This window comes from Salvia hispanica, chromosome 2, assembly GCF_029641045.1.
Source record: "Salvia hispanica isolate PSC_SH4W2 chromosome 2, Shi_PSC_v1, whole genome shotgun sequence".
Lineage (NCBI taxonomy): Eukaryota > Viridiplantae > Streptophyta > Magnoliopsida > Lamiales > Lamiaceae > Salvia > Salvia hispanica.
Window position 1 is genome coordinate 53,471,614 of NC_142693.1, and position 60,948 is coordinate 53,532,561.

The 60,948-nt window shown below is 43.0% G+C and overlaps 2 protein-coding genes across 2 annotated transcripts; one reads left to right on the forward strand and one right to left on the reverse strand.

The window, feature by feature from the left end:
• The first annotated feature begins 48,367 nt into the window (after nucleotides 1–48,367).
• Nucleotides 48,368–50,364, forward strand: LOC148932636 (CRIB domain-containing protein RIC6-like). Its single transcript, XM_089064502.1, has 4 exons — nucleotides 48,368–48,728; nucleotides 48,812–48,912; nucleotides 48,990–49,089; nucleotides 49,895–50,364. Exons 1-4 carry the CDS (start codon nucleotides 48,665–48,667, stop codon nucleotides 50,242–50,244), a joined length of 615 nt encoding a protein of 204 aa, XP_088920628.1. The 5' UTR covers nucleotides 48,368–48,664; the 3' UTR covers nucleotides 50,245–50,364.
• A 181-nt stretch (nucleotides 50,365–50,545) lies between these two features.
• Nucleotides 50,546–52,052, reverse strand: LOC148932637 (uncharacterized). Its single transcript, XM_089064503.1, has one exon. It carries the CDS (start codon nucleotides 52,034–52,036, stop codon nucleotides 50,705–50,707), a length of 1,332 nt encoding a protein of 443 aa, XP_088920629.1. The 5' UTR covers nucleotides 52,037–52,052; the 3' UTR covers nucleotides 50,546–50,704.
• Between the last annotated feature and the right edge of the window lie 8,896 nt (nucleotides 52,053–60,948).

Genomic DNA, 60,948 nt, shown 5'->3' on the forward strand with positions numbered 1-60,948 from the left:
CAGAAGAATTATGACACCACGGAGAAAGAAATGTTGGCTGTCGTATACTCGTTTGAAAAATTCCGACCCTACCTTCCTGGGTCGAGGGTTATAGTCTTCACAGATCACGCAACAATAAAGTACTTACTGGCCAGGAAGGAGTCTAAGCCGAGGTTAATCCGTTGGGTTTTGCTCTTGCAGGAGTTTGATTGGGAAGTGAGAGACAAGAGAGGGACGGAGAATAGAGTAGCTGATCACTTGAGCAGAATATATCAAGGGGAAACAGAAGAGGCCATACCCGATGCTTTCCCTGAAGAGCATTTGTATTTTCTGGAGAAATTTCCTAGACCAATTAGCTGGGAAGCAGTTTTGGCTTTAACCGGTCTAGGGGAATCTGATAAAGGGAAGCGCACACTTAACGCAGAACCGTGGTTTGCTGACTTAGCCAACTACTTGGTCACGGGAGAGGTGCCAAGCTCAGATGAAGTTTCCCGGGCCCAGAAGATGAAAATTAAAAGCGAAGCCAAATATTACTTTTGGGACGACCCTTACCTGTGGAAGATGTGTTCAGATCAAGTGATTAGGCGCTGCATTCCCGAGAGGGAACAAAAAGATGTGCTAATTCATTGCCACACTCTGGCATGTGGAGGTCACTTTGGACCAAGGAAGACAACAAGGAAGGTTCTAGACAGCGGTTTTTACTGGCCGACACTCAATAAAGATGAATTTGAATTTTGTCAGTGTTGCGAGAGATGCCAACAGACAGGGGGAATTTCAAGGAGGGACGAGATGCCTCAGGTCCCGGTGATTGTGTGCGAAATTTTCGACGTATGGGGGATGGATTTCATGGGACCATTTCCATTATCCTGTGGGAACACTTACATATTGGTTGCAGTAGACTATGTGTCTAAGTGGATAGAAGCTAGGGCTACCACAACATGTGAATCCAAGGAGGTGGCAAAATTTCTGAAGACCAATATTTTCAACAGATATGGAGTTCCTAGAGCCATTGTCTCAGATCAAGGAACACATTTCTGTAATTGCACCATCGAGGCCCTGATGAAAAAATATGGTGTTCACCATAGAGTGTCGACCCCGTACCACCTCAGTCTAATGGGCAAGCAGAGATTTCTAATCGTGAGATCAAGGCGATATTGGAGAAGACAGTTAATCCGTCAAGGAAGGACTGGAGCAAGAGGCTCGGTGACGCATTGTGGGCCTACAGAACTGCTTTTAAAACGCCTATTGGAATGTCGCCTTACAGGCTTGTGTTTGGCAAGATGTGTCACTTACCTGTGGGTATTGAACACAAGGCGTACTGGGCAGTGAAAGAGTTGAACATGAAGCCTTCGGCTTGTGAAGAAGAAAGGAAATTACAGTTGCAAGAACAGGACGAACTGAGGCTGGAGTCGTATGAGTCTGCCATGTGGTACAAGGAAAGGACGAAGTTGTGGCATAACAAAAATCTCCGGGTCAAGGAACTCCATGTGGGACAGAAGGTGCTCCTTTTCCAATCCCGGCTCAAGCTGATGACAGGGAAGTTGAAGGCAAAGTGGATCGGTCCATATACCATCGTCGGCCTGCGCACAAACGGAGCAGTGGAAATCCAGGGAAGTGCCTCCAACTCGGTCCCTTTTCTTGTTAATGGTCATAGAGTGAAAGTCCATAGGGATAATTATGAGCTGTGTGTAGTGGAGGAAGTTCCACTACGCGCAATCTCCACTATCGCTGAAGTTCATGGGTAGTCACTGTGTGCACAGAAAGAAAATAACAGGTTTCCTAGGTCCAACAAATCCGCTAGATCACACGGTCTAGGAACTCGTTGCTCGTCAGAAAATCCTGGTCGTTGGACACACAGAGCACTCCTTCAAAAACCCTCAACTACTTTACTAAAACCTAGCACAGGGAAGTAGGGATCGATCCCACAGAGATGGATGCGTAATAATCATGCTCAAGGATTTGGGGATTGTTTTTTTTTGGTTGGCTGCTGCCACGCATTTTTTGGGTTGAGGAAATAAAACTTAACTTGGAATTTTAAACTGCTACGCTAAGAGCTAGATCTAGGCGAAACAACAAAACAGGCACGAAAATTAAACTGAACAATCACTAGATCTAAGAAACTACTCTAATTACCGAGATCTGGGAACAAACTGACGGTGGGGACCATAACTGAAAAAAAAAAGCGGAGTACGGACGAAAAGCTGGGAAAACAACTAACTAAGGTACTAACTAACAGCGACATCATCTTCTTCAACCAATTTGCGTAAAAAACAACTCAGAAGAAAACCGCATGAGCGAAATCGGAACAAAGCAGGTTGGTTTTAAACAATTCTAATGAGTAACAATTAAGAACTAATCAGATCTACGGATGTTAGACGAAGCAAAACAGAACGCTCAAAATCCATGCATAACTTGACTTCCCCTATTCAGATCCAACCTCGGACGCTAAATCCACTCCGGATCCAAGCGTCCGACACAAACTCCAGCCAAAAGAAACATTTCATAACTTCAGATTTAACCAACAACCTCCGATCAACAACAACACCGCAGATCTACAACCAAATTCCCAGATCGAGCACCAAAGCAGCAAAAACAAAGATCAACATGTAACTTGCCGAAATAAAAACTCTCAACAACAGGATCTACGTAAATCAACTTGAAATATCACAAATAACACGGAAACTATCAGAAGTGCATAGATAATCAGTAACATTAACAACCAAATCAACTTCCAAAAGTGAAGTTCGAACGGAAATAGTGCAAACAAACTGAAAATAAAGAGATTGTATCTTCGCTCTCACGCGGAATGTGTCACGACTGAAATTTTCTGAAGAATTAACCCCTCGGAACCGAAACTACCCCAGAACTCCCATTTCCCAAGTGTGTGTTGTGTGTGAGCTAAGTGTGAGTGAAAAAGAGTGATGATCTTGTGTGTTGCATGCTCCTCTATTTATAGGCGTTGAAGTGGGCCCAGCGAGGTATAGATAGACTTTGTTGCCCTCAGCAATTGACTCCCTTCTTCAAGCCTTCTTTTTCCTTGGATTCTGCTCACTTCTACTTCATTCCTTCGCTAGACTGTTTCCTTCAGCATCTCCTTGATCTAGCGATTTTGTCACACACCTGGCTCAGAAACCGTGTTAGACCCAGCAAAATGTAATGTTTTTCACTATATAACCGATGCATGAAATTAGCCTTATCAATCGCCTAGACAGACTAGGAGGTATTCTCGATGAATTCCTAGGTCAGGTAAATAGGTTGACATTTTTGAAAATATGTACTGAACCAGGGAATCTCGGGGATACTCAAAAGAAATGTGTAAATAGTTTAATTGTTTTTCAAACTAAAAAAAAATTAAAAAAAAAAGTACATACAATTTAAATCTTCCAAAAATATTTTCGAAGCACCAGACTCCGAAGGTAACCGATGCCTTATATTCTAACCTTGACCTAGGAGTCTGGCACCTTCATTTTTTTTAAGTATAGGGTCATGGTCAGGGAAATCAGCTAGAGGAGAGAAGCCTGGAGGAAGAAGTCAAGGAGAGCCTGGAGGAAGAGGTCAAGGAGGGATGGAGATAATTTGAATTTCAAAATCTGGCCGATATTTATGGGAGTTGTACGGTTGCTTACATCACGCCTGCAACCGCACCATCTTTTCATCAGAAAAGGCAACCGTCGCTTCTCTCTCCAATGATCCAACTCGACGAAAAACCGAATTTACTCTTCCTTCTCTCTACTTTCGTTCTCTCTCTAGAACACAAACCCTAACCAAATTCGACCAAGTTTTTGTCTAATTTCAGATCTGCAGTAATGGATTCAACCCAACCTACCGGAAGATCGCAACAAACGGTGTATGACGCAGCCCTGTTAGCGGAGTTGACGTAGAAGTTGGGGAGCGTCGAGAAAGCAAAGGAAGTATACGCCCTGTTCTCCGCTAGCCTAATGACATCCGCGGCGGCCATACCATCACTGACAATTCCGGTGGATTCGGCGGCGCAACTGACAGTTCTCCATAAAGAAGGGCCTCGAGACTCTGGATCTCAACATGCAGAAACCGCTTCACGGGAGGCGGAAAAAGAAGAGGCGATGCACGAACGGCCAGAGGATGGTGGACAGACGAACAGCAGAGCAGAGGTGGAGACCGAACAGCAAGGTGACGAAAACCCTAATTCTGAGGGTACGGAAGATGGTGAGGGGGAAACCCCTGTTATAGAAGACGTTGCGAAGGGGGAAACCCCTGTTGTGGAAAGTACTCTTGAGGGGGAAACCCCTGTTGTGGTAGAAGTGGCTGAGGGGGAAACCCCTGTTCAAAATATCGGTGGCTGAGGGGGAAACCCCTATGGAGACGGGGGATGAAACCCCTACGGATTTTAGGGGTACGACCCCTGAACGCATGGAAGAGGGGGCAACCCCAACTGATGTCAGGGGGGAAACCCCCGTTTATATTGAGGGGGCAACCCCGATGGTGGATAATGTGGCGGAAACCCCGGAAAAATTTGTGGAAGAAATAGATCTACATGTGACTGGAGTACCGGAGCCCGTTGAGAAAGGGCTGAATTTGATCGTGGACCTGATGGATGACCAGGAAGAGGATGAACCCCAAGTGGACCAGAGAACAGAAAGGAGACGAGCAAGGAGGAGCCTGCTCGACGAAGTTGATGACTTAGTTCCAGATGCTGAGGAGGCAGAGGAACGTCGCCTGGTCAAGGAGAGAGCGAGAAAAGGAAAGGCGACGGCGACCACGTCTACACGGTCAAGGAAAGCTCCCTCCGTCCAGGAGGTTGAGGAGACCCTTTTCCCAGTGACCGAAGATCCCTCTGCCGAGGAACAAGACAAGCCTACCCATGAACCCGACTCTGGATCTGAGGAAGCTGAAGAAGAGTTTATTCCAGGACGCCCGGAAGTGTGGCTGACTAAGGAGCTGCTAGAGTCGATGAGGCAGTTCGACGATCAAAAAAGGGCCACAGTGTACAAGGAAAGATGCAGCGCCGGGAAGATGGCTATGTCTGGGAAGCAGTACAGCTCCAGAGAGCTTAAAATGATTGCATGTAATGAGGACTTCCGCGCATGTATTTATTCAATCGGATTCGAGTGGTTACTGAAGCACAGCCAGGAGAAGGTGCCGGTGGACCTAGCAAGGGAGTTTTTCTCCACCTTCTGATTAAAGAACACCACTGATCTTGACGCGGACTCCATAACTTTCAGGCTTTTTAATGAAGAATACGAGATGAGCATCCGGGAATGGTCCTTGAGGATGGGGTTGTTCACCCAGGCTGAGGATGATGAAGGAATCTGGAATGAGATGATGGTCGTTGTGCCGAAGAACACGCCGGGTTTTAAAGTGCAAGCAGCATGGGAACTGATCACCCACTCCAAGGCAGGGACATTCAAGTCAAGCTACTCCAAGGCTTCTCACATCGAGGACAGAATCCTCCGTTTTTCTCAGACGTTTATCAGCTACAACTTAATGGGAACCGCTAATTCAGCTCTTACAACTACCGACCTTTACTTAACTTGGTGCATGACAAAGGGCATCAAGGTACATCTGGGTTATTGGCTGGCTCAAGCATGTCATCAAATGACCAGCAACCCTGCTCGACATTTGTATACCTGCCACCTCTTAGGCGCCTACCTCCAGCGGAACGTTGAAATGAAGATAGCCAAGGCCGCACCTTTAGTCGTAATGTGCGAACCCCTGAGGTTTTCAGTGTGGAATACTTTTTCAATTAGGGGTTGCTTCAAGCGCACGGGAAACAGACCTTCTTCTACACGGTAGGAGAAAAGGTGAAGGCGGAGACAGAGGAGGTAGCGGAGGCCATGCCGAGTGAAGATGTTGAAGAGTTGCGGAAGGACATTCAGGATGTGAGAAAGGAGATGCAGGTGATGCGGAAGGAAATGGTGAAGGAACTTGGGGGGATAAGAAAGGAATTAAACGGGAGCCGGGAGGAAGTGAAGACCCTGAGGGGCAATATTGCAGATTTGGCGGTTAAGTCCGCCAAACAGAATGAACGCATGACGGAGGCGGTGGAACTTGTAATGAAGATGATGAAATGGTTGCAGAAGACGCTCCCCTTGACCCAGTCGAAGGTAACTCCTGGGTCCAGCAGTGAAGTCAAGAAACCTGTCCAGAGCAGCCCCTCCGTCCAGCGACCACCTCAATCGCTCCAGCAGATGGTCTCCCGACCCGTTCCCAAGCAAGTGTCAATCCCAACAAAACCAAAGTCTATGATGAAGAAGCCAGTACCCGACCAGCCAGAACAGGAAGAAGAAGAGCCGGAGCAGCCGGCGAAGAAGAAGGTGAAGATGACCCGACCCGGAATCCCACCCCAGTCTGGCTCTCGAAGGAGCCAGCCCCAGAAGTGAATCACCCCACATGACCAAGTAACTTTTAATTTTTGCTTTCAGTTATCTGTCTTTGTTTTTGTTGTCTATTTGTTAAGTGTTGTTATTTATGTTTTCTCCCACTTAGCCCAATGCTTGGTCTAAGTGTGAGAAGTTTGTATTTTCTGTTTTGTTTCTATTTCCTCCCACGTAGCCCATTGCTTGGTCTAAGTGTGAGAAGTGTATATTTTCTGTTTTGTTGTGTCTTCTCCCACTTAGCCCGTTGTTCGGTCTAAGTGTGAGAAGTTTTTAGTTTTATAAACTGTTGTTGTGTGTTGCATTGATCTCCCTGTTTCCCCCCTTCACGATGATGGCTTGGGGACAAGCTTGAGTGAAGTGGGAGGGGGAGAGGAGTCAATGCAAGTATTTGTCAGCATGATAAGAGTCTTTAGTTCTAGTTTTTTTGTTTGTGTCGCATGTGCTAGTGAATATAATACGGCATGATCTCCTTAGTGAAAGTAATCAACTTAGAAGCCTTTTCTTTTAATAAGCCAAGTCAATCTGAATGAAGCAAGAATGATAGAGGACGCCTTTACTTACTTAGTTGTGAAGCCCTACTATAAAAGCGAGTTATAAGCCTTAAATAACTTCGAGCTAACACATGTAAAGGGGCCGCCACTGAATGCTTAGGGAGAAGAATCATGAAGGAGAAAAATAGGGGAATTGGGTTACGGTGAGCTGGACGAAGGTATAAGCTGGACGAAGTCCAGAGGAGAGAAGTAGAAAATGGAGGAATAAGCTGGACGAAGTCCAAAGAAAAAAAAAGGGAGAAAATAAAAAAATAATAATAATAATAATAATGAAAAAAGAAGGAGGTATAAGCTGGACGAAGTCCAGGGGGAAGTTGTTTAAAGGGCAGGAACAATAATAATCTGACCTAGGAAAAGAGAAGGAAACTCTCATAACCCGACGCTTCAGTGGTGTGGCAATAACTTAAGAGAGAATCGATCCTAACATCCCTGGTGAGGAATGAGTGATCGAGTGAATCCAATAATTGGGTAAGTAGAGGCTATCTTGACGAACTGACAGATTGGCTGGGTAGAGGAAGGGAAAGGGCCTATTTGGAGGAGTGCAACCTGTTGGATTGACCTTAATCTTGTGGGGACGGTTGCCTAAAGGTTGAAGCTAGCTCATGCATATGTGTTCATGTGTTTTTATTTAAGTGTTTTAGTTTCAAGTTGTGTCTAGGTCTAGGAGTCTGTCTAGAGTCTAAAGAGTCGGTCAGGGGATAACCTTGCTTGAAATTCGCCTTATTCTTTTTCTTGTCTTATTACTTGAGGACAAGTATGGTTTAAGTGGTTGAGGGTTTTGAAGAAGTGATCTGTGTGTCCGACGACCGAGATTTTTCAACGACCAGTGAGTTCCTAGACCTTGTGATCTAGTGGATTTGCTGGACCTAGGAAACTTGTTAATTCTTTTCTGTGCACACTAGCAAACAAACCGTGTCTTCAAATGGCGTCGTTGTCGGGGAAGGATGGCGTTTATTGTTATTGCGTTTGAGGATTTGGTGTAAATAATTTAATTTCTGTTATTTTGTTCTCCTTGACAGTTTATGAACACGGGCTTCCATTCTGGAAGTTGGGCTAGTTCATCTGGGTCAGGGAGCGGCCGATACAAGTGGCAAGTCAAGGAGTCTACGTCCACTATCACCACCAGATCAGGTTTGAGGACAGTGGACCCATTTCCGTTCGAATCAGAAAGTGAGAAGGAGTGGAATTCGTTAGGAGAAGAAGACCCGAAGTCGTCAATAGAAACAGAGCATTCCGAGACTGAGGAGGAGGAAGACCCAAATATGGCTCATTTAGTAGGTCCTGATCCGGAGATAGGGTCACTCACCGCGCATCTCGACGGTGAACTCGCCCATGCTATAGTCTCAAACCCGCGTCGGAGGTCTATTGATATCAAGACAAATGTGCTCGGAGTTTTGCCCATATTTTCTGGATGAAGGAACGAATGTCCTTATGAATTCTTGAACGAGTTCAGTAAGCTGTGTAGCATTCAAAAGCGCCCTAACGAGGCGACTGAGGAGAACTACCGTTTACATGCAGTTCCGTTTGCCCTCAAAGGGGAGGCTAATACTTGGCTACTGAGACTTCTGCCAGACTCGATTAACACATGGAAAGATTTCAAGCTGGAATTCTTGGATTATTTTTTCCCTTCCAACAAGACGAATGCCTTGAAGAAGGAGATTCAGGAGTGCAAGCAGGAATATGATGAGTCTCTTAGTTCTTATTGGTCACGGTTCAAGGGACTGTTGGATGCTTGCCCGAACCATAGGATGATTGAAGCGGAGACTTACTATCTATTTTATGAAGGAGCAAACCCTGAGTCAAAGGACTTGATGAATTCCTCGAGCGGGGGAAATTTTACAAAGAATAAAGCAAGTGAAGCAAGAGAGACTTTGGGAAGGCTGATTGAGGCGAAAAAGGCCTATGATAACCCACGAAGCATATTGAGGAGGGGGTCAGTGATAAGTCGTATTCTAAACCTTGGTTACTGGTCAGTATGTCGTGAAATGCATGTATTATCTGCAAAACAGTTGCTCAAGTATGCAAGATTAAAGGATCCAAGTCAGTAGGAGACGATTCAGGTGACGCAAGTGAAAAGGTTGCCAGAAGGGTGCGATACTGACCAGGATGCATGCCAGAGAAAAGGCTCGAGATGGAGAAGGAGGATAGCTGGGATTATCATTGACAAGGGCAAAAAGGTCAAAACGCGGAGGAAGTCTACCCTAAAAGCAAGGGCAAGCCTCCCTATAAAAGAAGCCACTTGGAGAGAGAGAACGAGTTCCTGACATCGCACTTAGAGTTCGCCCTTGAGTCCAACCACCACACTTAGTTAGAATTCTCTCTAGAAGATCAGTTCCTTCAGCATTATCCTATCTCTCGTTCCTCGCCACAGCCATGGTCACTTGACGTCCAAGAGTCTGCCGGAGAAGTCATCAGTCCGCCGTTCCAGCGAGTTATCGTAGTAGTGTAGCAGTATCATCGCTCGGAGTGGCACAGACAATCTTAATCGCTTTCTTAGTTTAAAGTTTACTTGTTTTCATCGTTGGTTATTTGCAAACACTCATCGCTGTTGCTCTTTTGAAGTACTTTGTTATTTTCCAACATTCACGTTATGAAGTTTCTATTTCGCATGTCACTTTGGTTCGAGTTTGCTTCATTCTGCCTAGGAAAGTTAGATCTAGTGATTGCTTTTAATTTCTGAGTGCTTTATTATCTGGAGTTGTTGATTCGAAGTTGTAGCTATGTTTAGTCAAGTTTTCGTGCATGAGTTTCTTTTCTGCGCCGTGATTACCACCCTGCATGTCAGTCAGTAGAAGTAAAGTTGCAGTTTCACCGTTTAATTTAAGTTTGAGCATTTAAATCGATGGATCTTGAGTTTGAATTTATGAATATGAAGTTTAGTTATGGTGTTTGTGTTTATCTGAATTCTGTTAATACTTGGTGTAGAAGAAAACGTCAAAATCAACTTTAGTTTGAACCACTTTACTTTTAAGTTACTTTTGCTTTTGTTCCCTACTTTTCAGACCAGACCTGTCAGAGAACCACCCAGCCACCAAATATGCCTTGCAGTCTAATTTTCCTCTTTTAGTAACTGTCTACTTTCCATAAGTCTCTGAGACACCTTGTCCCCTACTTTCACGAACACCACCACATGCCTGTTATTTTTACGCCTACTAGTCAGTAGAGTGCCACCTTTATTTCGTGTCTAGGTAAAATCTCAACCCAAGCGTGGTAGCTAACCAAAACACCCAGGAAAGTCACCGCAGTTATCAAAACGTGTCCATCCTCGTGGGATTCGACCCTTACCTCCATTATACTAATCAGTAGAATGGGTTGAGGAAGCTTGTTTGAAGCCAGGTCCCGGTTATCGTACCAAAGACTCAGCTGGGTCGGGAATCTCTTCCTGATCAGTTGGATATACTCCAATTCACATACGGAAAAACCACAAAATTGAAGAGGCCAAACCTGACTGTCAAAATGGCGCCGTTGCCGGAGATGGATGGCGTTCATACCTGTTATTGTGTGTGATCTTTTTGGTGTACATACTGTTTATAATTTTTCTTTTCTTTTTGTTTTCAGTTTATGAGAAGTGGCTCGGCTCCTGGCCAGTGGAGACCAAGGATACTTCCCCGAGGAACAATACTCGTTACCACTCGTTCTGGCCTGTCGACAGCACTGTCCGACCTAGGCACGAGTAGCAACGAAGAAAAGGAGGAGCTAGAGTACCAACTCCCGGAGCTTCCACCCCAACTAGTAAGAACACTAGTGAGAATGGCTGACCAGGGTGAGGACGATCCCGAGCTCGCAACACTTACCGCGCACGCCGACGGAGATCCTCCACAAGCTATAGTGGTTACCCCGGGCCAAACCGCCTATGATGTGAAACCCCACGTTATCGCAATCTTACTGACGTACTGTGGGAAGAGCTACGAGGGACCATACGAATTCTTAAATGAGTTCTGCAAAATTTGTAAGGCACAGAGGCGGCCAGCAGAAGCGAGCGAGGATGATTACAGACTGAAAGCCCTACCTTTTGTCCTAAAGGGAGAGGCCAACGCTTGGTTCATGCGCCTGCCAGCCGACTCTATCAATACATGGGCCGATTTCAAGTCAGTTTTCCTAGCCGAGTTTTTCCCGTCTTCAAAGACAAGTGCATTGAAGAGGAAAATATCGTGCATAAGGCAAGAATATGATGAAACCCTGAGCGAGTACTGGGAGAAGTACATGAGCCTTCTGAAGTCATGCCCCAACCATCGCATGAAGGAGATAGAGGTGCACCACACCTTCTATGAAGGAATGAACAAGGAAACCAAGACTCTGGCGAATTCATCATCTGGAGGTGATTTCACCCAGTTGAGAGTAAGTCAAGCCAAAAAGCTGTTACGCAAGCTGTTGAATGCGAAGAAGACGTACGACAACGCGAGAGATGGGTACAGCAGAGAAAGGGTAGCGAGTGCTTCGGCTACTGACCAGGAGGAACGGATGGATTTGAAGATGGAGGAATTAAAGAAGAAGTTGCTGACTGCAATCAAGCAGAACACTCCACCACCTTCTCCGACTGGAGGCCAAGAGGCCCCAACACTACCATATGATCAGCCGGACAACTCACTGGATGTGGAGCAAGCAAATGCCGCAAGATACTACAATTCCAACGGCAATTGGATTCCGGGGAAACAAAGAGATGCACCGTGGAGGGACCACCAAAATTTCCGATGGGGAGATGGAAATCAGAATCAGAACCAAAATCAGGCTCCAAATCAACCCAACCCCCAACCGAACCAATATCCCAACCGTGGCCCAACAAACCCTGACTACCAGTCTAACTGGGTAGGAAGAAACCAGCATCCTCAGAACCAAAACTCTCAAAACCAGAACCCGAACCCTACCTATGTGCCACCCCATCAGCGAAACTCTCAAAACCAAAACCAGAACCAATTTAACCTCAACATAACACCCACCACCAAAACCAAATTCAGTACCAGCACAACCACGACCAGTATAACCCTCCTGCCCAGCATAACCAGTACCCACCGAACCAAAACCAGCAAAATTTCTCAGGCTACCAGTCAAACCCACCACCTCAGTATAACCAGCACCAGAGCTCGAACCAATCCCATTACCCAAACAGGTCGAGGAGGTCTATGGAGGTCATGATGGGGGAGATGATGAACAGGCAGTTGGCCCAGAAGGAGTGCAAAGTGCCCAGAAGGAGCATAGGGCAAATATGGATATGATGAACAGGCAGTTGGCCCAGCTCGCTAATTCGGTGGGCGAAATGAAAGGGAACTCAGGGAAACTCCCATCTACAGTCCCTGCACCTGAAAAGGCAAATGTGAGTAAAATTACACTGCGGTCCGGGACAGCCTATAATGGACCTCAACTCAAGAACCCTACTGAGGAGTCTAGTAGAGAAAGAGTGTTGGGCGACACCATCTCAGCAGAAGAACTCAAGAGGCCTCTGCCTCAGATGGAGGACCCGGTTTTTCAAAACAGGGAGCCTACCGTGGAAGGAAAGGAGGGAGAAACACAACCTGGAAATGAGCAACCGGAAGGAGCAATGCCCGCATCGGAACCTCAAACCCAGGAGGAACCAAGGGAAAGTCCACAAGGACTGACTGGAGAGGCTAAAGGAGAAAAACCGTTTCCATATCGGTTTGTGACAAAGAGGAAGAAGGAAAACCCTGTGGATTTCATGTCGATCTTTGGGAAGCTGGATGTCACCATACCATTCCTCCAAGCCGTGAGACTTCCCCCTCTGGGGAAGTTTATAAAGGAGTTTATAGCCGGGAAGGCCCAGGAGGATGGAAAAATCATGGTGGAAGGAATAGCGTCAGCCATTGTACAGGAGAAACTACCACCCAAGAGAGCCGACCCAGATATGTTTACCCTACCCATAACGATTTGAGATGTGAAAATCGAGCATGCAATGTGTGACTTAGGAGCATCTATCAATGTTATGCCGTTATCCATTTATAATCGGTTAAAGGGGGTAAAATTGTTGAATACTAGGGTATTGATCCAACTGGCTGATAGGTCATGTATCAATCCTGATGGTGTGTTAGAAAATGTGTTGGTCAGGATACAGAACTTCACTTATCCCGCTGATTTTTATGTCATTAAAATGAGTGAACCAGAAGCTAGGGAGTCTAGCGGGATATTGTTAGGAAGACCATTTTTAAGAACGGCTAAGACAAATGTGGATATGGCCGAGGGGACAATATGCATTGACTTTAATGGTGAGAAATTTGTCTTTGACATCAATGAAGCCATGAAAAAACCCATAGATTCTGAAAATCTATGTTATGTTGATGTAATTGACCCCCTAGTCCAAGAATTTCTTGAGACCGAATTATTGCAGGAAAAGCTCCAAGCCTTGGATGTGTATGCCCAAGCTGATGTGGAAGCAGCCGCATGGTGTGATCTGATCAGTAGTCGAGGATTGATTGGCGAAGAGATCGAAGAAGCAATTACGGAATTCTGTCAGAAGTCAGAACTAGCAGGCCGTAGGGGCCGTGGTACCAGCCAGTATGGAGGAAAAATCAGATGCTGAACAAGAGCAAGAGGAGGATTCAAAGAAGAACCCTTTACCTACAGACACACTGCCCCCGCAAGTGGAGTTGAAAAAGTTGCCAGCGAATCTTAAGTATGCCTACCTATGGGAGGAAGACTCATTCCCTGTAATCATCAATAGCGGGCTGACTGAAGACCAAGAGGCAAGACTACTAACTGTGCTGGGCAAAAACAAGAAGGCTATTGGATGGAGCCTTACGGACCTGGTAGGTATAAGCCCGGATGTCTGCATGCACCACATTAGGCTGGAGGATGGAGCCAAGGCGCATAGAGATTCTCAAAGAAAGGTGAACCCAAACGTGCGAGAAGAGATACTGAAGGAAATGTTGAAGTTGCTGTCACTGGACATAATATATTCAGTACCAGATAGTGAATGGGTTAGCCCAATCCATATGGTCCCCAAGAAGTCAGGGATCCAGGTGATTAAGAATGAGATAAATGAGCTAGTGCCCACCGGACTAGTTACCGGGTGGCGAATGTGTATAGACTATCGAAAGCTGAACACTGCAACCAGGAAGGACCATTTTCCCCTACCATTCATCGATCAAATGCTGGAGCAACTGGCTGGGAGGAAGTACTTCTGCTTTTTGGATGGGTACAGTGGTTACTTTCAAATTTACGTGGACCCGGAGGACCAGGATAAGACAACATTCACATGCCCGTTTGGAACCTATGCGTATAGGCGTATGCCATTTGGTCAATGCAACGCCCTCGGTACTTTCCAACGATGCATGATGAGCATATTCTTGGATTTGATTGGAGATTGTATAGAGATCTTCATGGATTACTTTACTTTCTATGGAGACTCTTTCGACTCGTGCTTGCAACATTTGGATGTGGTACTAGAAAGGTTCCAAGCAAAGAGTCTGGTTTTAAATTTTGAGAAATGCCACTTTATGGTTACAGAAGGAATTGTTTTAGGACACGTGGTGTCAGAAAAGGGGATCCAGGTGGATCAAGCTAAAGTGGATGTCATATCCAAACTACCCTTCCCTACTGATCAGAAAGGAATAAGAGGTTTCCTTGGCCATGCTGGATTTTATCAGAGATTCATCAAGGATTTCGCCAAGATTGCCCAACCCCTTACCAGACTTCTCCAAAATGAGGTGGAGTTCGTTTTCGACGAGCATTGCAAGGCTGCTTTTAACCTCCTTAAGGAAAAGTTGATTTCTGCACCGATTATTCAGGCTCCTAACTGGGATCACCCCTTCGAGGTGATGTGCGATGCTAGTGACTATGCAGTGGGGGCCGTACTAGGTCAGAAGATCGATGGGAAAAGGTACGTGATATTCTATGCATCAAAGACCTTGAATCAAGCCCAACGGAATTATGACACCACCGAGAAGGAGATGTTGGCGGTTGTCTATTCATTCGAAAAGTTCAGGCAGTACCTACTAGGATCCAGAGTCATCGTCTATACTGATCATGCGGCGATCAAGTATCTCATTGCGAAAAAGGAGTCAAAGCCCCGACTGATCAGATGGGTGCTGCTTTTACAAGAATTCGACTGGGAGGTAGAAGACAAAAAGGGAGTTGAAAACAAAGTAGCGGACCACTTGAGCAGAATAATACAAGAAGGGAACAGTGAAGATGTGAGGGATCGATTCCCGGAAGAGCATTTATGTGAAGTAATTTTCTCTGCAAGGAAGATCGATTGGGAAGAAGTGATGAGACTTACTGGTCAGGATGCAACAACCAAGGGCAAGGAGAAAGTGGGACAGGAACCCTGGTATGCGGACTTGGTAAACTACCTAGTAACGGGAGAGCTACCAATGGTGCCAAACGTGACATAGGCTCAGAGGATGAAGATAAAGAGCGAAGCAAAGTATTATTTCTGGGACGACCCATACTTGTGGAAGGCAGGAACAGACCAGGTCATTAGAAGATGTGTTCCTGACTGGGAGCAACGGGATGTACTGACGCACTGCCACTCCTTGGCATGTGGAGGACATTTCGGGCCAAGAAAGACTGCCAGGAAAGTGCTAGATAGCGGATTCTACTGGCCGACCCTGAATAGAGATGCATACGAGTTCTGCAAAGGCTGTGACCGTTGCCAACTGACTGGTGGGATCTCCGCGAGGGATGAAATGCTGCAAGTTCCAGTAATAGTTTGTGAGGTGTTCGACATCTGGGGTATGGACTTCAAGGTTCCTTTTCCCTCATCTTATGGGAACTCCTACATCCTGGTGGCGGTTGACTACGTATCAAAATGGATAGAAGCCAAAGCCACAAGCACTTGTGAATCTAAGGAAGTCACCAAGTTCCTCAAGAGTCATATATTCAGCCGATTTGGAATACCAAGGGCAATCATCTCCGATCAAGGCACTCACTTCTGCAACCGAACGGTTGAAGCATTGATGAAGAAGTACAGAGTTCATCACTGCCTATCCAGTCCTTACCACCCTCAAGCCAACGGGCAAGCAGAGATCTCAAACAGGGAAATAAAGAGCATTTTAGAGAAGATGGTCAACCCCTCCAGGAAAGATTGGAGCACAAGGTTGGAAGATGCTCTGTGGGCATATCGCACAGCATACAAAACACTTATCGGGATATCCCCCTATCGCATCGTCTTTGGGAAAATGTGTCATTTGCCAGTGGGAATTGAACACCGAGCATACTAGGAAGTACAACAGGTTAATGTGGATGCTAAGGCCTGTGAAGAGGAAAGGAAGCTACAACTACAGGAGCTGGAAGAACTCAGATTGGAATCGTTCGACTCAGCCATGTGGTACAAGGAAAAAACAAAGATGTGGCACGACAAAAATCTGAGAACCAAGGATCTCCAAGTTGGTCAGAAAGTTCTACTCTTCCAGTCAAGATTGAAGCTAATGCCTGGGAAGCTCAAGTCCATATGGGCAGGACCTTACATTATCACTGCATTACGTGCTAATGGAGCGGTCGAAATTTCAAGGAGTATCCCTAACTCCGAACCTTTTGTTGTTAATGGACATAGATTAAAAATATATAGGGAAAATGAAGAGATGTGTGTAGTGGAAGAAATTCCACTACATTCTAATGGCATCTAAATGACCAGTAGAAAAGGGGTTTGGAGTTTCACCTGGTCAACATCATATGATCTGAACTTACTGACCGGGTAAAACTTCAAACGCCCTTAGCAATGATGTAAATATTGTAAATATTTAGTAAATTAACTTAAGTAAAAAGGAAAACAGCAAAAAGATTTTCGGATCTTAAATATTAATTCAGAGCCCGTACTGATCAGAGGATACTATTTGGGTGAAACTCTGAATTATATTAAAAGAGCCATTTAATTTCTTATTTTCTAATTCTAGCTAACTGAGAAAAGGGGGGATGAGTAAAGTTTGAAATTTTGGGGTGTTGCAGCTTTGCAGGCGAGTGCAGAGGCTGGGAGGCGCGTGGAGCAAGGACGTGACAAGCAACGTCCAATCAGCTGCCAGAAAGCGCAACCGCCTTCCACACGAAGCGTCTCAACCGGGCGACCGCTTACAATCGGTCAAAACCCTCAACTATCCACCCCTCTATAAAACACAAAACCGCCTACTCCCCTTCACTTTACAAACCCTTACCTGCATTCTCTCACCCACAACCACCACCCCACTCCGAAAACTACCACCCACTACAGAAACCACCGTGAACCACCACCGGTATAGCCATGGCAAAGAGAAGAGCAACCAACAACCCAGCATCTTCCACCGGCGAAGCCCCGTCAGAAATCCAGCCAACAACCTGCTGGGGTTTGGTGCCCCTTGCACAGCGGAAGACTTGTACAAAACAAATAAATCAGATAAGGATCTATTTGACCGATTATGCGATTAATCAATTAACATGCTGAACGGATAATTGCATGCTAGAACGCAAACAATTCATGCTCATAGAAAATAAATCCTAAAACATGTATTTTACGGTTTAGGGTTACCGATTTGATTCTCCAAAGAATCGTTGATTGCTCGCGCCTTCTCCACATGATGATCTTCAATACTAGACCACGGATCTTCTCTCTGGTTCCCGAACTGTATCTCGATATCAGGGTGGGCTGATCTTATCAAAATACTAGGACTCGAATAAAGAAGACATAAGAAATCCTTTTGGGAAAAGGAGTGGAATTCGAAAATTCCTACAGCTGGGGAAGCTGAAATTTTCGAAAATTACAAATATGAAAATTGTGATTATTCTGTCTCCTTTATTCTCCTATTAATATTAAGTTCCTTTTGGGCCCAGACAGGGATCTATGGAAGGTTTTGGATATGGGCTCGCCCAATTAGCTTTTTACTAATTAAATTGAACCCACAATTTAATACAAGCTTGTATTGGAATATTACGAGCAGCCACTACAGAAGTAATATTGAACTCTCCCCATCCAAATCCGAAATTACAAGTAATCCGGGTTTCCACTTTGTTTATTATTTATTTCCCGCGCTTAAGATATAAATGTCCATTAATTAATTAATGTCTGCTATGGACTTAATTAATTAATATCTTATTAATTCCAAGAGTGGACTTAGCGAGAAACACTTATTTATTATTCATAGAGTAATAAAACTCCAACTGGCCAGTTTTCCGAATAATAAAACCTTGTTCGAGCTCCTCTTGAGGACATTATCAAACGAGACTCACCTCGCACACGTTTCAACATAATAGCAATCCTAGCACCGCTAGATATTAATCACCACTACCCAATATATCAGGATTATTGGGTTGCGAAAAACCCGCACCATTTGATAAGTCAAAGTAGTGCATAATCAATACCGTATGCTCAATGCTAACATATGTAGATTAAGAAATAGTATTTTATCAAGACCTAGTTTTTCAGTAGATAGCATAAAGACATGTCTTGCTATTAGATCGTTCAGTGCTATACCACACCAATGTCATCTTATTTTAGTAAGGCTTAGAAATATGCGGACTGACATTGCAACCTTTCACGATAGGTAGCCAAAGCCTATCTAGGTTGTGAAATTCTTCTTTTTCTTTTGCAAAACATTGCATAGATCTGACCGTGTTACCTTAAAGTGGACGACGCCCACAACCGGTCTACTAAGCAAAAGACTTAGACTTTGTTTACTTCTTATGCATTTAAATGTTTGTAAAACATCTTATAAATGCACAAGCAAACACAATGTAATAATAATAGTGATTCTATTCGTGCGAGACTGCTCGAATAATACTGAATCGGGTTAAAAGTGGATTGTAGAGTTTTACGTATACAAGCAAGATTCTATTCGCGCGAAACTTGCTCGAAACATGCTTTTCAGTATACCAAACCTAAAACAGCCGAGTCGCAGCCGCCAAGCCCACAACGATCACAACCACCGCCGACGACACAAATTCCGGCGATGGTTCCTTTAGACTCACTGATTGCGTATCTAAGGCAACAAGACCCCAACAAAGACTGGACAGCCACCCTGGCCGGATTTAGCCTAACCGGAGGAATGCCGGCGACATCAAACCCTACCCCAACTGCAACCACAGAAAACCCACCCACCACCACCCCAAGAACCTCAATTCCGACATCCGAATAGATTTCCACAACAGTAACCGCACAATCAGAACCCTCCCACCCTTCTCCCATACACCAACAAACAGAGCCGCTCGACGTCAGCCCTCTTTCCGCCTATCAAGATCCCAACTGGGGAGGAACAGAAGAAAATGAGAGTGGGGGGAGAGCAAGCGAGAGCGAGAAAGGTGAAGCAGAGGAGATAATGGCCACTGAGGCCAAAATCGATGAAGCAGAGAGGGAGGAGATAGATCTGAACGCAATGGCCAGGAAGCAAGGGTTAATGACGGAAGATGAATTTCAAGCGGTTTTGGGCAAGGGGGATAGGATCGTGGTAAACCCTGAAGGGGTGGCTGAGGTACTGGACCTCGCATCCCAGGCAGTAGGGAAGGGGGAAGCAACAAAGGAAGCGGAAAGGTCGGAAGGAGTAGTCCACCAATCAGTAGAGGAGAAGACAGACAAACAACCGAAAAGGGCCGAACAACTTGAGGAGGAGAGGCAAGAGCCAGAAACACATCAAGAGGAAGCCTCAGTGGTAACTAAACCGAAACCAGTAAAGAGGAGGCTAGTGTTGAAAAACGACCCCAAGGCAGAAAGGCAGAAACCCCAAAGAGTGTCACAGAGATGCTTAGGAAAGTGGACGTCCAACAAGGCAGGAGCAAACACAGCAGCAGATGCAGTGGAGGTTTCGAGTGAAGACGAAAAGACTACTCCTACAAAACCGGGGGAGGAGCCCTCGAATGCTAGCCAGGAGGACACCCAAATGGCAACAGGGACAGTATCATCAACGCCGACTGACCAGAAGGAGAATACTGACAAGGTGGCTGAGGGTCTGGACCTCGCATCAGAGTCAGTAGGTCGGGAGGAGGCAGCAAGAAGTGATACTAGTACCCGCGTGGTGGCTGAGCCTACCGCCCAGTTTGTTATAAATGTGTGTCTGTCATACTAGCCATTCCCAATTTTCACTTCACAGCCCGTGTCTGGGGCAGACACTTATGAAGTGGGGGGGGGGGGCAAATGGCCTGTATGACATGTATATATGTGTTATTTGAGTCAGTGCATGTTAGGTTTTTTAGGGTTTGTTTAGGTCTAGGAATTATGTGTCATGTTTTTTATATGAATGAGCTTAAAACTCAACTGCCTCGAACAGACGGTGAGGGGAATTGAGGGAGATAAGGCATGCCGGAAAACAGAAATCACCCCCTCCAGTAACCCCTAGTCAGTATAGATGATGCAAGTATGAAGGAAAAACTCATCCCTTAGGTCAGACACGAAAGCCTCTTAAAAGGTGAGTTAGAAACCCCAAAGTGGAACTACTTTCCACTAAATACTGAAGAAAGAAGAGAGGCTACCACATGATATCTAGGGCAAGGTGACCGCGTGTAGCAAACCCCGAAGGCAGTAGGAAACCCCCCCCCCCCCAAATAAAAATAAAAATCAACCCTTAGAACCCCATTTTCTAGCCTGACTTATACCCCGAAATAACCCATCAGCCACTGGAACTGTGTTCGTGCAAGGTATGAGGCAAGGAAGCAACTGCCCAGGAGGACATACAAAAGGAACCAGCTGAAGGAGAAAATCGATCTGAAATTTCCAGATCCAAAAAAATAGAAGAAGGAATAAGGGTGACAAAGCCACAGAAAAGAAAATGGTCGCAGATACTTGACCACAAAAAGAGAAAGGAGGAAGAAGGAATAAGGGTGGCGAAGCCACAAAGAAGCTACTGACCAGTTGGAAGCCAATGTCAGAAATTGTCCAGCCGAAGAAGAAGCCCTAGCCAGAAGCCCGAATGCACACAGTTCTCCCTCATCAAATAAGTAGTTAGTGTTTGAACCTTAGAGCCTTAGGGACAACTACCCCAAACATTACAAACCACTAGCCCCATTACAAACCTTAAAGACCTTCAGGAGCTGCATGTGAGATCTGAGTCCGAAACATCTGTGGTTAAGCATTGAGAGAAAACAGTCCTAACATCCCCTGTGAGGAATGAGTGACTGAGTGAACCCAGTGTTTGGCCTAGGATTGGGTGATCCTGACAAGCAGATATACTGACTGGGGAAGAAAAATGGGGGGCAGAAGTTCGAGGCTGCCTAAGGCCGGATTGCACCTGATCTCGAAGGGAAGGGTGGTTGAAAATATAGCCCGTTCTATGTGTTTAAGTTAACTATATGTTTTATGTGTTTGTGTCGTTATTTTGTTTTCTTTTCTTTTGCGTCAGAGTCTTGAGTCTAGTTAGGTAGAGTCGGTCAGGGGGAGTAACCAGGCTCGAATTCGACTTATTTCTTTTTGTTTGTTTTCACGCTTGAGGACAAGCATGTGGTAAGTGTGAGCAGTTTGATAAGTCGTATTCTAAGCCTTGGTTACTGGTCAGTATGTCGTGAAATGCATGTATTATCTGCAAAACAGTTGCTCAAGTGTGCAGGATTAAAGGATCCAAGTCAGTAGGAGACGATTCAAGTGACGCAAGTGAAAAGGGCGCCAGAAGGGTGCGATACTGACCAGGATGCATGCCAGAGAAAAGGCTCGAGATGGAGAAGGAGGATAGCTGGGGTGATCATTGACAAGGGCAAAAAGGTCAAAATGCGGAGGAAGTCTACCCTAAAAACAAGGGCAAGCCTCCCTATAAAAGAAGCCACTTGGAGAGAGAGAAGAGAGTTCCTGACATCGCACTTAGAGTTAGCCCTTGAGTCCAACCACCACACTTAGTTAGAATTCTCTCTAGAAGATCAGTTCCTTCAGCATTATCCTATCTCTCGTTCCTCGCCATAGCCATGGTCACTTGACGTCCAAGAGTCTGCCGGAGAAGTCATCAGTCCGCCGTTCCAGCCAGTTATCTTAGTTTAAAGTTTACTTGTTTTCATCGTTGGTTATTTGCAAACACTCATCGGCTGTTGCTCTTTTGAAGTACTTTGTTATTTTCCAACATTCACGTTATGAAGTTTCTATTTCGCATGTCGCTTTGGTTCGAGTTTGCTTCATTCTGCCTAGGAAAGTTAGATCTAGTGATTGCTTTTAATTTCTGAGTGCTTTATTATCTGGAGTTGTTGATTCGAAGTTGTAGCTATGTTTAGTCAAGTTTTCGTGCATGAGTTTCTTTTCTGCGCCGTGATTACCACCCTGCATGTCAGTCAGTAGAAGTAAAGTTGCAGTTTCACCGTTTAATTTAAGTTTGAGCATTTAAAACGATGGATCTTGAGTTTGAATTTATGAATCTGAAGTTTAGTTATGGTGTTTGTGTTTATCTGAATTCTGTTAATACTTGGTGAGAAGAAAACGTCAAAATCAACTTTAGTTTGAACCACTTTACTTTTAAGTTACTTTTGCTTTTGTTCCCTACTTTTCAGACCAGACCTGTCAGAGAACCACCCAGCCACCAAATATGCCTTGTAGTCTAATTTTCCTCTTTTAGTAACTGTCTACTTTCCATAAGTCTCTGAGACACCTTGTCCCCTACTTTCACGAACACCACCACATGCCTGTTATTTTTACGCCTACTAGTCAGTAGAGTGCCATCTTTATTTGGTGTCTGGGTAAAATCTCAACCCAAGCGTGGTAGCTAACCAAAACACCCAGGAAAGTCACCGCAGTTATCAAAACGTGTCCATCCTCGTGGGATTCGACCCTTACCTCCATTATACTAATCAGTATAAGTGGGTTGAGGAAACTTGTTTGAAGCCAGGTCCCGGTTATCGTACCAACGACTCTGCTGGGTCGGGAATCTCTTCCTGATCAGTTGGATACACTCCAATTCACATACGGAAAAACCACAAAATTGAAGAGGCCAAACCTGACTGTCAAAATGGCGCCGTTGCCGGGGATGGATGGCGTTCATACCTGTTATTGTGTGTGATCTTTTTGGTGTACATACTGTTTATAATTTTTCTTTTCTTTTTGTTTTCAGTTTATGAGAAGTGGCTCGGCTCCTGGCCAGTGGAGACCAAGGATATTTCCCCGAGGAACAATACTCGTTACCACTCGTTTTGGCCTATCGACAGCACTGTCTGACCTAGGCACGAGTAGCGACGAAGAAAATGAGGAGCTATAGTACCAACTCCTGGAGCTTCCACCCCAACCAGTAAGAACACAAGTAAGAATGGCTGACCAGGGTGAGGACGATCCCGAGCTCGCAACACTTACCGCGCACGCCGACGGAGATCCTCCACAAGCCATAGTGGTTACCCCGGGCCAAACCGCCTGTGATGTGAAACCCCACGTTATTGCAATCTTACCGACGTACTATGGGAAGAGCTACGAGGGACCATACGAATTCTTAAATGAGTTCTGCAAAATCTGTAAGGCACAGAGGCGGCCAGCAGGAGCGAGCGAGGATGATTACAGACTGAAAGCCCTACCTTTTGTCCTAAAGGGAGAGGCCAACACTTGGTTCATGCGCCTGCCAGCCGACTCTATCAATACATGGGCCGATTTCAAGTCAGTTTTCCTAGCCGAGTTTTTCCCGTCTTCAAAGACAAGTGCATTGAAGAGGAAAATATCGTGCATAAGGCAAGAATATGATGAAACCCTGAGCGAGTACTGGGAGAAGTACATGAGCCTTCTGGAGTCATGCCCCAACCATCGCATGAAGGAGATAGAGGTGCACCACACCTTCTATGAAGGAATGAACAAGGAAACCAAGGATCTGGCGAATTCATCATCTGGAGGTGATTTCACCCAGTTGAGTGTAAGTGAAGCCAAAAAGGTGTTACGCAAGCTGTTGAATGCGAAGAAGACGTACGACAATGCGAGAGATGGGTACAGCAGAGAAAGTGTAGCGAGTGCTTCAGCTACTGACCAGGAGGAACGGATGGATTTGAAGATGGAGGAATTAAAGAAGAAGTTGCTGACTGCAATCAAGCAGAACACTCCACCACCTTCTCCGACTGGAGGCCAAGAGGCCCCAGCACTACCATATGATTAGCCGGACAACTCGCTGGTTGTGGAGCAAGCAAATGCCGCAGGATACTACAATTCCAACGGCAATTGGATTCCGGGGAAACAAAGAGATGCACCGTGGAGGGACCACCAAAATTTCCGATGTGGAGATGGAAATCAGTATCAGAACCAAAATCAGGCTCCAAATCAACCCAACCCCCAACCGAACCAATATCCCAACCGTGGCCCAACAAACCCTCACTACCAGTCTAACTGGGTAGGAAGAAACCAGCATCCTCAGAACCAAAACTCTCAAAACCAGAACCCGAACCCTACCTATGTGCCACCCCATCAGCGAAACTCTCAAAACCAAAACCAGAACCAAAACCAAAACCAGAACCAATTTAACCCAGGGCCTCAACATAACACCCACCACCAATACCAAAGTCAGTACCAGCACAACCACGACCAGTATAACCCTCCTGCCCAGCATAACCAGTACCCACCGAACCAAAACCAGCAAAATTTCTCAGGCTACCAGTCAAACCCGCCACCTCAGTATAACCAGCACCAGAGCTCGAACCAATCCCATTACCCAAACAGGTCGAGGAGGTCTATGGAGGACATGATGGGGGAGATGCTTGCCTCGCAGCAAAGCATTAAAAATGACTTGCAGTCCAGTAATGAAACTATGCAAGGAATGCAAAGTGCCCAGAAGGAGCATAGGGCAAATATGGATATGATGAACAGGCAGTTGGCCCAGCTCGCTAATTCGGTGGGCGAAATGAAAGGGAACTCAGGGAAACTCCCATCTACAGTCCATGTACCTGAAAAGGCAAATGTGAGTAAAATTACACTGCGGTCCGGGATAGCCTATAATGGACCTCAACTCAAGAAGGAGTCTAGTAGAGAAAGAGTGCTGGGCGACACCATCTCAGCAGAAGAACTCAAGAGGCCTCTGCCTCAGATGGAGGACCCGGTTTTTCAAAACAGGGGAGCCTACCGTGGAAGAAAAGGAGGGATAAACACAACCTGGAAATGAGCAACCGGAAGGAGCAATGCCCGCATCGGAACCTCAAACCCAGGAGGAACCAAGGGAAAGTCCACAAGGACTGACTGGAGAGGCTAAAGGAGAAAAACCGTTTCCATATCGGTTTGTGACAAAGAGGAAGAAGGAAAACCCTGTGGATTTCATGTCGATCTTTGGGAAGCTGGATGTCACCATACCATTCCTCCAAGCCGTGAGACTTCCCCTCCTGGGGAAGTTTATAAAGGAGTTTATAGCCGGGAAGGCCCAGGAGGATGGAAAAATCATGGTGGAAGGAATAGCGTCAGCCATTGTACAGGAGAAACTACCACCCAAGAGAGCCGACCCAGGTATGTTTACCCTACCCATAACGATTGGAGATGTGAAAATCGAGCATGCAATGTGTGACTTAGGAGCATCTATCAATGTTATGCCGTTATCCATTGATAATCGGTTAAAGGGGGTAAAATTGTCGAATACTAGGGTATTGATCCAACTGGCTGATAGGTCATGTATCAATCCTGAGGGTGTGTTAGAAAATGTGTTGGTCAGGATACAGAACTTCACTTATCCCGCTGATTTTTATGTCATTAAAATGAGTGAACCAGAAGCTAGGGAGTCTAGCGGGATATTGTTAGGAAGACCACTTTTAAGAACGGCTAAGACAATTGTGGATATGGCCGAGGGGACAATATGCATTGACTTTAATGGTGAGAAATTTGTCTTTGACATCAATGAAGCCATGAAAAAACCCATAGATTCTGAAAATCTATGTTATGTTGATGTAATTGACCCCATAGTCCAAGAATTTCTTGAGACCGAATTATTGCAGGAAAAGCTCCAAGCCTTGGATGTGTATGCCCAAGCTGATGTGAAAGCAGCCGCATGGTGTGATCTGATCAGTAGCCGAGGGTTGACTGACGAAGAGATCGAAGAAGCAATTACGGAATTATGTCAGAAGTCAGAACTAGCAGGATCCGTAGGGGCCGTGGTACCCAAGCGTGGTAGCTAACCAAAACACCCAGGAAAGTCACCGCAGTTATCAAAACGTGTCCATCCTCGTGGGATTCGACCCTTACCTCCACTATACTAATCAGTAGAAGTGGGTTGAGGAAACTTGTTTGAAGCCAGGTCCCGGTTATCGTACCAACGACTCAGCTGGGTCGGGAATCTCTTCCTGATCAGTTGGATACACTCCAATTCACATACGAAAAAACCACAAAATTGAAGAGGCCAAACCTGACTGTCAGTCAGCCAATGCAGTGACGGAGCAAGATGACAAGAAGGTGGAAGACAGGATAGATAAATTGGAGAAAGCACTGCTGAATGCAATTGAGAAATACAACCCTCATGCTCCAGCAGAAAGTGAGAAACCCCCTGGTCAAGAAGAGAGGCAACTTCAGCCTTATTACAGTCAGCCCCGTGAAAGGGAATGCCAAGCTCAAGCAAATTCGATGGGGAGCTGGAATCCAGATGGAAGTTGGAACCAGGGAAGGCAGAGGGATGCCCCATGGAGGACTCACCCCAATTTTAGATGGACTGACCATGATCAAGGTCAGCCACCCCCACTGCAGCTCACAAATTATGCACACCCTCCAGAGAGGCAGTCCAACTGGTCAGGAAAAAGTCAAGAGGGGCAATTGCAACTGGGGTACAGGAATCAAGACCATACTAATTAAGGAAATAGGAATCAGAACAACCCAGGGAGCTCTTATGTGCCACCTCACCAGAGAAATAACCAGGGGAACTATTAGAATTCCAAACCGAATAATCAAGGGAATCAAGGGTCTAGCAATCAGTACAACAACCATCAAGGGAATCAAGGGAACTATCGTCAGAACCAGGGGCAGAACCAAGGTCAAGGATCGAATTTTAATCAATTCAACTCCAGGCCACAAAGGAGTTTGGATGACATGGTCCACGACCTAGTGAATTCACAGCAGTTCATGCAGAACAACTTGCATTCCAATAACGACGTGGTGCACAAGTTGCAAGATGCCCAGACGGAACATAAAGCCGCCATGGATATGATGGCGAAGCAACTGTCCCAGATTGCAGTTTCTTTGAATGAGATGAGGGAAAATGAAGGGAAACTTCCTGCCACAGTCAAACCACCGGACCGAGCGAACATTAGTCAAATCACCTTGAGGTCCGGGCGAGGCTATGAAGGACCGACCCTGGAAATTGACGAGGAGGTACCCATACAGCCTAGTAAAGGGAAAGAAATTCAAGTGTTTCAAGGGGATAGCCCTAAACCCAGAGAAGTCCTTGTTCAGGATGACCTCCAGAAGGGAGATTTAGGGGGATCTCTGCCTCGACCAAGTGACCCATTTTTCCTAGATCCAGAACCTGAGTTAGTGAACAAGGAAGGAAGCAGGGAAGTTGGTGAAACCCAGGCTGGGAGTTCCACAAATGCAGTAAAGCGAGCAAACCATTTCCATACCGGGGGGAAGCAAAGAAAAAGAAGGATGATACAGAGGATCTCATGGAGATTTTTAGCAAACTGGAAATCAACCTGTCATTCTTGCAAGCCCTGAAAATGCCTGCTTTCAGTAAGTTCATCAAGGAATTCATTGCAGGAAAGACCAAACCAGATGAGAAGATTGTGATCGGGGAAAATGTGTCTGTTGTGATACAAAAGAGAAGGATGCCCTTGAAATGCACAAACCCAGGTATGTTCACATTACCCATCTCTCTAGGGGACATCAAGGTCGAGCATGCTATGTGTGATCTAGGGGCGTCTATCAATGTTTTACCTCTTTCGATCTATAAGAAATTGATAGGAGTAAGGATGATTGCTACCAAGGTAGTAATCCAGTTAGCGGACAGAACTTGCATTTGTCCTGAAGGTGTGTTGGAAAATGTCATAGTCAAAGTGCATGATTTTCTATATCCTGCAGATTTTTATGTGATCAAGATGAATGATAATGAGTCTGCTGAGTCTAGTGGCGTACTTTTAGGGAAACCATTTTTGCGTACTGCTAAGACCATTATTGATGTCTTCGATGGAACAATTTGTTTGGATTATAATAGGGAAAAATATACATTTAGCATAGATGAGGGGATGAAAAGGCCATTAGATGTTGAGAATCTTTATGCTATTGATGTTATTAACCCCCTGGTCCAAGAATATCTTGAGACGGAATTGATACAGGAACAAATTAACAACTCGGAGCTGAGCCACTTAATTGACAGAGAAGTTGTAGGGTGGTGTGCAGCAATGAACACAACGGAGTTGACAGATGAGGAACTCACAGAGGCCATTATGGAGTTTTGCAGAAATCCGGAGTCAGCTAAATCTAAGGGATCGTCTCACGTGGCTAGTCTGGAAAATTCTCCTGGGCCTGGGAGAAAGGAATTACCAAATATTGCAGAAAATAATCCCTTGCCCCAGGAGACGAATGAAACAAAGAAGGAACTGAAGACACTCCCACCAGGCCTCAAGTATGCTTATTTGGAAGAAAATGAGGCATTCCCAGTAATAGTCAACAACGACTTGACCAAGGAGCAGGAGAATGAATTGTTGGAAGTCATTAGACGAAACAAGAAAGCAATAGGGTGGACTCTCTTAGATTTAGTGGGAATCAGCCCTGATCTTTTTATGCACCACATCCGTCTAGAAGAAGGTGCAAAGGCTCATCGAGATGCACAACGGAAACTGAATCCAAACATGCGAGAGGAAGTTCTGAAGGAGGTATTAAAATTGTTTGCTCTAGGGATCATCTACTCCATTCCGGATAGCGAGTGGGTCAGTCCTGTTCATATGGTACCTAAAAAGTCTGGAATACAGATGGTCACGAATGAAAAGAATGAGTTGGTGCCCACTAGGCTAGTGACGGGGTGGAGGATGTGTATCGACTACAGGAAGTTGAACGAGGCCACAAAAAAGGATCATTTTCCTCTACCTTTCACTGATCAGATGTTAGAAAGATTGGTTGGCAAATAGTATTTTTGTTTCCTTGATGGATACAGTGGCTATTTCCAGATCTACGTTAACCCAGAGGACCAAGGGAAATCCACGTTCGCGTGCCCCTTTGGTACGTATGCATACCGAAGAATGCCGTTTGGGTTGTGTAATGCACCAGGGACGTTCCAACGGTGTATGATGAGCATTTTTTCAGATCTGCTGGAAGTATGCATTGAGATATTCATGGACGATTTTACCGTATACGGGAACTCATTCGATACTTGTTTGGCCAGCCTTGATCTAGTGCTAAAAAGATGCCAAGAAAAGCATTTAGTGTTGAATTTCGAAAAATGCCACTTCATGGTGACACAAGGCATTGTCCTGGGTCACGTGGTTTCTGAGAGAGGAATACAAGTAGACAAAGCAAAGGTAGATGTGATATCAAAGTTACCATACCCCACGAACCAAAAAGAGGTTAGAGGCTTCCTAGGTCACGCAGGTTTTTATAGGAGGTTTATCAAGGATTTCGCGAAAATCGCGCAACCACTCACTCATTTGTTGCACAACGATGTGGAATTCGTCTTTGACGAAGGATGCAAGAAGGCATTTCAGTTGCTCAAGGAAAGACTCGTGTCAGCACCAATTATCAGGGCGCCAGACTGGAATCACCCTTTTGAGATAATGTGCGACGCAAGTGATTTTGCTGTGGGAGCTGTCCTAGGACAGAAGATCGACGGAAAAAGTTATGTGATCTTCTATGCTTCTAAGACTCTGAATCAGGCTCAGAAGAATTATGACACCACGGAGAAGGAAATGTTGGCTGTCGTACACTCGTTTGAAAAATTCCGACCCTACCTTCTTGGGTCGAGGGTTATAGTCTTCACAGATCACGCAGCAATAAAGTACTTACTGGCCAAGAAGGAGTCTAAGCCGAGGTTAATCCGTTGGGTGTTGCTCTTGCAGGAGTTTGATTAGGAAGTGAGAGACAAGAGAGGAACGGAGAATAGATTAGCTGATCACTTGAGCAGAATATATCAAGGGGAAACATAAGAGGCCATACCCGATGCTTTCCCTGAAGAGCATTTGTATTTTCTGGAGAAATTTCCTAGACCAATTAGCTGGGAAGCAGTTTTGGCTTTAATCGGTCTAGGGGAATCTGATAAAGGGAAGCGCACACTTAACGCAGAACCGTGGTTTGATGACTTAGCCAACTACTTGGTCACGGGAGAGGTGCCAAGCTCAGACGAAGTTTCCCGGGCCCAGAAGATGAAAATTAAAAGCGAAGCCAAATATTACTTTTGGGACGACCCTTACCTGTGGAAGATGTGTTCAGATCAAGTGATTAGGCGCTGCATTCCCGAGTGGGAACAAAAAGATGTGCTAATTCATTGCCACACTCTGGCATGTGGAGGTCACTTTGGACCAAGGAAGACAACAAGGAAGGTTCTAGACAGCGGTTTTTACTGGCCGACACTCAATAAAGATGAATTTGAATTTTGTCAGTGTTGCGAGAGATGCCAACAGACAGGGGGAATTTCAAGGAGGGACGAGATGCCTCAGGTCCCGGTGATTGTGTGCGAAATTTTCGACGTATGGGGGATGGACTTCATGAGACCATTTCCATCATCCTGTGGGAACACTTACATATTGGTTGCAGTAGATTATGTGTCTAAGTGGATAGAAGCTAGGGCCACCACAACATGTGAATCCAAGGAGGTGGCAAAATTTCTGAAGACCAATATTTTCAACAGATATGGAGTTCCTAGAGCCATTGTCTCAGATCAAGGAACACATTACTGTAATCGCACCATTGAGGCCCTGATGAAAAAATATGGTGTTCACCATAGAGTGTCGACCCCGTACCACCCTCAGTCTAATGGCCAAGCAGAGATTTCTAATCGCGAGATCAAGGCGATATTGGAGAAGTCAGTTAATCCGTCAAGGAAGGACTGGAGCAAGAGGCTCGGTGACGCATTGTGGCCTACAGAACTGCTTTTAAAACGCCTATTGGAATGTCGCCTTACAGGCTTGTGTTTGGCAAGATGTGCCACTTACCTGTGGGTATTGAGCACAAGGCGTACTGGGCAGTGAAAGAGTTGAACATGAAGCCTTCGGCTTGTGAAGAAGAAAGGAAATTACAGTTGCAAGAACTGGACGAACTGAGGCTGGAGTCGTATGAGTCTGCCATGTGGTACAAGGAAAGGACGAAGTTGTGGCATAACAAAAATCTCCGGGTCAAGGAACTCCATGTGGGACAGAAGGTGCTCCTTTTCCAATCCCGGCTCAAGCTGATGACAGGGAAGTTGAAGGCAAAGTGGATCGGTCCATATACCATCGTCGGCCTCCGCGCAAACGGAGCAGTGGAAATCCAGGGAAGTGCCTCCAACTCGGTCCTTTTTCTTGTTAATGGTCATAGAGTGAAAGTCTATAGGGATAATTTTGAGCTGTGTGTAGTGGAGGAAGTTCCACTACGCGCACTCTCCACTATCGCCTAGACAGACTAGGAGGTATTCTCAATGAATTCCTAGGTCAGGTAAATAGGTTGACATTTTTGAAATTATGTACTGAACTAGGGAATCTCGGGGATACTCAAAAGAAATGTGTAAATAGTTTAATTGTTTTTCAAACTAAAAAAAAATTCAAAATAAAAAGTACATACAATTTAAATCTACCAAAAATATTTTCGAAGCACCAGACTCCGAAGGTAACCGATGCCTTATATTCTAACCTTGACCTAGAAGTCTGGCACCTTCATTTTTTTTAAAAGTATAGGGTCATGTCAGGGAATCAGCTAGAGGAGAGAAGCTTGGAGGAAGAAGTCAAGGAGAGCCTGGAGAAAGAGGTCAAGGAGGGATGGAGATAATTTGAATTTCAAAATCTGGCCGATATTTATGGGAGTTGTACGGTTGCTTACATCACGCCTGCAACCGCACCATCTTTTCATCAGAAAAGGCAACCGTCGCTTCTCTCTCCAATGATCCAACTCGACGAAAAACCGAATTTACTCTTCCTTCTCTCTACTTTCGTTCTCTCTCTAGAACACAAACCCTAACCAAATTCGACCAAGTTTTTGTCTAATTTCAGATCTGCAGTAATGGATTCAACCCAACCTACCGGAAGATCGCAGCAAACGGTGTATGACGCAGCCCTGTTAGCGGAGTTGACGCAGAAGTTGGGGAGCGTCGAGAAAGCAAAGGAAGTATACGCCATGTTCTCCGCTAGCCTAATGACATCCGCGGCGGCAATACCATCACTGGCAATTCCGGCGGATTCGGCGGCGCAACCGGCAGTTCTCCATGATGAAGGGCCTCGAGACTCTCGATCTCAACATGCAGAAACCACTTCACGGGAGGCGGAAAAAGAAGAGGTGGTGCACGAACGGCCGGAGGATGGTGGACAGACGAACAGCGGAGCAGAGGTGGAGACCGAACAGCAAGGTGACGAAAACCCTAATTCTGAGGGTACGGAAGATGGTGAGGGGGAAACCCCTGTTATAGAAGACGTTGCGAAGGGGGAAACCCCTGTTGTGGAAAGTACTCTTGAGGGGGAAACCCCTGTTGTGGTAGAAGTGGCTGAGGAGGAAACCCCTGTTCAAAAATCGGTGGCTGAGGGGGAAACCCCTATGGAGACCGGGGGATGAAACCCCTACGGATTTTAGGGGTGCGAACCCTGAACCCATGGAAGAGGGGGCAACCCCAACTGATGTCAGGGGGGAAACCCCCGTTTATATTGAGGGGGCAACCCCGATGGTGGATAATGTGGCGGAAACCCCGGAAAAATTGGTGGAAGAAACAGATCTACATGTGACTGGAGTACCGGAGCCCGTTGAGGAAGGGCTGAATTTGATCGTGGACCTGATGGATGACCAGGAAGAGGATGAACCCCAAGTGGACCAAAGAACAGAGAGGAGACGAGCAAGGACGAGCCTGCTCGACGAAGTTGATGACTTAGTTCCAGATGCTGAGGAGGTAGAGGAACGTCGCCTGGTCAAGGAGAGAGCGAGAAAAGAAAAGGCGACGGCGACCACGTCTACACGGTCAAGGAAAGCTCCCTCCGTCCAGGAGGTTGAGGAGACCCTTTCCCCAGTGACCGAAGATCCCTCTGCCGAGGAACAAGACAAGCCTACCCATGAACCCGACTCTGGATCTGAGGAAGCTGAAGAAGAGTTTATTCTAGGACGCCCGGAAGTGTGGCTGACTAAGGAGCTGCTAGAGTCGATGAGGCAGTTCGACGATCAGAAAAGGGCCACGGTGTATAAGGAAAGATGCAGCGCCGGGAAGATGGCTAAGTCTGGGAAGCAGTACAGCTCCAGAGAGCTTAAAATGATTGCATGCAATTAGGACTTCCGCGCATGTATTTATTCAATCGGATTCGAGTGGTTACTGAAGCACAGCCAGGAAAAGGTGTCGGTGGACCTAGCAAGGGAGTTTTTCTCCACCTTCTGATTAAAGAACACCACTGATCTTCACGCGGACTCCATAACTTTCAGGCTTTTTAATGAAGAATACGAGATGAGCATCCGGGAATGGTCCTTGAGGATGGGGTTGTTCACCCAGGCTGAGGATGATGAAGGAATCTGGAATGAGATGATGGTCGGTGTGCCGAAGAGCACGCCGGGTTTTAAAGTGCAAGAAGCATGGGAACTGATCACCCACTCCAAGGCAGGGACATTCAAGTCAAGCTACTCCAAGGCTTCTCACATCGAGAACAGAATCCTCCGTTTTGCTCAGACGTTTATCAGCTACAACTTAATGGGAACCGCTAATTCAGCTCTTACAACTACCGACCTTTACTTCACTTGGTGCATGGCAAAGGGCATCAAGGTACATCTGGGTTATTGGCTGGCTCAAGCATGTCATCAAATGACCAGCAACCCTGCTCGACATATGTATACCTGCCACCTCATAGGCGCCTACCTCCAGCGGAACATTGAAATGAAGATAGCCAAGGCCGCACCTTTAGTCGTAATGTGCGAACCCCCTGAGGTTTTCAGTGTGGAATACTTTTTCAATAAGGGGTTGCTTCAAGCGCACGGGAAACAGACCTTCTTCTACACGGTAGGAGAAAAGGTGAAGGCGGAGACAGAGGAGGTAGCGGAGGCCATGCCGAGTGAAGATGTTGAAGAGCTGCGGAAGGACATTCAGGATGTGAGAAAAGAGATGCAGGTGATGCGGAAGGAAATGGTGAAGGAACTTGGGGGGATAAGAAAGGAATTAAACGGGAGCCGGGAGGAAGAGAAGACCCTGAGGGGCAATATTGCAGATTTGGCAGTTAAGTCCGCCAAACAGAATGAACGCATGACGGAGGCGGTGGACCTTGTAATGAAGATGATGAAATGGTTGCAGAAGACGCTCCCCTTGACCCAGTCGAAGGTAACTCCTGGGTCCAGCAGTGAAGTCAAGCAACCTGTCCAGAGCAGCCCCTCCGTCCAGCGACCACCTCAATCGCTCCAGCAGATGGTCTCCCCACCCGTTCCCAAGCAAGTGTCAATCCCAACAAAATCAAAGTCTATGATGAAGAAGCCAGTTCCCGACCAGCCAGAACAGGAAGAAGAAGAGCCGGAGCAGCCGGCGAAGAAGAAGGTGAAGATGACCCGACCCGGAATCCCACCCCAGTCTGGCTCTCGAGGGAGCCAGCCCCAGAAGTGAATCACCCCCCATGACCAAGTAACTTTTAATTTTTGCTTTCAGTTATCTGTCTTTGTTTTTGTTGTCTATTTGTTAAGTGTTGTTATTGGTCTAAGTGTGAGAAGTTTATATTTTCTGTTTTGTTTCTATTTCCTCCAACTTAGCCCATTGCTTGGTCTAAGTGTGAGAAGTGTATATTTTCTGTTTTGTTGTGTCTTCTCCCACTTAGCCCGTTGTTCGGTCTAAGTGTGAGAAGTTTTTATTTTTATAAACGGTTGTTGTGTGTTGCATTGATCTCCCTGTTTCCCCCCTTCACGACGATGGCTTGGGGACAAGCTTGAGTGAAGTGGGAGGGGGAGAGGAGTCAATGCAAGTATTTGTCAGCATGATAAGAGTCTTTTGGTCTAGTTTTTTTGTTTGTGTCGCATGAGCCAGTGAATATAATACGGCATGATCTCCTTAGTGAAAGTAATTGAAAATAGGAGGTATTTCAACTTAGAAGCCTTTTCTTTTAATAAGCCAAGTCAATCTAAATGAAGCAAGAACGATAGAGGACGCCTTTACTTACTTAGTTGTGAAGCCCTACTATAAAAGAGAGTTATAAGCCTTAAATAACTTCGAGCTAACACATGTAAAGGGGCCTCCACTGAATGCTTAGGGAGAAGAGTCATGAAGGAGAAAAATAGGGGAATTGGGTTATGAAGGTATAAGCTGAACGAAGTCCAGGGTAAGGTGTTATAAGCTGGACGAAGTCCAGAGAAAAAAAAAAGGGAGAAAATAAAAAAACAAAAAAAAAAAAAAAAAAAAAAAAAAAAAAATTAATAATAATAATAATAATAATAATAATAATAATAATAATAATAATAATAATGAAAAAAGAAGGAGGTATAAGCTGGACGAAGTCCAGGGGGAAGTTGTTTAAAGGGCAGGAACAATAATAACCTGACCTAGGAAAAGAGAAGGAAACTCTCATAACCCGATGCTTCAGTGGTGTGGCAATAACTTAAGAGAGAATCGATCCTAACATCCCTGGTGAGGAATGAGTGATCGAGTGAATCCAATAATTGGGTAAGTAGAGACTATCTTGACGAACTGACAGATTGGCTAGGTAGAGGAAGGGAAAGGGCCTATTTGGAGGAGTGCAACCTGTGGGATTGACCTTAATCTTGTGGGGACGGTTGCCTAAAGGTTGAAGCTAGCTCATGCATATGTGTTTATGTGTTTTTATTTAAGTGTTTTAGTTTCAAGTTGTGTCTAGGTCTAGGAGTCTGTCTAGAGTCTAAAGAGTCGGTCAGGGGATAACCTTGCTTGAAATTCGCCTTATTCTTTTTCTTGTCTTATTACTTGATGACAAGTATGGTTTAAGTGTGAGCAGTTTGATAAGGCTAATTTCATGCATCGGTTATATGGTGAAAAGCACTATATTTTGCTGGGTTTTTAAGCCAGGTGTGTGACAGAATCGCTAGATCCAGGAGATGCTGGAGGAAACGGACTAGCGAAGGAATGAAGGAGAGGTGGGCAGAATTTAAGGAAAAGAAGGCTAGAAGAAGGGAGTCAATAGCTGAGGGCAACAAAGTCTATCTATACCTCGCTGGGCCCCACTTCAACGCCTATAAATAGAGGAGCGTGCAACACACAACAGATACAACTTTTCGTTCTTAGCTCACACACAACACACACACACACTTGGGAAATGGGAGTTCTGGGGTAGTTTAGGTTTTAAGGGGTCCAATCTTCAGAGGAAGTCCGTCGTAACTGTTGGTGCACGCAGCGGAAGAGCATGTAAATAAATCACATAATAATCAGATCTATTTAGCAGATTATTTAGACAAAATCTATTCGCGTAATTATCACATGTATCATGCTCATAACTTGAATTAATCATGCTTTAAGAATATTGAAAACCTAAAACATGCTTTTCTACGGAGTAGAATAATACCTAATTAATTCTCCAAAGAATTGAAGATGGCTAGCGACTTCTCCACGTGTAGCTTTAAGTACTAGACCACAAATCTTCTCTCTGGTTCCCGAACTGTACTCTAATATCAGTGTGGGCTGATCTTACTAGAATACTAGGACTTAAATAAAGAAGACAGAAGAAATCCTTTTTGGAATAGGACTCAAATTCGAAATCTCCTACAGCTGGGAGAGATCGAAATTTTCGAAAATTGCAATATGAGATATTGTGTATTTTCTGTCTCCTTTATTCTCCTATTTATATTAAGTTCCTTTTTGGGCCCAGACAGGGATCTATGGAAGGCTTTGGATATGGGCTCATCCAATTTACTTTTTACTAATTAAATTGAACCCACAATTTAATATAAGTTATAATTGGAATATTACGAGCAGCCACTACAGAAGTAATATTGAACTCTCCCCATCCAAATCCGAAATTATAAGTAATCCGGGTTTCCGTTTATCTTTCATTTCCCGTGCTTAAGATTAATATGTCCATTAATTAATTAATGTCTGCTATTGACTTAATTAATTAACTTCTTATTAATTCCAAGAGTGGACTTAGCATGAAACACTCATTTATTATTCATAGAGTAATCATACTCCAACTAGCTAGGTTCCGAATAATAAAACTTAGTTTCGCGCTCCTCTTGAGGACATTATCAAACGAGACTCACCTCGTGCACGATTCAATATAATAGCAATCCTAGCACCGCTAGATATCGATCACCACTGCCCAATATATCAGGATAATTGGGCTACGAAAAACCCGCACCATTTGATAAGTCAAAGCAATGCATAATCAATACCGTATGCTCAATGCTAACCTACATTGATTAAGAAATAAATATTTATCAAGACCTCGCCTTTCAGTAGATAGCCCAAGGCAAGTCTTGCTGTTAGATCCGTTCAGTGCTATACCACACCAATGTCATCTTATTTCAGTAAGGCTTAGAAATATACGGACTGACATTGCAACCTTTCTCGATGGGTAGTCTAATTCCATCTAGGTTGTGAAATTCATATTTTTCTTTGTTTAGAACTGACCGTATTACCTTAAAGTGGACGACGCCCACAACCGGTCTACTAAAACAAAGACTTAGACTTTGTTAAGTTAACTTATACATTTAAACATGCATTAACATCCATTAAATGTAAAACATAACAACATTATGACAAAAATAATCTGTTTTATTCATTGGAAAATAAAATAAGAGTTTTACAGTATTCAATCACTCGAAACGTGATTTCTAGTATACAAACTCTAACAATCTCCCACTTATACTCAAAACACTTTCGAGTATACAAAATGTGCTAACGTCTAAATCTCCCACTTATACTGAAAGCGGATTGAGGTCTTGAATTAGTCGAACTCCCATTCCTTCAACATGGCTTTCATACGGCTTTACCGCTAACGCCTTCGTGAAAGGATCTGCCAGGTTGTTTTCTGACTCAATCTTGACCACTTGTATGTCTCCTCTCTGCACTATATCTCGAATGATATGATACTTCCTCTCTATGTGCTTGCTCGCCTTATGAGCCCGTGGTTCCCTCGAATTTGCCACAGCACCAGAGTTATCACAATAAACGGTGATGCGCTTGGGCATATTCGTAACCACACCTAAGTCCAGAAGGAAGTTCTTAAGCCATACAGCCTCCTTTGCAGCCTCCGAAGCGGCTACATACTCGGCTTCCATGGTAGAGTCTGCAATGCATTTCTGCTTTACACTCTTCCAAACTATAGCTCCACCTCCTAAGGTAAACACATATCCGGAAGTTGATTTTCTCGAATCCAGATCAGCCTGAAAGTCTGAATCTGTATATCCTAAAGGACAGAGCTCGGCTGCATTGTAAACTAGAACATAGTCCTTAGTCCGATTAAGGTACTTGAGTATGTTCTTTACGGCAGTCCAATGTCCTTGGCCGGGATTTGATTGATATCTTGCTACCATGCCAACAGCAAAGCAGATATCGGGTCTAGTACAAAGCATAGCATACATGAGACTACCAACTGCCGAGGCATATGGTATTCTTCTCATCTCTGCTATCTCAGATGCTGTCTTAGGACACATCTCTTGAGACAACTGGATGCCATGTCTAAAAGGTAGGAAACCTTTCTTGGCATCTTGCATGCTAAAGCGTCTAAGTACCGTTTCGATGTAAGATTCTTGGGATAAGCACAACATTTTCTTACCTCGGTTCCTAAGAACCTTGATACCGAGAATGTGTCCCGCATCACCCATATCTTTCATCTCGAACTGGCTGGACAACCAAGTTCGCACTGATGACAACATCTTTTTATTGTTTCCAATTAGAAGAATGTCATCTACATACAAAACTAAGAACACAACATTTCCTTTTTCAACCTTCTTATACACGCAGCTTTCATTAGGGCATTTTTCGAATCCAAACTTTTGAACAGTTTGATCGAAACACTGGTTCCATGATCTAGATGCTTGCTTGAGACCATAAATGGCCTTCTTAAGCTTCCAAACCATGTGTTCCTTGCCCTTCACTACATAGCCTTCGGGTTGTTCCATGTAGATGGTCTCCTCAAGACTCCCGTTTAGAAACGCAGTCTTAACGTCCATCTGCCATACTTCCCAATCCATGTAAGCTGCTATAGACAAAAGTATACGGATCGATTTGAGCATGGCCACTGGGGAGAAGGTCTCATCGTAATCGATACCTTCCTTTTGGGTATACCCCTTAGCCACTAGTCTTGCCTTGAAGACTTTAACTCGTCCATCGGGTCCACGTTTACGTTTGTATATCCACTTGCTCCCAATGGCAGTACAGCCTTCGGGTAGGACAGACAAATCGTAGACGTCTTTGTCTAACATAGATTGTAGTTCCGAATCCATTGCTTTCACCCATTCGCAATGATCGACATCAGCCTGCGCCTCTGCAAAATTCCAGGGATCCAGTACATTGCTGTCCGAGGAGTGATCCATACACTCACCCAAACCAATGTATCTATCGGGCTCATGAGAGACCCTCCCACTGCGGCGCGGCACTACAATATCTGGAGTATTAGTTGAAGTTTCTGGAATTGTTGTTACACTTGGTAATTGTTCTTGGTTAATGGAAGTTGAAACTTGAGTTAGCTCTTCTAGAGCAATCTCACTGCTGGACTTATGATTCATTACATAGTCTTCCTCTAAGAATGTGGCATGAGTGCTCACAATCACTTTCTGATCTCTGAGACTATAGAATTCATAAGCTTTCGTTCCTCTAGGGTATCCTATAAACACGCAAACCTCAGTCCTAGATTCCAGCTTAGTTGGATCCTTTTCCAATACATGAGCCGGACACCCCCATACTCTGAGATGTTCCAGATTGGGCTTACGCCCATTCCACAACTCATATGGGGTAGTAGGAACTGATTTAGAAGGTAAGTTGTCTAAAAGATAGTTTGCTGAAAGCAAAGCGTGACCCCAAAACGAAACAGGTAACCGTGCATAACTCATCATCGATCGGACCATATTCAATAAGGTCCTGTTCCTTCTTTCAGCCACGCCATTCTGCTGGGGTGTGCCCGGCGCAGTCGTTTGGGATTCAATCCCAGCTACCGATAAATAGTCCAAAAACTCGGCACTTAGGTATTCGCCTCCGCGATCAGATCGCAGGCATTTGATACTCTTACCATGTTGCGTCTCTACTTTAGCCTTAAACTCCTTGAACTTGTCAAAAGTTTCAGACTTGTAGCGCATCAAATAGATGTATCCGATTTTCGAGTAGTCATCTGTAAAGGTGACGAAATATCGAAAACCGCCCCTTGCCTCGGTTGACATTGGTCCACACACATCAGTATGAATGAGCTCAAGTACTTCTTTGGCCCTATTCCCCTTTGATCTAAAAGATCTCTTAGTCATCTTGCCTTCGAGACAGGACTCACACTTCGAAAACGGTTCCTTCTCAAGACCTTTAATAAGATCTTGATCAACCATCGCATGAATCCTTCTTTCGTTGGCATGACCAAGTCTAAGGTGCCATAAGTACGTTTCATTCATTGAAGTTGAAGGTTCTTTTCTTTTCTTAGAAATTTTCGATGTAGCATTGAGTTCTGATTTACGTTGATTAAATTGTGTAGAAGTGATCGTGTACAGATTGTTTTCCATGATACCACGACAGATATAAGAGCCATCTTTCTTAATAACGCAATTGTCATCAAAAGAAATCGAATATCCATCAAAAGACAATTTAGAAACTGAAATTAAATTTCTTCTAAAAGAAGGTATCAACAAAACATTCTTCAAAATCAAAAATCTATCACTAGAAAAACGTAAATAAACGTCTCCCACTGCAACGGCCGCCACTTTCGTAGCGTCGCCCAGCTGGACCTCTATCTCACGATCATGTAGCCGTCTTGTCACCTGCATCAAGTCAGGATCAAAACATATATGATCAGTTGCTCCAGTATCAATAACCCAAGTATGAGTAGATGTCAAAGCCAAACATGACTCAACTACTAGAGCATGGTGCATACCTGTAGCCTTGCCCTTTTTAGGACAATCTGGCTTCCAATGACCTTTCTCTCCACACTTGAAGCATTTTCCAGTTTGCTTCTTGTCACCCCGCTGTTTCTTCTTTCCCTTAGCATTGTTGACTGCTACTTGGTTCGGTGCCTTTTTCTTTCCTCTTCTAGCCTTAGAGCCAGAGGAATTAGGCGCGATACTCATCATAGCTACTTTAGCTTGAACCATAAGGTCCTCCGCCGACTGAAGTTCAGTCAGCAACTCTGCTAAAGTATAATTCCGTTTGTTCATCTCAAAGTTGAGCTTGAACTGCTGGAAGCTAGGGGGAAGACTCTGAAGGATTATAGTAACCTGGGACTCGGGATCGATCGTCCCTCCCAATACCTCAATCTGGTTGAGGTGACTCATCATCTCGAGGACGTGTTGCCTCACAGACGAGCCTTCCTTCATAGACTTCGTCATGATACTCCGAAAGGCTTGAGACTTAGCCGTTCGATTCTGAGTACCAAAAAGATTTGCGAGATTTGTCATGATCTCGGCGGCAGTTTCCATGGCAGAATGCTGATGCTTGAGTACTGATGACATAGAAGCCAACATGTAGCACTTAGCCATCTCATTCGCCTTATGCCACCGTCTATGCGCATCTCGCAATGCTTGGCTGGCACTAGCAGCCGGGACAGCTGGGCGTGGAGTAGTGAGTACGAACTTGTACTCTTCTGCTGTGAGAACGATATCCAAGTTTTGTTTCCATTCGATGTAATTTTGGCCTTCGAGTTTGTTTTCTTTGAGAATGGCAGAAAGAGGATTAAAAGACATCTTGACGAATTTTATTGCACTGCAAACAGAAGATTTTACTATTTGTCATAAACTTATGTAAGGAAATTGAGTAGATTAACCATAAAACTTTTCAAAATCTTACAACAGCAAAATTAATAAATTGTATCCTCCTCAGGAGGTTAATACGCATTAAAATTTCGACAATTTACTGGTCACAACACCGACATATCAATAGCTTCCTCCTCTGGAGGTTGACATGTCAAATGCTTCCTAAGCACGACCACCTGGTTTAGCATTACAGTATTTTATTTCTACAACACACTCCCATAACAATGTTCATGTGTTGATAACAAAATCAAGCTATCTCATAAATTCCGATTGAACCCTGAAACTCGCAATTCCTTAGGATTATTGTCCCTACTCTGTAGGTGGCGATAATATTAGGAATCACTTTCTAGTTCACTCTATTCATTATTTGAGAAGTCCGCCCTTATGAACTTACTGTTTTCGTAGGATTATTGTCCCTACTCTGTAGGTGGCGATAATATTAGAAAATCAGCTTCACAAAATTTGGCAGTCCAACCGATGGAGACCATATATAAAACATTAGTTCATAATTATCGCTTAGATATTTGGGTTATGGTTTTAATTAATTATCCTTTAGCCTTAAGGCAGATTAAGACTAATTAAATTCTGTTGGTATTTAATTTACTGGATAATTAAATCTTTTATAATCTTTAATATCTTAATATAGAAACTATTAATCTAGAATTTAATTCTCATTCATGTCTTACTATAAGATATATCTAAAATAAAATACATTATTTATAATCTTAATTAGACATGAAAAATCAAATTCATATAATTTCCAAGTTCAAGATTAGGAAGAATATCAATTATATTATTTAATGTATTCTTATATATATCATATCTTATAATAGATTCTAGATATATATTATAATTAGGAAACTATTAAATTATTCTTATCTATATCATCTAGGATATAAAATATTCATAGATATAGAAAATAATCCAAATATTCCTAAAATCTAGGGAAATCTTCCCATAATGTTTTATTTCATTAAATAATATTATTTTTAATGATATCTATTAATTAAACAATTAAATAATCATTAAAATAATCTTTCGTCAATTTCTAGAGATTCGAGGTTGGCACGAATCTACACAACGAAGATACGAAGATATCCCCGGAGATTCTCGCCGGGACGGCGTGTTCGCCCCCCGACGACCGCCGGAAAACCCGCGCCTTACGGCGCGCTCTTCCTTCTCCCTTCTTCCTCCCGGCGGACAACCGCCGAGATTTCACCCTCCGTCGTCGTCGAGCCAGAAGGCGCAGCCAGAGCCACGACCTCCCGGCGATCTCCCACTGCCCGACGAGCTCGCGCGCACCAGCAGCCGGCGGCTGCTCTCGGTTGCGCCTCGCTAGGGCTGGGTCGGCTAGGGTTTCGGTATTAGGGTTAGGGTTAGGGTTTTGCGAAGAAGACCGGCGCCTCGGTGGTTCTCGGACGAGCCACCGTGCCAGGCTTCCTCCGTCCGACGCGTCTGGTGCCGCCTGGGCTCGCGGTCTCGATCGGCGGCGCGCGCGAGCCCCTGCTCGCATGCGCGTCGCCGCGTGATCGCACGTCCTCGGCTCCTGTCGCGTCGCATCGCGTTTGATCGGGGCCGGCTAGGGTTTGGCGGGCTTGGCCGGTGGCGCGCGCGAGCCCTTGCTCGCCGGCGCGTCGCCCCATGCCCGTCGCCCTCGGCTCCCACTCGATTGGCAACCCTCTTCGATCGATCATAGCGCAATTCGTCCCGGCGCAAGCGCCGACGAATCGCACATCTAGTTCGTTCGAATAATTCAAGTTCTATGATTCGAATGTTCTTGAGTTCAACATGCATAAACATAAAAAATAAAAACACAAGAACATGCTTCGTAATCAATCAAGACATGCATACATGAATTTCGCGAAATTTAAATCCAAATAATCAGAGCCAAAGACTGGCTCTGATACCAGTTGTTGGTGCACGCAGCGGAAGAGCATGTAAATAAATCACATAATAATCAGATCTATTTAGCAGATTATTTAGACAAAATCTATTCGCGTAATTATCACATGTATCATGCTCATAACTTGAATTAATCATGCTTTAAGAATATTGAAAACCTAAAACATGCTTTTCTACGGAGTAGAATAATACCTAATTAATTCTCCAAAGAATTGAAGATGGCTAGCGACTTCTCCACGTGTAGCTTTAAGTACTAGACCACAAATCTTCTCTCTGGTTCCCGAACTGTACTCTAATATCAGTGTGGGCTGATCTTACTAGAATACTAGGACTTAAATAAAGAAGACAGAAGAAATCCTTTTTGGAATAGGACTCAAATTCGAAATCTCCTACAGCTGGGAGAGATCGAAATTTTCGAAAATTGCAATATGAGATATTGTGTATTTTCTGTCTCCTTTATTCTCCTATTTATATTAAGTTCCTTTTTGGGCCCAGACAGGGATCTATGGAAGGCTTTGGATATGGGCTCATCCAATTTACTTTTTACTAATTAAATTGAACCCACAATTTAATATAAGTTATAATTGGAATATTACGAGCAGCCACTACAGAAGTAATATTGAACTCTCCCCATCCAAATCCGAAATTATAAGTAATCCGGGTTTCCGTTTATCTTTCATTTCCCGTGCTTAAGATTAATATGTCCATTAATTAATTAATGTCTGCTATTGACTTAATTAATTAACTTCTTATTAATTCCAAGAGTGGACTTAGCATGAAACACTCATTTATTATTCATAGAGTAATCATACTCCAACTAGCTAGGTTCCGAATAATAAAACTTAGTTTCGCGCTCCTCTTGAGGACATTATCAAACGAGACTCACCTCGTGCACGATTCAATATAATAGCAATCCTAGCACCGCTAGATATCGATCACCACTGCCCAATATATCAGGATAATTGGGCTACGAAAAACCCGCACCATTTGATAAGTCAAAGCAATGCATAATCAATACCGTATGCTCAATGCTAACCTACATTGATTAAGAAATAAATATTTATCAAGACCTCGCCTTTCAGTAGATAGCCCAAGGCAAGTCTTGCTGTTAGATCCGTTCAGTGCTATACCACACCAATGTCATCTTATTTCAGTAAGGCTTAGAAATATACGGACTGACATTGCAACCTTTCTCGATGGGTAGTCTAATTCCATCTAGGTTGTGAAATTCATATTTTTCTTTGTTTAGAACTGACCGTATTACCTTAAAGTGGACGACGCCCACAACCGGTCTACTAAAACAAAGACTTAGACTTTGTTAAGTTAACTTATACATTTAAACATGCATTAACATCCATTAAATGTAAAACATAACAACATTATGACAAAAATAATCTGTTTTATTCATTGGAAAATAAAATAAGAGTTTTACAGTATTCAATCACTCGAAACGTGATTTCTAGTATACAAACTCTAACAGTAACACCGTCCGCGTGAGGGCGAAGTTACAATCTATTTACTTTCGGTTCTTTTGCACTCTATTTCGTTCGAACTTCACTTTTGGAAGTCGATTTGGTTGTTGATGTTACTGATTATCTATGCATTTCTTAGTTTTTGTTATATTGTGTTATCTCGTGTTGATCTACGTTGATCCTGTTGTTAAAAGCTTTTATTTCGGCAAGTTGCATGTTGATCTCTGTTTTTGTCACTTTGGTGCTTGATCTGGGGAATTTGGCTGTAGATCTGCGGTGTTGTTGTTGATCGGTGGTTGTTTGTTGAATCTGAAGTTATAGAATGTTTTTTTGGCTGGAGTTTGTGTCGGATGCTTGGATCCGGAGTGGATTTAACATCCGAGGTTGGATTTGAACAGGGGAAGTCGAGTTGTGCATGGATTTTGAGTTTTCTGTTTACTATCTGTTTTGCTTCGTCTAGCAGCCGTAGATCTGTTTAGTTCTTAATTGTTCTTTATTAAATCGTTAAAATCCAGTCTGCTTTGTTTTCCGATTACATTTCATACCTGTTTCTTCTGAGTTTTTGTGAAATTTGATTTGAGGAAGATGATGTCGTTGTTAGTTAGTACTTTAGTTAGTTGTTTTTTCAGCTTTTCGTCCGTACTTGCTTTTTCAGTCATGGTCTTCACCGTCAGTTTATTTCCCAGATCTAGGTAATTTAGAATAGTTTCTTAGATCTAGCGATTGTCTCGGTTCTAGTTTTCGTGCATGTTTTCTGTTTTGCCTAGATCTAGCTGTTAGCGTAGCAGATTTCAATACCAAGTCTATTTTAATTTCCTCAACCCAAAAATGCGTGGCAGCAGCAAACCCAAAAATAATTTCCAAATCCTTGAGCATGTTCATTACACATCCATCTCTGTGGGATCGATCCCTACTTCCCTGTGCTAAGTTTTAGTATAAGTGGTTGAGGGTTTTGAAGAAGTGATCTGTGTGTCCGACGACCGAGATTTTCCAACGACCAGTGAGTTCCTAGACCTTGTGATCTAGTGGATTTGCTGGACCTAGGAAACTTGTTATTCTTTTCTGTGCACAATAGCAAACACTCGTGTCTTCAGCGGACATGATAATTTTCTGTCCTGATAAGGGGAAATTAGTCGCACGGAGGGCGACTGCCCCCTAGATCCGCCAGTGCCCACGGTTCCAGAACTGGCGGTTACGGTTCTGGAAATTTCCAACCTGAACCGAACCCTGAGGGTGTTTTGCGGTTACGGTTCTGATTCCAAAACCGATGGTTTTCTGGCGGTTTTTTACGGTTCTGAGGCGCTAGTTTTTGGCGGTTTTTACGGTTCTAGCGCGTATCACGGTTTTTCGGCGATTTTTTGCGATTCTGGTACGGTTTCAGTTTTGAAATTTTCAAAATTGAACCGAACCACGATTCTAAAATTGACCGTTTTGGTTCATGTAAATTCTCATGGTTCCAGTTCGAAACCGTAATCGCCGATTATGGTTTCGCGATTACCACTAAAATCGTAAACCGTGGGCACCTCTAGGTTGTCCTTACTGAAATATAGTGTCTCATAAATGAATCTAAAATCTAAACAAGTTAATATCATTATTATTTCTTATATTTGGAGCTTCAACTTGTTTATGCATTTCGTTCAACTTGTTTATGCATTTCGATCTCATATTTTTCATCACCTATTATAAATTATATCTTTAAAATTTAACTAATTCGATAAGAGTAATTTATAAGAAAAACAAAATCTTATCTTCTATGAATACAGCAAAAAGCTTGCATTTTTTTAGGAATGAGAATATTTTTGTATTTGTTTAAAATGTGTACTTCAATAGTATAAGAAGATTTTGATGCCCCCTTTAATATTGGTATGGATTTGAGTGCAACCCACGATCTATGGGCCGACCCGAGTCCGATAAATTTTTATCACGATAAATTTTCATCCTGATAAAATTATAATCTGATTGGCACGCATCCGATTCACTCACAGCCCAAAAATCTGATGGGTTGATCCGAAAGTCCGATAAAATTTCTATTGTTCTGTTTATTTGACTTCTAATTGATTACTTCATTGATTATTTTTTTTATTATTTTTATAATATATAAGTAACTAAAAAATAACCCTCAATTTTATATTCAATATCCATATTACTATAATTAAGTTTTTTAATATAATACCTCGTCCGTTCCCTCATATTTGGTCATTTTTCCATTTCAGGAAGTTCCCTAGTAGTTGAGTCATTTCTATATATAGTAACTTTTTTTTCTTTCTTAATTTACTCTTTCTTACTTCATTCTCTCTACTTTATTCACCTTTTACTCTATTCTCTCTAATTTTTCTCTTTCTTACTTTTTTATCTATTTATTTAACACACTAAACATTCCTTTCTTTTAAATTTCGTGTCGAAAAATTTCGCCTCAACTATGAGGGAACGGAGGAAGTAATAGATAAATAAATTAGAAATTTGAAATATTGACATTACCAAATCTAAAATTCAAAATTACCGATGATCAAGCAAGACAAAATTAGTTTTAGAAAGAGTAAATTACATTTTAAGGTGGCGATGCACATTTGTTGTACCTATATTTTAAAAGCATATTTGCAATCATATATTTTACACTTTGCTCATTTAAGTTGCATTTGCATTTTTTCAGACACTTTCTGTGGACAATAATCAGTTTGCATTAATTTTTCGTGATTCGAATTTTAACTTTGACCAAATAAATACTCCCTCCGTCCCATAAAGATAGTTTCGCTTTGATCTGATACGGGTTTTAAGAAATGTAATTAAAAGTGAGTTGAAAAAGTTGGTGGGATGTGGGTCCTACTTTTAAAATATTAGTTTTATAATAAGATGGGAGTAGGAATGATTTGGTGGAATATGAGGTCCACTACCAAAAATGATAAAAAAAAGTGAAATGGGACAAACTTTGTAGGACGGACGAAAATGAAAAAATGGAACAATCTTCGTGGGACGGAGGGAGGAATAGTTACTTACGTTACATGGCTGTTTGGCACTTTACAAAATGTAACTCCCTCAAAAACAAAGGGAATTGACATTGTCAATTCGCCGTGGCATACTATATATTCTCAATGAACCAAAATAAATCCTATTTTTAGTTGCTAGTAGAATATTTAATTTCATATAATTCCCACCTAAATTATCTCCGTCTCAACAATTCATCGCCACTGAAAAATGAAAGGCTTATTTTGCATTAACACATTCGTCTTTCCAATCGTGGAACCCCTGTCTTTTGCTTTTGTTTTCTTTTCTTTTCTACAAACAACTATCCATTTTTATCAACTTCATACAAAAAGGAAATTAGGGGAAAAAAAAAAAAAAAAGTCAAACCACCCTAGAGGAAATTCGAGTGCTTTCTCTGATCTTCCTCTAGCTTCTTTCTTTTTGATCTTCATTACAATTATTAATTAATTTTTGTTTGAAGATTGATTTCTGAGTGAATTTTCTCCTTTATTTACATGGGATAAAAGCTGAGTTTCCTCACAAAGAAGGGGTTGGTTTGGCTCATGTTGTTTTAACTTTGAAAAGTATTTCCAATATTTTTCTTGAATCAACCACCAAATATATATACTTATATATAAAAAGCTGTAAATACATAAATAGGTAACAATGGCTTCAAAACCTAAGATGAAGGGCATTTTCAAGGGCTTCAAGTACATTTCCCAAATTTTTGGTCTGTATTTTTTCAATCAATCTTTTGTTAATTAATGTCATAATTTTCAATTTATTAATTAAGTTTATTTTGGGTTGATTCAGAGGATGAAAAAGAAGACGAAATACAAATTGGTTTACCCACAGATGTAAAGCATGTGGCGCATATTGGATGGGATGGACCTGCTATTGATACCCCAAGCTGGGTATAGTTACATCATTACTTATTTATTAGTTATAATTATTACAAAAATATGACATACTATAATTTATGTTATTACAGATGAGTCAGTTTAGTGGATCTCCAGGTTTGCATTCTGCTCCTTTAGGGCCCCCAACTGGTGGAGACAAAAAGGAGCCTGAAATTAAATGGGTCTCTGAAGGTATTACTTTCCATTATTAAAAATCAAACCATTTTAATTTCATTTCTATTTTCCTCTAATACATTTTATGTTTATGTTGTTGGTAATAAAATATTCTTGGCCATTTTGCACACTATGTCAAAACATAGTAGTGATATAGACTTATGTACAAGGGAACATGTTGCGCATTTACTTCTACTCCATAAAATAATATATGAGGTATACATATTAAAAGAACACTATTTCTTGACAGAATAGTATCTTAGAATGAGTTCTCCTGTTTGATTAGTAATATTGATGTTTTCATTGAAAGTCCGATGAATCGTAATGGTAGTCTACTGAGTGGTGGTATGATTAAGGAGTTAACCATGAACAACGAGGTCGTATGTAAGTCAACTCGGAGTGGTTATCATTAAGCTAGAATGATTATTATGAATTTCAGTGCAATGAAACTTTTTTTCACATCGATTGTACTACCTCCGTCCGCTCCCATTTATGGACGGCACGAGTTTTAAGAAATGTTAAGAAAAGCGAGTGAAAAAAATTAGTGAAATAGGGGTTTCACTTGTATATATTAGTTTTAAATGAAATATTAGTGGAATGAGTTAGTGGCAGGTGGGACCCTATTACTATTTATGGTAAAAGTGAACCAGGACTTCTATTCGTGGATGGACTAAAATAGAAAAATGAGACTATGAGACAACATATATGGAGTTTACGTACTAAATGAACTCTCATAGACTAATATTTTGAGTTGAGTTCAGAATTTTTCTCTAAAACATTTAATTGTTATGTTAATATAAGAATATGTTACATCTCCTAACAGATGCAAACACCAAGAGAAGTAATAGAAACGCTGATCTTCCTGACGTACCAAGATCGTCAAGGCGCAATCAGTCGGGAGATGGCGAGACGTCTCCGAAGAAGCAAAGAGATCCCAATAAGGTAAAACAGAGGAGAAATCACTCAAGGGACTCAGTGGAAGGAGGTAGTATTAAGTCGAACCGCGAGCCATCTGACTCGGCCAACCCCGGGGTCCCGGATCCCGCCAAGAAATCACGAAGAAAAAAGTCAAAGGACTCCAACGGATCTGCACGGCCTCGGTCGAGGGCCAACGCCGATCCCGGCCCCGATGGTGAATCATCTGTCCACAATTCCGAATTGGATAACAACTGAACACATTCCTCAACAAAAATCTGTCTTTTTGTTGTTTTGTTTTTTATTCATAGTTAGCTCTACTACACCATTGGATAACATTTCAATTTATCCTTAGAAATAAAGAGTATAATTTCTTCTTTTTTTCTTCTTTAAACTTTATTTGTGATGATTGGGAATGTTTCGGCTATGTGTACAAGGGGTGCCATAGAATTGGAGACACCAACTAACATCATTATTATAATGTAATTGCCATTTTTATTTTGGCAGAGGTTCTTGATCAACACTCTTATTTCTCAACTGCTTTTATATTTCTATTTTGATGCAAAATATAAACATATAATGCCAAGATTTAGTCTAGTAATCTTGATATCAGAGAAAGCTATAATTACACAAAGCCTTTTTTGTCTCATTTAGTCAAGTGGTTTTCTAACAAACTAATTGGACGTACTTGTAATAATGTAGCAAGTGGTACTATGTTTCACATGAAAACCCCAATTTGAGCTAAAAACCCCAAAAGCAAAGCAAACAATGGCAAAGTGGGAATTGGACATGCACTCTCATGGAAAAGGGCATTTTTGGAAACATAAGGTTTCCTGCAGATATTGAGATGGCCATGATGACGTGATTTCAAAGCCTCATCAATGCAAAGGTCGAAATTGCCCTCCAGCTTCAACTTCCCCCCTAATTTTGACATGAAATCTGCAGAGAATGGCAGCTTCCCACTCAGATTATTGTTTTCCAAATTCAACTCACTCACGAACTGCAATTCCCCAAGCTCCTTAGGTACTACCCCTTGAAGCATGTTGTTGTCAAGCCCTATGTAGCATGCATTCCTGAGTTGTACCCCCATTGATTTGGGGATTTTACCAACAAACCCCATGCTGGAGAGCCCAATTCCCATTATGCCCCTCATCTTTTCCCAAATGTCAGGAATCTCCCCTCCCAGAAAATTGCCGCTCAGATACACTTCTTTCAAACTCAGCATCTCTGCTAAAGCCAAAGGAAACCCAAAGTTGCCAAATTTGTTGTAGCTCAGATCGAGAAACTCCACTTTCTTCAAGCACGTGAGATTCTCTGGAATTTTGCCGGAGAATCCGTTGTGGCTCAAATCGAGCTTCACCAACGCAGCCGCGGATCCGATTGATTCCGGCATCGCTCCTTCGAAAGCATTGGCGCTCAGATCTAGAATCTCCAGCTTCTTCATGTTCTGGAAAACATTCATCGCGATCTCGCCGGAGAATCTGTTTCTCGAGAGCGTGAGCTGCTCGAGATCGGCGAACTCGCCGATCCAGTCGGAGATTCCGCCGGATACGCCGGTTCCGGTGAAAACGAGCCGCCGCAATCGTCTTAGGTTTCCGATTTTGGTGCCGACGGAGCCGATTAGGGCGGGATTCTCGATGAAGATCAGCTCCTCCAACGAGGAATTGCGGCGGAGGGCAGAGAAATCGGGGAATTCAGTTTTAATTTCGGAGAAGCATTTGTAGAACATGAGCTTGCGGAGGTAGGGGAGCGGCGCGAGGAGGGAGGGGCTGAGGGTGGAGTTAGGGCTGCAGGGGGGATTTGGAGCGTAATCGGAGACGTATCCGAAGCTGAGCTCGGTGACGTGCGAGGTGGAGTGGAAGAAGTCGCAGGAGACGCCGTGGGGGGCGGAGGAGCAGAGGTCGTCGGGGAAGAGGCGGCGCCAGGGGGTGCCGGGGCTGACGGAGTTGAGGATGCGGTAGAGCGCGTGTTGCTCCGCCGGATTGAGCGGCGGCTGGGCGAGGACGGAGAAGAAGGCGAGGAGGAGGAGGGGGAGACGCAAGTGAGCCATAGGAATGGATTGGAGAGAGAGGGAGCAGTGGAGAGTGCAGTTATATATTGGAGTTGGACTGGAACGTAGAAGAAGCAAAGATCAAGGAACAGGTTTGTCGTGCAGAGATTTGCTTACCACTTTTTCTGCTTTTGTCCTTTCTTTCTTCACCACCTTCATCTCTTTTCGATCTCTTGTTACTAAAATGCAAAATTAGGGGAAATTAGATAGTAAATTAATTATAAATAGATGCAGATTAAATTTTTTTAATTAATAGATCAAAATTGAAATATAGGACCATTATACTCTTGCGAACTACAGACTTTTAATTCGTTGTATAAATACTAGTTTGAGTAAATTAATTATTTCCACCACACCTAGGAGAATCACAACGATAATCATTTTTTATCTGTAAAATTAATGTTCTTAAAATTTATATTTTCCTATGCATGAGTTTTTTGCGTCCTTTGCATGCAATTTGCAAAATCAAGCATGTATGAATTAATTAATCACCTAATATATTTTGTTTTTTTGAATTTATGTTATTTGCAAGTCTTTTGCTGACTGCCCATCCAACTAAGAATTTTAACTGAACTTACATAGCTGAAAATTACATTATTTCAAGCAATATTATATGACTACACGATCATACCACTAATGCGTCGCTCACAAACCTGAAATTTAGAAAAAACGCAGTACACATATGGAATAACAAGTATCCACTGGAACAAAAAAAGAAAAAACCCGGTATTGTATTGCTCTATTACTTGAACAATGATATCTTCATGCAAGATAATGTTTCTTCTATAGAATTTAATTACTCACTCTCTTCTAAATTATAATGTTTCTTCTATAGAATTTAATTACTCACTCTCTTCTATGTAAGGCTATCCACGACGTTATCACTTATTCATCCCTTAACTATTCATTGGCTTCACTGTACTTTTCAGCTCATCTCTTAACTAAGAGACAGCACCTGCATTCCTCCATCTCTTAACCATCTCATCCCTTAACTATTTATTCAATTTCATTTTTTATTTTTATTTCCAACAAATTTAATTAATATTTCATTGAAATATTAAATTAATACTAATAATTCATTAAAACATTAAAACCCACAAAAATTACAACATCCGAAAATACGAAAAATACATAACTGAAATGTAACAGCCCGCCCTCCTAAGGTACAATAAATGCGGCGAACTGCTACCCAACCGACTCCGAAGATGTAAATATAGGCCAAGGTTACATTTAGAGAGAAATATCAGAGTATTTAATAGTAGGGACTTGACCTAGAAATTTTAAAGAAAGAAGATGTCATATATGGTTCAAAGGTCTTAAATGTACGACATGGTATCCGAGACAAAATCACAAGAAAAGGCTAAGGCCACAAACAAAAGTAAGATGCAAATATTCCAAAAGAAATTCCAAAGAGTATCAAAAATTCAGCGGAAAACGACCAAGAGAGAAGTATAGCTATGTATGGTGGCACAACTACACTTAGAGTTCAACACATCCATATTTATTAATTAAGCTGCTCAACACCCGCCACCGCTCGTCATCATTCAACCTGCACATAGAAAAACACATGCAGGGCTGAGTATTTTGAAATACTCAGTGAGCTCATTGCCAAAACATTTTATTTACTAAGTTATGCCACCCTTACCAAGTGAACTCGAGTTTTAAGCAGTTAAGAGAAATATCACGAGTATCACAAAATATTTTCCATAGACTGGCCAGTCAAAATAACTCCCCATTTTCTCATCAAATTCCACAGTCACATATCACAATCTTTCCATGGTGCGACGAAAGCGTGGCCACGCTTTTCGCCCACGAGACCGGCCGACTAGCTAGGACGGCTCACGATCCCCTCGTGTACACAGCCTGGTAGGGTTTGCGGCCCATACTCAGACCCGAATTCGTATATCATATCCATAGCCATATAGCCCAATGGAGCGAACTCACAAACTAGGCATCAGGCACACAATCTCACAATAAAGCAAACATAGGCATGGCATAACAGTTAAACCACCCTTATAGCTCCGATAATTATCTTTGACAAAATAAAAGAGAGTTTTTTGAGAGTAAAGCCCACCTTGACTGCTTAGATTTCAAGTAGTTTCGCTTTTTCCGTTATCTGGCTTCGCAACCGAGGTTTCACCTTTAAATTCACATAGGCACGTATTCACAAATTAGGTTCAATTATAATTCTTAACTTATGCATGTCTCGTTACTTCTCTCTTTCCCAACGATTCACTTAAATCCTCATAATTTAGAGATTTCAAGTCACACTCACCATGAATTACTAATTTCAAGTCATGCGTAACATACATATATTTCTTAGCGTCTCAACCCTAGATCTATCATCATATGTTATGCAAAAGTATTTAGCCATCGAGCACATACTACGCAACACACACTTCAACACACACACACCACACGCATAACACACACACACGGCATACACACACCTCACCCTCTCGGCACACACACACACACACATGTTCCCATATCCCTTCTTATCCCTTTTTCTCTCAATTAATATGCATGAAGGTTCAAGAACACCGATTAAATCGGTTGGAAGAAAAAGAAAAGGAGAGGTATAAGAAGAACAACATAACTCTTAAACGGAAATACCTTTTTAGAGAAAATCAATCGGTAGAAACAAAGTATAGGCTTGGTTCTTCAATATCCACGGATTAAACTTCGATTTCTTCTCAAAAGATGAAGGATTTATGGAGTAAAGTGGAAGAAAATTGAGAGAGTATGAAGAAGATGAGAGGGGGTCGAATTTTAGGAGGGGGCGAAAATAATATGGCTAGGGTTAGGGGTCTTGGTTCTTATTTATAGAGTCCAATGAGATCTTTAGGTAATAAGAATAGAATATTTGGTAAGATCTTTTGCCTTATAATTAAATAGAATAAAATAATAGGGTGAAGTAGAAAAGGAAAATTAACAAAATAGGAGATGGAAATATCTCCATATTTTCGAAAATATAGGCTAGGTAATTAGCCATGGTTTTGTTTTGGTATATTTTACGGAGTAGAATAAAATATCACGGAGCAAAATAAAAATAAGAATTCCCTCTTGGAAGCAAGAAATAGGCGTGTTCTATGCCTATTAAATAAGGTATGGATTTTGACTATCAATTAAAATAAGGTATGGTAAGGTTCTCTTGAAATATGGAAAGATTTGGTAGAATAATTGAATTCTAGGTATGAAAGGAAATTAAGTAAGGGATCAAATAAAATCAATTAAATACATTCCTTCCCAACTATAGTGATTTTCGAAAATCACTATGAAATAAGGGGGCTCGATTTTTGTGTTTCTAAACAAGGAAATAATTGGCTCTTAGAACTTAATTTAAATAAATATCCCAAGGATTAAATTAAATCCGGAAAAATAGAAATCCTCCACAAAAGGGGCTAGGGTTCGAAATTCACAAGAATTAGGGTGACAAGTATTTATGGAAATATTCTCCAACATTCTCACTCACCCTTAAACAATTAATTTGCCACATAAACAATAAATAAAACACATGCCACATCATCAAATCAACAAGTTTGACTTTTCAACTTTCAACATAGACTCATCTCACGAATTTAAAGCATTCTCGATTCCACGTCATCAACAATTAATTCTAGGGCTCTAAGATTAGGGTTTTAAATTCCGGGGCGTTACATGAAATCCTATGGAGTATTTTTAATTTTAATTTTTTAATTTTCAATTTTTATTACAATATTGAAAAATACAAAAATTAAAAATTACAATATTTTTATTTATTTTATTTTTGAATATTCCTGATTTAAAAAAAAAACAAAAAAAAAACATTTAACGGATATAAACGACACCCACTCGCAGGCCGGCGAGTGGGCGTCACGCACGAACCGGAGCACGCCATGTCGCCAAGGCGCTTGGCGAGCTGTCTCGTGCCGATGCCCTTTCGCGCGAGACACGCGACGAGCTGGCTCGTCCCGAAGGGATGAGATGGTGTTTGCAACGCGGTCTCGTCGCCGTTCCGTCTCGGCGGGACGAGATAGGGAAGGCGACGAGCTGCGCTGTTGATGCTCTAAGTTTTATTCTATTTTGTTCTATCTCATGTTAATTAAGTCATTTTTCTTAGGCCAGTAAATTCGGGTACCCCGAACCCGAACCCAAAATCTCAAAAATATCATACCCAATATCCGATGCGTATGTGAATTCGGGTACCCTAATACTCGATGCGGGTACCCATAAACCCGAAATTAGTACTTCAAATTTATTCTTTTATATATATATAATATTATGATAAGAATAAAAATGATTAAAAATAACACAATAATACTATTTATTGACTATTATCAAAAGTCTAAACTTCAATTCTAATGCTTTAGCTTTCTCTAGATTATGATTCTATGACTCTATATATAATAGACATTAAACAAATAGACGCTACTTAATTTTAAAATAAAGAAATTTTTGGCATAAATTTACATGTGATTAAATAAATTTACTCTAGATTTACCCTACGGGCCATAGGCCCTATACTAAATAAAAATATTTATCACAAATAAATAATTAATCGGGTTTAATCAGGTATTAGTCGGTTACCCTAATACCGGTTTCGGGTATCCTGAACCCGAAAAATCTTAACATTAACTACCCAAACCTGTACCCAAACCCATAATTTCAGGTTTCGGGTATCCAAAACCCATCCGGTATTGGGTTGGGATCGGATATACCCGAAACCGACGGACTAAATTTGCAGGCCTAATTTTTCTTTTGATCAAAATAATCTAATTTCACTTACTTCAATATTTACTACTTTATTTTATCTTCTTTCTTTGCCTTCTTTATTTAATCTTCATTTAACTATTAACATAACTTTTTCTAGATCTCGTACCTCAAAAAACATATCAGACAATATGGGAAGGAGGAAATACAACTTAACGTACCCCTAGAGGCTTGACATTCAAGAGTCTAATGGGTATCCAAGAGAACAAATAATTTGGAATAAATTATGAATAAATACAAAATAATATATTCTAGATATTATTGTTTTCTTCTCTATATTATTCTCTCTCTTACTTTTCTTTCTATCCAGTTTAACTATTTATTATTATTTTTTCTAAAACAATGGATAAAAATGGAATAGCCCTATTTTTCGTGGACGGAGGGAGTATATAGTAAATAGGGAATGAAGCATATCAAAATTCATTTTTATATCTAAGCTAAGACTAAGAATCATTAGATTAGGATGACCAACGGCTTAGATTGCGCCATGTGGGATATTTATATGATTTAAATTATGTAGTATGGGTAAATTAGGTAATTGAAGCCAATTCTTAATAATTTAAAAAAAATCCTAAAACTTAAATTTTATACTACTGTAACCTTTTAGATTTAAGTTATTTTTCATTTATTATATACTTCCTCAATTCCACCATAGTTGAATCATTTTTATATTTTTGGAAGTTCATTTGTAGTTGAGCTATTTCCCTATAGGATTATAATTAACTTAGGTTTCATTTCCTAATTAATTCTCTTTTTTAGCTGAGAAGGTATTATACATTTTTCCATTTTAAGAGATCTCTTTAGGGCATCCGCATCACTGCGCGATGCGGTCTCGATCTCGTCTCGTCGAGACAGCGATGTGAGACGCGCGACGCGTCCCGGCGAGGCCGGCCTCGAGCTCGCGAGACACGCGCCCGGCGCCACGTGATTTGAGCAGGCGGCTGGCGTGACGCCCACTCACCGACCCGCGAGTGGGCGTCGGAATTATGACGTCATAATTCATATTTTTATTAAAAAAAAATCAATTTTTCAAAAAAATAAAAAATAAATAAATAAATAAAACGGTAATATGACCATGACCGTTCAACGATCATATTACCGTTTTTTTTTTTAATTTTTTTATTATTTTATTTTTTATTGTATATATACTCTTCTCCATTCTCGATTTTACACACAAACACACATCTATTCTCTCATCTCTCTTTCTTTCCTCTCCAATCACTTCTATAAAATCATTCCTTTATTTTTTTCTTCTCCCAAATTTAATCCATTATGGATCCATTTGAGCAAATGCGTCGAATAATGGAAGAATCGCTAGAAGAAGATCGACGTAGGGAGGAGGAAGCCGCCGCGCCTCGTCAAAGGCGACCCCGGACTTACATCCATCATAACCGGGAGGAAGCCGCCGCAAGGTTGGAACGTGATTAGTTCAGTCCGAACCTGGTATGGGGAGATATCTACTTCCGTCGTCGTTTCCGTATGTCACGCTCGCTATTTTTGCATATCGCGAATACATTGGCGGGACGGGAAGAGTACTTCAGAGAAGGGTTCGACGCTGTTGGCCGTCCTAGCCACACGACGCTCCTGAAATGTACTTCGGCGATCTGTCAGCTTGCTACTGGACAAACGGCGGATTCGTTCGACGAATACCTGAACGTCGGAGAATCCACTGGGAGACTTTGTTTGTTGAACTTCTGCAAAGGCGTTCGGGCAGCCTTCACCGACGAATTTCTGAAGAAGCCAACCACCGCAGATTGTCAGTTTCTGCTCCGACTTCACGAACAAGTGCACGGATTCCCCAGGATGCTCGGGAGTGTCGATTGCATGCATTGGCAATGGAAGAATTGCCCTGTGGCGTTGAGGGGGTCATACACGAGCGGCCACAAAGGCACCCACCCCACCGTTATACTCGAGGCCGTCGCCTACTATCGGCTATGGATTTGGCATGCGTATTTCGGGGTCCCCGACTCGAACAACGACGTCAACGTGCTCAACAACTCCGACCTCTTCGCTGAAGTTCTGAATGGTAAAGCGCCGGCCATCAACTTCATCGCTAACAATCGCCAGTATAAAATGGGGTACTATCTTGCCGACGACATCTATCCGAAGTGGCCAACCTTCATGAAGACGTTCAACAGGCCTGCGGATGAAAAACAGTCTCTTTTTGCGCAGAAGCAAGAGTCTGCTCGCAAGGATGTGGAGAGAGCGTTCGGGGTTCTCCAAGCTCGATTCAACATTATCAAAGCCCCGGCTCGACAGTGGTTTATGGAGAATATGGTCAACATCATGTATACGTGCATAATCTTGCACAACATGATTGTCGCCGACGAAGGACCTGCGGCGGGAAATTGGTTTGACCCTGAAACCCCGAGGAGCTCAACCGCAAGTAGTCCGCCTCGAACTGGAGTGCATCCGTCTTTGCAAGAGCGGTTGTCTATTCGGGCAAGGACACGTGATTCTACTGCCCATGCCCAACTCCAGGAGGATGATCGTCACTAGAGAACTCCTTCTTCTGCTTCTTTGCCTCCATTTTTTTTTTGAGTTTAAGTGTGCAATTTGTAATTTCTAGTTTTTTAATTATGTCTTTTTTATTTTTTTAGGTATTTAAATTGTAATTTTATTTTGTTTAATGAAGTGTGTTTTTTATTAATTGAATTTGTTGGAATTAAAAATAAAAAATGAAATTGAATGAATAGTTAAGAGATGGTTAAGACATGGTTAAGACATGGTTAAGAGATGGAGGGATGCAGGTGTTGTCTCTTAGTTAAGAGATGAGCTGAAAAGTACAGTGGGGCCCATGAATAGTTAAGAGATGAGACGGTTAAGAGACGGATAAGAGACATGGATGCGGATGGCCTTAGAGCATGAATAACCCTGGCCCGGATTCGGGCCGCAAGTCCCCTCCACGTCATCATTCCCTCAAATTAGGGGTTCCGGACCACAACTCCATTAACACCGCAGGCCACAACTCGGGCCACAACTCAGGCCACAACTATTCATCTGCACTATTCACAACATATTTTAATCGTAAAATAGAATACGTTGAACAATTAAAACCCGGAAAATTTATTGTTCAGTCAGAAAATAAAAAGAAAATTACAAATCCTAGAAAAAAAAAATTACCAATCCTAGAGAAAGAAAATTACCAAACCTAGAAACAAGAAAATTACAAATCCTAGAAAAAAGAACTACTTTTTCTTCATTTGTGCGCGAAGGTATTCGATCATCTCACGGTGCAATTCGAGCTCGTACTCCGACATTCTCGAGGTATCCCTCGATGTCAACTCCGTCAGTTGGCCCATCCGCAACGTAATACTCATATCCGACATAGAGTCTGATATCTTGTCCAAGGAAGGATTGGGTGGCGGCGGCGGCATAGCGGAGTAGCTCGCAGTTGCCTTCCCCTTTGCTTTCCTCTTTGCCGCCTTTGTGCCCATCGGACGGCTTTCAGTACCAGGAGATGAGAGGAAGAAGTCATCGTCTGTCATGTTGAGGTCGATTGGCGGACCTCCTTCGCTTGAAGTGTAGTGTCCGGCGGCGACTTTGGTTCTCTTCGCTGCCGCTTCAGCCCCACCAGTGTACTTCGGGCTCTTCTCGACAAGCTTCCAAACGTCGAAGTACTTGAAGTGCTTCTTCCCGTCAGCGAAGAAATCTGCCTTGGCCTTGTCCACAAGGTCCATCTCGCTGTGCCCGCTCGGCCACATCCGGACTACGTTAGTCCACTTGCCATTCCACTTGTTAATCTCCTTCTGCACCCGACCCCAATTCTTGCGTAGCTTCACGTAGGTACGCTCGAACGAGCCTTCGGGTCGACCAGCGTTGTACTTATCCGCAATCCGCTGCCAGAACGCTTTGCCGCTTTGCTGGTTGCCGATCACAGCGTCCTCGGAGACGTCGACGTAGTTCTTGGCCAGCCACATTGTCTCCTGCGGACTGTACTTCTTCGGCCCATCCTCATCGGCAACCTTGCCCTTGCCCCTCCGTGGAGCTGGCTCCATATCACTGATATCGTACTCATCAGTGCTAACCGGCGATTCCATGTCTACATTGGTAGGCAGCCCGGGACTAGGTGTTGCATCTGGATCGGGTGTCGGCGGCACTTGCCAGTTCTGGGAGTTCACGAAATCGTCCATTTGGCGTTGGTCGCTGTTAAACCAATC

Excerpts from the sequence above, each read along its gene's own strand:
- LOC148932636 (XM_089064502.1), top strand. The coding sequence starts at position 48,665 with ATGGCTTCAAAACCTAAGATGAAGGGCATTTTCAAGGGCTTCAAGTAC. Across the intron at positions 48,913-48,989 it reads CTATTGATACCCCAAGCTGG|ATGAGTCAGTTTAGTGGATC; the intron begins GTATAGTTACAT and ends ATGTTATTACAG. Across the intron at positions 49,090-49,894 it reads AATTAAATGGGTCTCTGAAG|ATGCAAACACCAAGAGAAGT; the intron begins GTATTACTTTCC and ends ATCTCCTAACAG.
- LOC148932637 (XM_089064503.1), bottom strand. The coding sequence starts at position 52,036 with ATGGCTCACTTGCGTCTCCCCCTCCTCCTCCTCGCCTTCTTCTCCGTC.